The sequence below is a fragment of the Cibotium barometz genome, chromosome 7 (genome assembly GCF_041138505.1).
Source record: "Cibotium barometz isolate CiBa-2024 chromosome 7, ASM4113850v1, whole genome shotgun sequence".
NCBI lineage: Eukaryota > Viridiplantae > Streptophyta > Polypodiopsida > Cyatheales > Cibotiaceae > Cibotium > Cibotium barometz.
This window is the reverse complement of record NC_141052.1, coordinates 49,526,730-49,598,818: the sequence shown is the minus strand read 5'-3', so window position 1 is coordinate 49,598,818 and position 72,089 is coordinate 49,526,730. Positions and strand designations below refer to the sequence as shown.

The following is a 72,089-nucleotide window of genomic DNA, read 5'->3' as shown; positions in this document are numbered from 1 at the left end:
GGATGTATGGATGTGGATGTGGATATGGATGTATGAATATGGATGTGTATGTATGGATGTGGATGTATGAATGTAGATGTGGATGTGGATGTGGATGTATGAATATGAACGTGGATATGGATGTATGGATGTGGATGTGGATATGGATGTATGAATATGGATGTGGATGTATGAATATAGATGTGGATGTGGATGTATGAATATGAACGTGGATATGGATGTATGGATGTGGATGTGGATATGGATGTATGAATATGGATGTGTATGTAATGGATGTGGATATGGATGTGGATGTATGAATGCAGATGTGGATGTGGATGTATGAATGTAGATGTAGATGTGGATGTGGATGTATGAATATGAATGTGGATATGGATGTATGGATGTTGATGTGGATATGGATGTATGAATATGGATGTGTATGTATGGATGTGGATGTATGAATGTAGATGTGGATGTGGATGTATGAATGCAGATATGGATGTGGATGTATGAATGCAGATGTGGATGTGGATGTATGAATGTGAATGTGGATGTGGATGTGCGAATGAGGATGTGGATGTAAACGTATGAATGTGAATGTGGAATTGGATGTGCAAATGAGGATGTGGATGTAGACGTGTGAATGTGAATTTGGAATGGATGTGCGAATGAGGATGTGGATGTGGATGTGTGAATGTGAATGTGGATGTGGATGTTCAAATGAGGATGTGGATGTGGATGTGAATGTATGAATGTAGACGTGGATATGGATGTATGGATGTGGATGTAGGGATGCGTTTGTGGATGTGGATATCGATATGTGGATGTATGAATGTGGATGTGGATATCGATATGTGGATGTATGAATGTGGATGTGTAGGAGGACTAATGAATGCGAATATATATGTGAATAGATAAGATGTCGAGATGAGTGAATGGATGAGATGTGATGATAGGTGAATCAGAATGTGAATGAATGACATAAGATGAATAAATGAGATGTAATAAGAAATGTATGTGATGAGATGTAATGTAAATTAAGAAAGATAGGAATGGATGTTAGGTGAAGTGAATGAATCTGAAGTGATGGGATGGAAAATGATGTATCTAGTTGAAAATGGATACGCATATGATTGGAATTGGGTTAAGTAATATGGATTGATGTGGAACAAATTGGAAAGACGAGAATTAATTATAGAAACTGTATTTGTGTCCTATTTGTAAATAATTATTTTATGTCAAGAATGCTGGGGAAGCATTTTGACCACCTTGTGAATAAGGTCGTGGAGACCTAGCTGATAAAGTTGCAACAGCTGCTGACAGAGAGTCAACGGAGGATGTCTCGCGTAGCAAGGTCGGCCGAGGTCTTGACCAGCCTCGATTTAAATGGTGAGCTTCCGGTACGATGGATGAGGGACCAAGGAAGCGGCCTATGAGTGAAGCGCTAGGTGACCTGCGAAGGATCCTAGAGGGTGCTCACCATATGGTGCTCGGGCTCTCTAGGTCGCCGAAGATACCCACACGTGCATCGTGGAAGATATTAGAACAAGGAGTAAGAGTTGTTTTCTGAAATCGAGTGTGGATCTGGTTGACTGACCTTGCTGGTCCTCAACGAATGAGTCCATGGCTCTTTTATATGGGTCTGTTGGTTGATCTTACTGATCTTCAACGGAGATTCCATCTTGATTTTTATAAGTGATTATTTTGCCGGGTACTATGAGCTAGGAACTATTGAAAAGGCCCCTGAGTGGACAGGTGGTGAGCGTTCTGGTTGCCAATGATGGCATAGATACTCCGATGAAGGAATGATTACTATGGTTTCATTAAATGATTGTTTTAAAGATGGCTGAATCTATGAAAAAGGTAATTTTATATTGGGTGTGTAAGTGGTATGACTGGTGTTAAATTTGCATGAATATCCAGCTAGGGGGCCTGGGAACTCTTTTCCCTGGTACCCGGGACAAAACCTAACCAAATTCTAAATTGGATCCCATCACTACAGTGATTGGGGCGGGTGGCTAACCCATGGGACTGGATGGAGTTAGGCTGGACTGATGGATCCGTAAAATGAGACTCCTTTCCGTTATTACGATAGATGAAGTAAATCCCGGATAGTAATTGTTCTATGGATAGGAATCAACGGCTGTGCCTCTTGATGGGAAAAAAAGCGTTGATCTCTATGATCCAAGTGCAAGTTTCTTCCTTGATCTGGCCGAGTATCTTTATAGGTGCGGTCAGATCAGTTTGGTCAGTAATGATCTTGACTACGTTAGAGTAAAATTTTATCCTGAAGGAATCGCCTGTGCTTTCCAGGCAGGAGAAGTTTTTTCGAGTTCGGTTTTGGAAGAATCGAGGAATTAGTCACCTGTCCGGATATCCGTGGGCAAGGCCCTGAGTGTGGGACCTTGCCCCGCGCAAGATGTGCTACTTCCGCCTGCTAGCACCCCGAATCCGTTGCGCGGTGGGGACAGGGATCTTACAGTTGGTATCGAAGCAAATTGGCTAATGAGGATCAACTGAGAAGCCAAAAATGTCAAAAATTTATGAAATAACAGTAAAAGTTTGGAATTGTGTGAAGAAATTCATACAAATTGGTATTCAGACTGAAATTCATAAGTTGGTAATTGGGTCTTTAGATGGAAGTACCACAATTGTATGGAATCCCTGACTTGCTTGAGGCTTAGACATGATGGTATTTACCTTATAATTCCAAGGACCGTGACTACCCGTATATACCGAGGGTATAACTGCAGCTCTTTACTGGCAGTATATACGAGTAAATCTAAGACCTTGAAATTATAAGCTAAAATGCTATCCAGATGATGAATTCGAATGTGGTTGATATGATTTTAAAATTCTGGTTGAGAATTGATGAGTTGATTTGGGTTCTGATTGTAAAAAGATGATTCTTGAATTTTGGTTAAAAAGCATTAAGCTGAACAAAAACCACAATGAGGATAAATGGGACAAGTCCCTGTGCTAATATTCGTAACTAGAATGATGATAGTGACTTCAGCAAATCACTATGAGATTAGTGGATTGTGCTGTCAGATTGCTCCTATTAACACTTGAACCGGTGGATCAAGTTAATTGGATGACAAATTCAGGACTTATTTGACTGAAATTTTCGTGGGGAGGAATGTTCAGAAAGAAATTTTGTCGGTCTAATGGACCATTATTGTGTTAAAAGTATGAATGTTATGATCTGAATGAATCGTTATCCGATGATGAGTTCTATATAAGGGATCTTTATCCCAAGATTCTGTTGGGTTGACCAGAATATAAGGAACCCCAGAATCAATTCGATCTTAAGGGGAAGAGTTATCCTCTAGTTGTGCGAGATGAGGACATCTCGCGTTTTTTAAGTGGGGTAGGATTTAAGATTCCTCCCTCCAGCTTTTTGAGGTGTGCAGGTGTAAGAATCTCCCCTTCTGATCTTATAATTATTCCCCTCTCTCAAATAAAAGAAAGATTCTGTTTTACCTTATTTTGACCTAGAGAGAGAAAATGTCTAGAGAGAGATAGTCCAAAATTGAGATATTTTTGGATATAAAAATCCTCCTAGTGTCTAAAATGAATTCCCTTGAAACAAAAATTCAAAAAGAACTTTCCAATGTGCAATTGGAATTAATTGGAAATGGGTATAAAGGACCTTAGCCTAAGGGTCTAGATTTTCAGAAATTTTTAGATTATGGTCCAATTAAGGTTCCTATGGGCCAATAAGATCAATCCATATGTGGGGAGGAGATAAATCCAATTTGTAAAAGAAAAATACCCAAAAATGAGTAAATGCCCACATAAGATGAAGAGTTGACTATGTACAAGGTTTATTAGTAAAAAACTATGAGTATTACTAAAAAAATGAGATATTTTGGATATAATGATTCCATTTTGACGCATGTGTAAGGAAGGGGAGTCCCTTCAAGGAGCCACCCACTTCACATCTTGAATGAGTTTTAAACTCAAAAAAAATGTGATATTTTTATCTCTCCTCTCTCTTGGATCAAACCGAATCAAAAAGGAACCAAATCCAAATCTGGTCCAAATTCAACCAAACTGAAATCTGGAAAATTCTAGAAATCAGTTGGTCTTGGTTAGAACCTCCCTCTCCTATAAATAGAACCTGAGCCTTTGCAAAAAAAAATAGGAGAATTTTACTATACCAGAATTATGCTAGAATAATGATAATTTTTACTATTCTCATTCTCTCCCAATTGAAGAAATTGGAGCTTCTCTTTTTCTTCAATCTCCATTGGTGGCTCCATCAACATACCAAACCAATTGATTGGTTGGGGGCCTCTACCGTGATCAAAGAATCAAGAAATTTGTCAGGTAAAGTGTGAATTTTGATCTTTTTCCATAAATTCTCAATGTTTCTCTCTTCTCAACCCCTCTCAAGCTTGAGAAGCTTAATTGGAATGGTTTTCGAATGCTATTGAAGTTAATTGATGAATGGTAGTGAAGAATTACATAAATTTTCATTTATGCTTAATTTTAATGGTTTTTATGTAATTTCTCTCTCGCACTCAAAGAATGGTCATTCTCATGACCTATTCTCAACCCAAATGAAGCTTCTCATAAAGCTTTTTCTTAATCCAAGATTAATCTATGCTTGTTTAATTGGAGGCCAAATTAATGGTTTCTTTTTTATGCTTTTAGTTTTTGTATTTCATGAATATGGATGATTCAATCCATTATGGGTTAATGATCCAATTACGGATCATTCTAATCATTCCCTTAACGTTAAGCTTTATCCTTTAAAATAACTGAGATTTATCAGTCATAGCAGTGGAGCTATGGCAAAATTTTTGTAAAAATTACACATAAAACAATTTCATTCAAAGCATGAAAAGAGGACTTCCTACCATATTCTAGGAATTATCATCCTAGATTAATTGAAAGAATTTCATTGTAATCATGGAGAAATTGATTTTTATGTTATGCATAATTGATGAATTAAGAAAAAGAGGATTTCTAGTAATTAAATTTTATGTTAAAAAGAGTAATCCCCATCGTATGAGAATTCTTAAAGGGTTATTTTCATTCTAGGCATAGAAAAATGTATACTAGAAATATTTTATTATAAAAGTGTGATTTTCATCATAATTGATTTTTATGCATAAGTAGATACATAAAAGAATTTTTTATATTAAAAGTGTGATTTTCATCATAATTGATTTTTATGCATAAGTAGATGCATAAAAGAATTTTTTTTATATTAAAAGTGTGATTCTCATCATAATTGATTTTTATGCATAAGTAGATGTATAAAAGAATTTTTTTTATATTAAAAGTGTGATTTTCATCATAATTGATTTTTATGCATAAGTAGATGCATAAAGAATTTTATTTTTAATTCAAAAGAGTTATTCTTATCAATTTTGATTTTATGCATGAAAGATGCATAAAGAATTTTATTTTTAATTCAAAAGAGTTATTCTTATCAATTTTGATTTTATGCATAGAAAGATGCATAAAGAATTTTATTTTTAATTCAAAAGAGTTATTCTTATCAATTTTGATTTTATGCATAGATAGATACATAAAAGATTTATTTTTATTTTAAAAGTGTTAATTTCATTAAGATGAAAATTTATGCATAGAAAGATGTATAAAAGATTTATTTTTATTTCGAAAGTATTATTCTCATTAAAATGGGAGTTATGCATAGCAAAATGCATAAAAGGATTATTATAAAAGTGTTATTCCTACTAAAGTTATCTTTATGCCTAATAAGATGTGTATGAGATGTGCTAGGATGTGATAAGATGCGTATGGGAAGTGATAGGATGTGATAAGATGCGTATGAGATGTGCTAGGATGTGATAAGATGTGTATGAGAAGTGATAGGATGTGATAGATGTGTATGAAATGTGATAGGATGTGATAAGATGCGTATGGGATGAGTTAGGATGTGATAAGATGTGTATGGGATGAGGTAAGAAGTGTATCTGATGGGATAAGATGTATATGGGTTGTGATAGGGTGAGAATGGATGTGTTGTAAAAGAATAGATGTGAAGGCATATGTGGATATATGAATGGGAATATAGAAATGGATGTATGGATATAGATGTGGATATAGATATATGAATGTAAATGTGGATCTGGATCTGGATGTGCGAATGAGGATGTGGATATGGATGTATGAATATGGATGTGTATGTATGGATGTGGATATGGATGTATGAATATGAATGTAGATGTAGATGTGGATGTGGATGTATGAATATGAACGTGGATATGGATGTATGGATGTGGATGTGGATATGGATGTATGAATATGGATGTGTATGTATGGATGTGGATGTATGAATGTAGATGCAGATGTGGATGTGGATGTATGAATATGAACGTGGATATGGATGTATGGATGTGGATGTGGATATGTATGGATGTGGATGTATGAATGTAGATGTGGATGTGGATGTATGAATATGAACGTGGATATGGATGTATGGATATGGATGTGGATATGGATGTGGATGTATGAATGTAGATGTAAATGTGGATGTGGATGTATGAATATGAACGTGGATATGGATGTATGGATGTGGATGTGGATATGGATGTATGAATATGGATGTGGATGTATGAATGTAGATGTGGATGTGGATGTATGAATATGAACGTGGATATAGATGTATGGATGTGGATATGGATGTATGGATGTGGATATGGATGTGGATGTGGATGTGGATGTGGATATGGATGTATGAATATGGATGTGTATGTATGGATGTGGATGTATGAATGTAAATGTGGATGTGGATGTATGAATATGAACGTGGATATGGATGTATGGATGTGGATGTGGATATGGATGTATGAATATGGATGTGTATGTAATGGATGTGGATATGGATGTGGATGTATGAATGCAGGTGTGGATGTGGATGTATGGATGTGAATGTATGAATGTAGATGTAGATGTGGATGTGGATGTATGAATATGAACGTGGATATGGATGTATGGATGTGGATGTGGATGTGGATATGGATGTATGAATATGGATGTGTATGTATGGATGTGGATGTATGAATGTAGATGTGGATGTGGATGTATGAATGCAGATGTGGATGTGGATGTATGAATGTGAATGTGGATGTGGATGTGCGAATGAGGATGTGGATGTAGACGTGTGAATGTGAATGTGGAATTGGATGTGCGAATGAGGATGTGGATGTAGATGTGTGAATGTGTGAATGTGTGAATGTGAATGTGAAATTGGATGTGCGAATGAGGATGTGGATGTGGATGTGTGAGTGTGAATGTGAATGTGGATGTGGATGTGCGAATGAGGATGTGGATGTGAATGTATGAATGTAGATGTGGATATGGATGTATGGATGTGGATGTAGGGATGCGGATGTGGATGTGGATATCGATGTGGATGTATGAATGTGGATGTGTACGAGGACTAATGAATGCGAATATGTATGTGAATAGATAGGATGTCGAGATGAGTGAATGGATGAGATGTGATGATAGGTGAATTAGAATGTGAATGAATGACATAAGATGAATAAATGAGATGTAATGAGAAATGTATGTGATGAGATGTAATATTAAGAAAGATAGGAATGGATGTTAGATGAAGTGAATGAATCTGAAGTGATGGGATGGAAAATGATGTATCTAGTTGAAAATGGATACGCATATGATTGGAATTGGGTTAAGTAATATGGATTGATGTGGAACAAATTGGAAAGACGAGAATTCATTATAGAAACTATGACTTCTTCACACAAGACTCCCATCAAGGAGAGGTTCTTGGAGCCCAAGCAGAAGATGCCGGTCTTTATTCGTGTAGCCACCATGTGTCAAAGTGTCTAATTGAGATGAGATTTGACATGCAAGTAGCTTATACATATTCCAGGTTATGTGCAAGACCCAATACTGATCAGTCACACTTGTAGGCTTTAGGTTACTTTTTTAGCTAGGTGTAAACAACTTTGTGTTCTCTTGGCTAACCCTTCAACTCTAGGCTGGACAATTGGTTGAATATGTCTGAAAACATACATAAATATGTCGAAAATTTAAGAGGTTTGATATATGGTTAGTTTGGGGTAGTACCACTTATGCTTGTGCCAGCTTTCTTTGACATTCAGTGATGGGAAGGCCTTATTTCTACCAAGCATGGGTAAGAAATTGGCCATCAAAACCTGAATTATGTAACCACTCCCTAGAATATCAATTTTGCTATTTGAATTGCTATACATATGGTCAGCATGCATCCATATTTGATATGCACGTAGGTCAAGGTGTCATGAACTTGTATATATGAGCATGTGTCAATCAGCTTGCTAGTAGGATGCTGAAAATACCAAGCATGGACAAGTATTTTCTTGCTCCAGACTTCTTATGAAAACAGTGTCACATGCACTCTTCAAGGTGCCTAAAAACATGTTAGGTTGATCTAGTTTGACCTATGAGGCTTTGTGTGCTTGGAGTATGATGTACAATGAGCTCTTGTGCATGACCATGCTGAATACAAATCATGGGAAGGTTTCTTTTCTACCATGCATGGATAGCCTTTTATTTTCAATGCCTGCCCTTTACATGTATGCATTGTCAAAACGCATATTTGCTCTAACACCAACTAAAACTCTTGGAATGGCTTCGTATTTCATATTTTTGAGGGTTTTAGCATGTATTAAACCACTATAAATACTCATGCATATCCAACCACATTAGAAGACCACTATAAATACTCATGCATATCCAACCACATTAGAAGACCACTTCAGGCTATGTGTAAACAAATTTTGGGTCTCGGAGGGCAGCATGTGAAAATTGATTACTAGGCACCTTTTGGCATACCTGGAAAGTATCCAAACTATGTCATATTTGATTGTGGTTTTTATAAGCATGTTGATTGGACATCAGAAAAGTTGTGTACATGGCCATGTTATATTCTGATTGGACATCAAAATATTTATGTACAAGGCCATGTTATATTTTGGCAAGTAGGAGGTCTCTATTGAACCAGGCATGGACAAGCTTTTAGCTAGGCTCTTTAGTTTTTTGCAATTTCACAAATTTGGCCTCCACAAAACTATGTTATGCATAAACAATCACTTGCCACCATATCATAATCAAGCAAATATTTGATATAGAGTAAGTTCATGATGTCATTATGATATGTGGAAATCCATACCTCAATTTAGGTTCATTTGATTGCCAAAAATAGCAAGTGTGAACAACTTTTGGTCTACCTAGATTTCATAATCAAATCTTTGAAAAGGGGTACTTTCACATGCTCACAACTATATTTACAATTGTCCATTTGAAATGGGGTTTAATCTACACCAAGCTTGCACATTATAAAGATATATGTGAAGCCATGCTAGAATCTAAAGTGCATAAGGGCACTTTTTACCATGCATGGACAAGATTTTTGTCATGATGATAGATTTTGCCAGAAATCTTCCCTTTGAAGAATCAGCGCTGATCAATTGACCTACCTAGGGTATTTAGAATCAGTTCATATTTGATACATGAGTAGAGTACATACCTCAGAAAGCATGTCCTCCTAACCAACTCATACTTGTCATCAAAAGGCATAGAAAGAGTGTACTCCTAACCAACTCATGCTTGTCCTCATCAAAAGGCATAGAATTATGTATTTTTAGCAAATTTATTCTTTTTGCAAGCTCAAAAACTGGCCATGCCTATATTTAACAGGTTACACTTGTCCAAATGTATCATGCCTATGTGTGTGATAGATCCTAATTTTTGAGTTTTGTCCTAATCTACCTAGATTAAGAGCATTAAATTCACAAGTGTGAATAGCTTTTTATCATTTACAATTGGCTAAAAATAACATCTCTCTTTATCCAATCAAGCCAGAATTGATATTTGGCATAAGCTTATATAAAGAATCAGCACCAACACACTAAAACCTCATATGAATTGGATATGTATAGGGTCGTCTCTCAAACCACATATTTACTATATTTAGTCCCAACTTGAAAATTTGGTTATCAATGTACTGGTCTATTAGTACAACACATACCTCGTATCTGTTTGAGTTGATATTTTGCACAGGCCTAGTCAATGATGGTGTGGTAGCTCACATATTCAGCCAAAAGTACCAAGCATGAATAACTATTTGGTCCCTCCTAGCACATGTTTACTTTAGACAACCAATAGCCCCATCTTGTCGGAATCACAACATTAGCTCTACTACTCTGATTAGGGTGTTCTTGTAGTTTAAATTTATCTATAGATTCTAAGATTTCTAATGGTGTAATTCCTTTGTAAAATCGAACACTTCAATAAAAATTATAGTTGTTCATGCAAATCTCAGTTTTGCCTGGTTTGACTTTTTGCGCTTGTTTTGGAAAATTCTTTAATTTTAAGCTTTTCCTTGCATTTGTGGTGGCTTAACCATTGTAACCATGCCTATCGGGCCAATTTAAGTTTATTCGAAATGCTGATCTAGAGCTAGAGGGGGAACCCCATATCAACTCTTCAATGATATGCAATACAACTATTGAAAGTCTTATATCCACAATCCATTTACCTTTGTTCATCTGTATGACTTCAGTAGTATGCTTGTTTTCAAATATTGAAAGTCTTATATCCATAATCCATTTACCTTTGTTCATATGTATGACTTCAGTAGTATGCTTGCAATTCAACTATTGAAAGTCTTATATCCACAATCCATTTACCTTTGTTCATCTATATGACTTTAGTAGTATGCTTGTTTTCTCCAAACACTTTAAGTGGGTTTGCATATTGATTGCCACTGGGTTTCTAAGCACTTTAATTCAATCTATTTCCACTATGTTGGGGAATCATCATTACCCTCTTTATAAATCTGTTTAGACCCATTTAGTCTACCTTGGTTTATGAATCTGTTTAAGCCTGTAAAGACACATTTAGTCTACCTTGGTTTAGAATTATAACCACATTCCACCTGCAAATCACCATCCATGGGTTTCCCATGTAATTGTTGTTGTTAATTTACTAGTAGTGGGTATACCCCATTCTTACATGGCATTCCAGTATAGGTCCTATGTCCAACCTTAAGGAATGCCAATCTTTCTTGCACTTCATTTGACAGAAGGTTTTATTAACTTCGAATCAAGAAGATCAAGAGCAAGAAAAAACATTGTTTGATTTGGAAAACCGACCCAGGCTACATATTCCTCATCATTCTCTTGATTATGGATCAACCTACCAACCTTATTTATATTAGCATGACTTCATTTCTGTTTGGCTTTTTAGCTCGAGCTTTAGCCACCACTAGTTGTGCTAGTTTTTCCATTGAGGGTTTCCAGATGGAATTAAGGGTTCCTCGTTGTGGAATTCCATCGAGGGTTTCCAGTCATCTACCTAGAGGCTATGATTTTTGAGATTAGAAACCATCCCATGCGTAAAAATTTAACTTCCTCTTATTCTTTTTTTACAACATACCTAAGCACTAGGTCTCATTCCATAAATTGTCTTTTAACCACAACTAATGGTTGAACCATGTCTTCTCATATGAAGTTTCCCCACATAGGCTTCCCTTTATCTTGTTTCATCCAAAGGTTCCACATGAAACAATTGATTTTTCAACTCATACCCTTGCAATTTTGCAACCATGTCAATTCTAGAGATTGGCTTGCAGGGGCAATAAGGAGAAGATTGCCTATGAATAATCATGAAATGTGCCCAAGAAGAAAGTGAATCACCTCATTAATGAAGTGTGTCCCTTTATGACTAACGATTTCTAGTGGATGTCCATATCGTGTTATGATATATTCATAGATGAATTTCATTGTACTTCTAGCATCGGCTTTGATCGTAGCCTTGGCTTCAACCCACTTTGAAAAATACTCTATAGGTACAATGACGTATCGTACTCTTGTTGGTTTTGAAGGCAGACTGATTTGGGCCAAAAAAGTCCATGCTCCATTTCTCAAATAATCATTGGGGCATTATAGTATTTTAAGGTATTCGATTTTATCATGGGTTATATCAAACCATCGTTGACATTCATCACATCGTTTGACAAATTTTAGTAGCATCTCATACAACATAGGCCACAACGATCTAGCCTAAAGAATCTCCTAAACTCTTTTCTTGTTTGCCTAGTGCCGCCAAGGTGACTTCTTCTTTTCCCTATCTTCATTGTTATGCTACTTATGGTCGCTTTTGTTTTGTTGTTTAGACTAGCAAGCCTATAAAAGCTCTTTATTAAAGCTTTTTTTTTATAGCTTTGTTATTTTAAAAGCTTTAAATCTCAACATCTTATAAGCTTTAAAAGTTCCACAAGCTTAACTTTTTAAAGCTTACATTCCAAAGCTCTGTTAAGGTTTTAAGCCTTAGCTCTAGCCAAACCTCATTAAACCCATAAGATTTACTATTTAAAAATCCATAAAAGCTTTAAAGGTTTATACATTAAAAGCTTCAAAACTTTATTAAAAAAACCTTTGCACTCAAATCTCCCAAATCTTCTAAGGCTTAAAGCAAAAACCAAAACCAAAGTCATAGCCTAAAGCCTTAATATAAAGGTTTGCCAAAAGACTTTTTGTTAAAGGATAAAATTTTCAAAATGGTCACATAAAAAGTAGAAGATTTTAAAAGGATTTAATCAAGGGTTGAAGGGAAATTCGAGGGTATTCTAAGAGATGTCAAAGAAGCCCAAGAGGTGGAGAATCTTGACGACTTACATGCTTTTTAACACTTGAAGTTGTTGATTCTTAATCCACAAAAAATTGGTACAATGTACGACTTCATCAAATTCAAAGCAAGGCCATAAGTATTATTTCTCACATATTGTTTTCTTGCTTATCATAATTATTATCAAATTTTTACAATTTTAATTTTCCTTCTGTATTGCACCTTTTATTTCAAAGCAACTCCTAAGCAACATCTAGATTATCCTAGAATTAGACTATCTTAGCCTTGGATTAACCTTAGATTAGTCTATCTAAGGGAGATTAGCCTAGGTTTAGAGAGAAGAAAGAGTAATTTCTCATATTCAAGTGATTAGCCCCAATTATAGCTTACTTTGCTTATTTTGGTATATACATAACCTTTCACTATGATTAATATTGTCCATGGGCATGTTCTATTGGCCTTGGGCCCATTATTACATATGGTACCACACTTTGTAACCATCCCCACCCAAGAGGTTTCGTCCTCGAAACCATTGGTATGTACACCCAAAATCTACATGGATGGAGTATATGTGAATAGACTCATGTCAAACTTCAAGCTCATGCTTACACCATGTATGGGAAGCCAAAATTGCATAAATATGGCTGCAAAATGCTTCAAATTCCTTCAAAATAGGCCATTACATCGAGTCCATAATGACACACGAGCCTCGTAAAGCTCTTGTACACTATGTATCCAATACTAAAGGGTAGAGGGTTGTCCCAAGTGAATTTATAAGAATTTCTAGCAAGCTAATTCACTGTTCTTGACCCTTTTTGGACTTCCCAAATGCATCTAACAACCCTTCAACCCCTTCCAATGTAGAGGCGGGTTGCCAAAAAGCTTCTTCCTTCGTTATTCCTCCTCGCCATTTGACCAAATACTCCACTAGTGTATAGCTACGAAGAACTCTTTATCTTGTTCCCAAAATTGCTTCTAGCACATACTCAATCATGCCCTCCTCATTCACTAAAGGAAGCTCATCTTGCACAAATACCTCTAGCCCAAGGTAAGATTTGAGATGCGACACATGGAACACATCATGAATATTTGAGGTTGATGGAAGTGCCAATTGATAAGCAACTTCACCATCACGCCTCATCACCTTGTATGGCTCATAGTAGCAATGAGCTAACTTGGTATTCGTGTTGTCCTTGAGAGTATCATATCTTGTCTTGTGAATCCTCAAGAACACCCAATCACCTTCCTTGAACTCCAATGGTCTCCTATGAGCATTAGCATATCTTGTCTTGGGAATCCTCAAGAACACCCAATCACCCTCCTTGAACTCGAATGGTCTCCTATGAGCATTAGCATAGTGTCTTGTCCTTTCTTGAGCTTACTTCATATTAGCTTTGCATTATTGCAAGAGTGCATCCAACTTTTCTATCTCCTCTTTTGCATTAGGATTCACCCCCTCTTGCTTTTGAACCATCATTGGCATATTCACTTTGTACCCATAGATGGCCTCAAAAGGTAACATGCTAATGCTCTCATGATGCATATTATTATGAGCAAACTCGAAAAGTGGTAACCATACCAATGTGCTATCCATCTTTGCCCCATTATCCACTTGAACTTCATGCCACAAAAGTAAAGCTAGGGGTTGTTATTTGGGACTTCACATGGAATGTGTTTATTAAGCTATGTGAGCTCCCACTATCAACCAAAAAATGTGTCATCCTTCCATTTATGCATGCCTTCAACCTTAATGTACTTGCACCTTTGCAACCAGCATAGGTATCACTTGAGATATTACATAAGGTGGCCATATTATCCTTGTCACCAATGAACACACATAGGCAACTTCACTTTTCTTTGATCCACATGGATCAAAAGGAAATTCACTACCATTCTTTACATCTTTAACTTCATTGTTGACATCTTTAAATCCATCCTCGTAATCATCCTCTTTTGTGTCTTCATGGGGTGGCAAGGTTTGGTGAGAAACATGCTTAGGGTCATCCTTCCAATTATCCTTGTTCCATTTGTCGCCATGCTTGAAGCACAATTCCTTATCCTTCAAGTCATTAATGCGATCTTCACCCATAACCTTGCTCTTGTTAGGTGCTTTCACATATCAACTTGCTTCCCATTAACGTTTGAAGGTCTAGGAAGAGAATTGCGAGAATCACCAAATCTGAAATTTCTTCCCCACCTCTTCCATAAATGGTTAGAAATCTAGGAGGACCCGTGTGAGATGCAACACCACTTGAAGTTTTGTACATAGTTGAAGTGCCAAAATCAGCCCTAAACCCACCTCTTCCATAAATGGTTAGAAATCTAGGAGGACCCGTGTGAGATGCAACACCACTTGAAGTCTTGTACATAGTTGAAGTGCCAAAATCAGCCCTAAACCCAAGCCTTGATCTGCTTCCATGTGTATACTTTACCTTGTAGATCCAAAGTATGGCCTCCTTGATGGTTTTGGGTCTTTGAGCATCCACATCAACCTTAATGTTGTTTTTTAACCCTTTGATAAATTTTCTCAATTTTTACTCTTCACTCAAGCCTTCCACATGAAGTGAGAACTTCATGAGCTTGTGTACATAATCCTTGACATTGCCCATTTGAGTGATATCATCCCATCTCTCCACCATCCTTGATTTATTAAGGGCTAAAACAAAAGTTCTCCTCATCTCATTCTTGAAGTCCACCCAAGTAGTAATCAAATAGTCATGAGCATTCAAGTGTCGCCACCAAGCATGGCATAGCCTTCTAGATGCAAAGTAGCAAATAACACCTTGGCCCTATCTCACTACGAGGGCTAAGCTCAAAGTAAAGTTCCATTTTATCAATCCATATTCAAACTCCTCATCGGTTGAGCCTTCACCTTTGAATTTAGTGAATGTTATTTGTCCTTCACTCCCTTAAACTCATCTTCACCACCACCTTGATGACGATCATGCAGTCTATGCACAAATGCTCTAACATGGTTGCTCGCAAACACACTGAAATGATGTGGCCTACCATAGCTAGATTCCATTCCATTTGGATGATGACCAGTCTCATTGAGGTGCTGACCTCCCATCTCATTAAAGTGAGGACCTCCCATCTCATTGAAGTGAGAACTACTCATGTGTGAAGGATTCCGATTTCCATCCACCCTTGGTTCTTCCAAAACTATGCTTTTGCCTTTGTTCAACCTCCTTCTTTGCATTGACGAGACACCATGCACAGGGACCATGCATAGGCATTCCCGGCATCTTTGTTCCACCTTGATGCAACAATGATGGAAGCAACTTGTCCTTTTCAAGAATAGACCCATGACTTCTATCGCCATGGTGCATACTAGCTTGAGGAGTATGCGATGCATTTGCATGTGAAGCTTCTGCTATTGAGCATTCACGCAAGCATATCACATGTCATTCCAAAGCATTGATTCAAGTCTCCATCATGTAGAATAGATCCATCAATTAAGAAAACACATCGAATGGCTAACAACAACCAAGCTTATGCCCTCACCATGGCATACAAGTAAGCTTGATTATCCATTTGAATCATATCAAACACATACAATCATATCAAGCTTGAATCATATTAAACACATACAGTCCTCATATACATGTGATTATAGCATTCATGAGCATTATTGGAGCATGTAATCCCATCATATGCTATTTAAATGGCATGGGAATGGCCATGAATATCATGTATTGCATTCAACTGCAAAAAGAAGCAAAACCCCTAAATTATTATGCTTGGGTTTGCTCAATGGCTCTTATGAGAGCTTGTCAATGCATAATGGCATCATTAGAGTACTCAATGGCAACAAGGCAATGCAATTAGGTTGCATGGAAGGATCAATGGTATGAAATTAGGGGTTCTTGATGAAAACCCCCAAATGTTAAACCATGGAATCAAGAAAGAGCCAATTTCTTGCAAGAATCAAGCCATTATGATGCTAAGGAGCAATCGATTAGGAGATGAGAATCTTAATCATGACTAAACAAAGCTTAAACATATTTAAGCTCCCTTTAAGCAACCCTAGAAAGCAATCACGCAGCCTAATTACCCCCTTTTGAACAACAACAAAGAGTGCTTAACACAAGCTTATGAGGCATATTGTATCTTATAACTTGAGATTTAAGCTATAGAACACAAGCTTGATGGACTATGGTAGCTAGGGTTTCAAGGAAAGCACCATGCACTAGTGGCAAAACGTGAACTTTCGTAGAGGGAAAAAAACAATGAACGACAATGATTCATCACCATTAAAGAATCAAATCATAGCTCAAGGACTCCCTAATGCCATCCACAACTTCAATGGTAGTCAATCTTGCTCCCAATCCTCCATAGCTTCAAAAACGTGAAGAGGGAAGAAGATGTGCAGGTCCACACCACACAAACCTGCACACTCAACTTTGGCCAAAACATGTCCTCATGCTATAAAAAATTGGTCCAACTAGCTCAAATTTGAGATCAAATTATGTCCTAACGCCATGGCCAACACTCAAGATCACCATTGTGCTAATTTTTGTTATCAAACTTGAAATATTTTCCATGTTTGCACCAATTTCTTTAAGAAAGTATTGAGAAAATCAAGAAACTCAAGAATCCCTCAAATTTATCTTGAAATAAAGATAAAGATGGATCAAAACTAGCTCTAATACCAATGATAGAAAGTAGCATCTAGAATATCCTAGAATTAGCACGTCTTAGACTTGGATTAGCCTAGCTTAGTTTGTCATTGTATTACTTATTTCATCTAAGCTTGAACCTGGGCGTGAACTCTCATGCAGGCTTTCGCACCCACGTTGGCTCCCACTCCCATGTGGGCTCTCATCCGTGTCTTCGAAGATTAGCCTAGGTTTAGAGAGAAGAAAGAGTAATTTCTCATATTCAAGTGATTAGCCCAAATTATGGATTATTTTGGTATATATGCATGACTCCCCTTTTCACACTATGATTAACAGTTTCCATGGGCGTGGTCTATTGGCCTTGGGCCCATTATTACATATAAGACCACACTTTGTTACACTAATCAAGCTCAATTAAATGAAGAACGAGCTAAGGGAATAGAATTGGAAGAACTAATCTCTAGCAGGAAATGAGCTCGAAGTGCTGAATCTAAACTAGATATTCGATGTACCATTAAGGAGACTTGTCAAGCAAGAGCAACAAAAAGGAAATAAAATCAATCGTAAAGCTTTCACATTCTAGAATTTTGATGTGGTAAGAAGGATGCAAAGATGGTGTTGTCATGGATTAGCTAGCTTGATTATTGTTTTTCTTGGGAATAAATTTTTGAGAAAGTTAAGGTTAAGTGTGCTACAAATCATTTGGTTGAAAGTGCTTCATTATGGTGGAATGCAATCAAGCAAGGATGAGAAAGGCCAAAAACTTGGAAGGAGTTCCAAAAACTCATCAAAAAGAATTTCTTGCCACCTGAGTACAAAGCTAGAGTGTGTCAACAATGTGACATGCTTCGGCAACTTGACAAAGAGGTTGTCTAGGTATATGTGGACAAGTTTTGGCAAATTCTCATCCAACTACAAGTAGCATAAATTTATTACTGGATTAAAGCCTACTCTTAGAGTGGAGATTAATAGAATCTCTTTGGCTTACAATTGTGAGCAAAAGAATGGAGTTCCAAGGGACAACAAACCACCTCAAGATTCTCATACTAACAAATTTATAAAGTTTTTTTCTTTTCGTAAGTTTGAGAGGCACACCAATCATACCAAAGGTGTTGTTTCCAACAATAATGATCATAGTGTTGACAAGAACAATAACAAAAAGGGTGATAATGCAAAGAAAAAGCAGGATTCTGTGCCTAGAAATGTGACATGCTACAACTATCGACAAAAAGGCCATATCGCACCCAATTGCCCAAAGAAGATAAAGTAACCAGCTACATGAGTCAACATGATTGATGGCGAGGAAGATGCAGAGGGGGATGCCGACTCTCGAGTGAGAGGGTAATTCCGAACATGAAAATATTTCTGATCATCCAAGTATACCTAAATCTATTAAAAGAAAGGAGACTTAGATCCGTAGAGACCAATCTTGTAGTAAAGTTAGCTCCTCAATTTTAAAGATCCTTCAAGATTATTGCAAACATAAATGATAATGCATATAAGTTGGAGCTACCCTCAAATTGGTAAATTCATAATTATTTTCATGTTAGTCTTTTGAGACCTTTTAGAGGACCACTACCTTCTCATCCTATATTAGAAAAACCTCATGAATTAGTATATGAAGAAGATCATTGTGTGCCTAAGTCTATCATTGACCATGAGACCACCACTGTACGCATAGGCAACACTTATGTTAAGTATCTTGTGACTTTTAAGAATCGTCCTATTGAAGATACTAAATGGCTCCTAAATGGATGCTAGAAAAGTACTTCCATTCTTACCAAAATGTCATTGTTGGACCACAATGAGATATTTTGGAAGACATGTGAACACCCATTATGCTTATATATTCTGGCATTAATATTTTTGGAAGACCAAGGTCTCAAACCTTTATATATACCGATTAGTATTTATACTTTTGGTAGACCCAAGACTTGATAATTGTAGCTTGCTATATTTTTGGAAGAGCTTATAGTTCAAAACTCAAAAAGCTCATATGCTTTTGATTTTGGAATTGTCTTTTTGAAAAGCAAGCTTTTAATACATATAAATATGGATGAGTGATACGACGAGCCACACTCATCAAGGGGAGATTCAACCCAATCTTGTGTCATGATGGTGATCTCTCTCTTATTCTCAAGCTCTCTTGTTTATTTTATAAGGTTTATGCTTTTAAGTTGTTCCAAGTCTATGCTTTGGTCTAATTTTTGTGTTTGAAAAAAATAGAATTCTTCTCCAAGTGTCATAAAGGTCCTAACAAAAACAATAGAGCCTTGCATTTTCACACATGAAATGGATGACATTAGCAAATAACACTAGGTCTCATTGAGCCAAAAGAGATAACCAAGATCATTCATCTCTCTAATGATGATTGCATGCTAGGGAGATGATGGAGCCAAAATGTCTATTGATCTAAAGGACAAAATTAAGGTCTTCATTGATATTCATCGATGTACCCACACACGATGGTAGGAGAGAATATCAAGAGATGGTGCATATCACATGCCCATGATGTAATGGGCCCTCTTGATATAGCGGCAACACACCCACATACGATAGAGAGCAAGGGGTGATGTGCCATTAACAACAGTAGGGCTCTCTAATTCACGTGGTAAGGAACCCTTACTATTTTCTATTACTATCTAAACTATCTCCAAAGGTGGGGCATGCACTATATAAAAGTAGACATTGGGTCCATCTATCTACCCATTGGATTAGATTTGCTAATATCTTCTATGAAAATTTAATATTCTCAAAACTTCTTTATATTCAAGACTTTAATAGTTACTCAAACCAAACTAGGAGACAACGATCTATTAATTACAAATTGATAATGAGTAAATGCTAAGGCCAAAGTAATGGATTATTTTTTTATGTTGTACTTTTAGATGTAACCTTTGGATATGCAAGTGTTCAACCTAATTACTCTCTCTCTCTCTCTCTCTCTCTCTCTCTCTCTCACCACACACACACACACACACACACACACACACACATGCACATGCGTGCACACATTTACTACACATGCACGCACACAGACACACACACACACACACACACACACACACACACACTCTCTCTCTCTCTCTCTAAGATATTATTATTATTGACATCTAAGACATACCACAAAATAAAGGGTTGTAAGAGTGAAACATTTTATAACCCTTTAAAAGGCATTTGAGGTCCTTTATGCATCCAAAAGAATCCCTATGCCTTTAAAAGCATTCAAGATGAATCTTAAAAGTATAATAGGTAGTACAAAGTGAAGAACCTCTTTGCTAGGTATGAAGAACATTGAAGATGAATCTTAAAAATGTAATAGGTAGTACAAAGTGAAGAACCTCTTTGCTGGGTATGAAATAGACACATACGATTTGTAAAAATATATGAGAGGAGTTCAGGATGAGGCTCTACTCTAGTAATTTGAAGAAAGGGGGGTTTGGGGGGTAGAGAGAGAAAGAGTACTAGTTGTGAATAGGTTTTGTATGTAATGATACCAAAAAAAGGTGTAGCTAACCACTATCAAAAGCACATTACTAACATAAACAACTTCAAATAGTGAGATAGACATGTAGTAACAAAACTCACAATAACCATCCCTTTAGTAGTGCTAATGTATTGAAATTCTTGAAAATCTTTGTAAACCCATGCATAAATTGTCATTGTTTTTTTAAATAAAAAGACTAGTGGCTTCAAGGTATTTCTATTAAAATGGAATCAAAATTAAATGTTGGAGTTCCACGTAGTCCAGTCACTGGTGGTGTGGTTTTTTTTTGGGGACCAATATATATATATATATATATATATATATAACAAAAGGCAATTATATCTAAAATCCTAACTTGACAACCATCAAACCCCATTCAACAAGTTACATATCAAAGTCCACCTCTCATCTTCAAATACAAAAGAGGAATTTTCCCATGAAACTTGAAATCCCAACTGAATACATGCTTCAATCAAGACCTTAGATGTGCATCCTTTGGGCGTCTGCTTCTCCAAAACATCCCCCCCTTTTTTGACCACACTTTAACCACGGGTCTAGTGCCAACTGGGTTTTCAATAAATGCCACAAAAGTATGGTCCATTTGTTTAACTTTCTTATGCCATCTTTTGGTCCTTGGACTAAACTTTACTGGTCTGCTCCTTGGTTTAAGCTCTAAAGCTACCTAAATACACATCAGAAAAATAGTTAGGCTTAGCCAAGTATCCCCTTCCAAATAGAATGTCAAGACATGGCTACCTGCAATGCCTGAATCATCTGCATCATCCCATCTTTATTCAATTTATTAACCAGATATATAGACCAACACATATGTATACATTTATACATCAATCCTGTAGCATCCAGCCATGTATCCACTGCTGTTTGAAATAAAATACAGTTTCTGGCAGTCCATATTTCCCAAAGACATCAGATCCTAACTATGTTAAAGATAAAATCAGCATTCTCCCCCACTGGATGTCCATTTCCCTAGCCCAATCCTCCCAATATCCCTGCACACCTATGTACCTAGCTGCAAATTCTGGACCAAGTGTTTCTGATAGCCCAAAAAGCATGTTTCCCATCCTCTAGAAATGTTTCTATGCAGTCTAGTTACTACTGGTGTGGGGTTCTAATTCTATAAATTTTTTTTATTAGTTTGATTTCCCCCCCTCCCCCCCCCTTTGGAGGCTCTAAGCCTAAGGCTATGTGGGCTAATAACAGTTCAGGCGCCGATAAGAAGAGGCGCGCGTTCTGCATTCAAAACATATAGGCCTTTCATTTTAATCCCTTACCCCCATCACCATCCTCATCCCCCTCTACTCTTCTGCACAACCTCATCACCATCATGTCCCAAACCCTCACCTTATCTGAGCTAAATTAGGGGTTCAGCCGAAGCTCACCTCTGATCTCCACCCCCATATCTTCCCTTCATCGCATTGAAGCTCACCCTAGCCCTCGCCTGCACAGAATAAGAAGCTTCCCCTGGCTTTTGTCCCAAACACAGGTTTTTTCTGCAGCAGATCTGGATTATGCTGCTGGGGTTAGGGTTTTGTCTGAGCGATGGTGGACATCGCGACAGGGGATGGCAGCGCGACTTTGCACTTGCCATCGAGCAAGTCTATGCCTGCGAGAAGGGGCGTTTCCACGCCTGTTAACAAGCAGGGTTTGCAGCAGTTCTCCTCTCCGAGCTCCTTCAGCCCCTTCACCTCTTCAAGGCCTGCGTTTGCCCTTCCCGGGGACTACCATCGTTTTGTGGAGCCAGGAGCGCCTGCAGACGTGATCTCCAGAAACGGCCGCAACTATAGCTATGAGGCTGATACATTCATCACTCAATTCCAAGTAAGTTCACCACCCCTCACGTTGCATCAGTACGTTTTCCTGTCAGGCTTAGCATTGCTATGTCTATGATGTATCCCTCCCTCCTTCCCCACTCCTGCCCTTCCTCCTTTGCAAAGGTTGCCATGTACTAAAAATGTGCCATGTCCTTTTTTTAATTTTGAAAATCAACCTCGGCAAAACTTGCCCCTTTCCTCTTCTTCCCCCTTTTTCTTCCTGGGTTTTGTTCACACTCGTAACCTGGAAATATCTTCCAATTGTTGCTTGGGTAGGACAAATTCTTCTAGCTGCTTGGAAATATACCCTGCCTGTTGGATGGGTTGGAGGCTGGATGTGCAAGATTGCCGCAACCCATGGGTGCAGTAAAAGGAAAGGCCCTTGTGGGCCAAATGACCTAGAGTTTCATCCAGCACAAAGTGCCATTCGAGTGTGCAAGGAGCCAAATGAAGGCTTTTTATGCGAGAATATGTGAGTATGAAACGGAAGCAAGTAGAGATCACACAAGATAGAGTAGACAGCCAAGAGCCAAGCACGAGCCTCCCTATGGAGTGACAGTCCCATAGGCAAGACACGGCACAAATACTGGCTCTTCCATGGCGTGATAATCCCATGGATAGAACACAGTCCAGGTCATACACGGGTGGCACCAGTCTGGCTCCCGTCCATGTTATGCAAAAATACTGGTCCCTTCACATGAGACATCGGCCTGGCCTCAAGTGAACGAGACACAAATTTGGAGATGGACCAAATGGTCGGCCAATTGGTGACATCCCCCCGAGCTTCTAAAGAGTTGTCCTCAATTGAAAAGCCTCAAGATATGCTTGCCACAACTGTGGGTAGTCAACAAAATAATTCTCATTTACCCACTTTGCATCAATGGGCAAATAATTCTTGAACTTCACAAGGTATCTCGTGGAAAGCTTTCCTGCAGGTAGCTTTCGCTCCTTGTGAAAGACAATCTGTTCTGGCTGGAGGATCTCCTCAAGCTCATCAATCTCTGGCGGATCTTTTGTGACAGGCTCGTCAGGATCTGGCCCGACATATTTCCGAAAAAGAGACATGAAATGCATTGTGAATCTTCCAATGACTAGGTAAAGCAAGCCTGTATGACACTTCATTGATCTTTTGAATCACCTTGAAGGGTCCATAATAGCGAGGAGAAAGCTTAGGATATGATCCGTCTCGTCCTGGCCTCTTTTGAAGCCTAGCCTTCTCAAATTTCAGCAAAACCCAATCACCTTCTTTGACTTGCATGTCCCTTCTATGCTTGTCAGCAGCCATTTTATGCTTATCTTGTGACCTTGGCAGTTGGTTGTATGCAATGAGTGGATGGGATGGGCACTTTCTCGCTCAAGAGCCGGCATAGAGGTTGCAAGAACCATACAAGACTTCACATTTTGGGATGAAGTCAATACTATCAATGCTATGATGAAGCCGATCATGCGCTTGATGCGGATTGCAGATGGACGGGAGCCATGCATTGGCAAGGTTTATGAGGGGGCTGACCGAATGATCGAGAAAATAGGGGAAATGGGCTTGTCTGATGAGAAATATGCAGAGGTTCGAGAATTATGTGAAGCACGATGGAATGGTTATCATTCTCCTATGCATGCTGCAGCGTATGTCTTGGATCCCGAGTTCCAAGGATGTGGACAAGAGGCCGATGATGAGGTGATGGATGGTTGGGAGACAGTGCTTTCTAGGCAGGTTCGTGATGCAGATAAACGAAGGTTGGTGAAAGACCAACTTGGATTTTATCGCAGCAAGTTGGGAAGGTTTGGATCGGCTGATGCTCAGAGAGATAGGTTTAAGATAGGGGCTGCTTTATGGTGGGAGGATTATGGGGCTCGTACACCACAGCTTCAATCATTGGCAGTAAGGATCTTGTCTCAAGGTGCAAGCTTCTCTCCGATTGAGCAGCTATGGAGTGTGTTCGGCCATGTTGCATCCAAGAAGAGGAACAAATTTGGGACAAAACAAGTCAATGACTTGATTTTTGTAAGTGCTAATTTGCGCTTGCTTGGTGATATGGCATCTCCCAAACCAGAGAAGTTTATATTGCTTGATGAGGAGTCCTCGGATGATGAGGAGACACATGGACTTGCAGATCCTGGTCAGGATGGGATTGAAGATTTGGATGCTGCAGATGTTGGTCTTGATGATATGGCTTTCTTGGATGACATAGATGATAGTCTCCTTGATGGCATCACTGGCAGTAGCCATGCATGATATCTCCTTACTATTTGCAATGTGCATGTCACCTTGAGGCTTGGACTTTGGACTTGGATTGTTTCTTTTATCTAGGCTGTGCCATGTGGGCCACATTTTGTGCTTTTTGTCACTTATGTCATGTATGATGTGGGCTAATTTATTTTGACTTGTGAGATCTGTTCAGTGTTAGTATCTAGCCATGCAAATTATGGTGCACTAGACTTTAGTGTGTCTCTGATTTGGTTATATAAATGTGCATTGTATGTTAAGATTTATCGTCATTTCTAGGAATTATCTGGGTCGTTCCCTGTTTCCGTTCCCCCTCGTTCCCGTTTCCCCTTTTTCTCGTTCCCGTTTCCCTGGTGGTGCTTTCGTTCCGTTCCCGTTCCCGTTCCGTTGCTACTATGGTTTCTAAAGCAGTTTACATCATGAACAGGACTCCAACTGCAGCCATACACGATGTAACTCCAGAGGAGAGGTTTACTGGCACAAAACTTGATTTATCTCATACATTCTGAAAGTCTTTGGATGCATTGCATATGTGCATGTGCCAGATGTGAGCTGAGAACTAAGCTGGATCCAAAATCTGAAAAATGTGTGTTTATTGGGTATTCCCTTGAGCAAAAGGGATACAGGTGTTATAACCCTGCTACATGAGAGGCCACGGAAACTGCAGCCACGTAAGGCCTCCTGGATAATGCATCTGCCACTACATTTTTCTTTCCCGGAGTATGCACAATCATGAAAATGAAACATGAAAAGAAAGTTTGCCATTCTCATTTGCTTCTCCGAAAGCTTTGTTTGAGATAGAAAGTATCTCAAGATTTGATGATATGTCTTGACTACAAATTCAGCCCCACGAAGATAATGTTTCCATATTTTTAAGGCATGAATTACAGCCAAGAGCTCTTTCTCATAGATATCCATATGAAGCTCAGCATCATGCAAACGACGGCTCTCATATGCAACTGCATGCCCTTCTTGATTTAGGACAGTCCCTATACAATCGCCACAAGCATCACATTTGACTACGAATGACCTTTGCAAGTCAGGAACAATCAATACGGGTCCACATATGATAGCATGCTTGAGCTGCAAGAAGGCATCCTGTTCTTTTGGAGTCCATTTGAAAGTGGTTTTCTTCTTTGTGAGATCATGTAGAGGAGTGGCTATCATAGCAAAATGTCTTATGAAACGCCTATAATATGAACATAATCCCAGAAAACTACGTACTTGATGTACGTTGTGCAATTCTGGCCAATTCCGAATAGTTTCTATCTTTGCAGGATCCATTGTTACTTCATCCTTGGATACAATGTGACCCAAATAATGTATCTTGGAAAGAAAGAACTCACTTTTCTTGGCATTAATGAAAAGGTTATGCTTCCGCAACTCTTCGAACACTGTGACCAAATGAGTTCTATGTTCCTGCTCATTCTTGGAGAAAACCAAGACGTAATCAAAGAATACACCTGTGAATTTGCGATGGGGTCGGAATATCCTATCCATCATACGATTAAATGTGGCAGGAGCATTGGTGAGACCAAAAGGCATCACCAAAAATTCATATAATCCAAAAGCTGTCCGGAATGCAGCTTTATGGACATCTTGTGGCACCACTCGTATTTGGTGATAACCACTCTTCAAATCAAGACGGCTGAAACAAGCCGAACGATCAAGCTTATCCAAAATGTCATCAATACGTGCAATTGAGAATCTATTCTTGATTGTAAGCTTATTTAAAGCTCTATAGTCCACACATATGCGGAATGACCCATCTTTCTTTTGAACAAGAAGCATGGGAGAGCAATAAGGTGAGGAACTAGGCTGAACCAAATGTCATGTGCACAGTGAGTATCTACCGTGTGCTATACGCATGCAAGACTAGTTTCGAGGCTTGGGGAAGCTTGGAACTAGGCAGGCTGATTGACGAGCTGAGTTAGGGAAATACTAACGGGCGGGCACCCAAGTATGGACGGGCGGGCACCCAAGTGTGGACGCCCGATGACCGGCCAAGAGCCTATAAAAGGGTGGCCAAGGTTAGTTATTGTATTATAGAGAGTCTCGCGAGTTTGTGAGAGCTCTATGGTCTTGGAGCCTGGATCTAGTGCAAACGTGCACCTGCTTTATGCAGCCGAGGCCGGCAGCAGTCTCGAGGCCCGCGAGGGCAGCTTTGTGGCGGTATGGGACGTCGCGAGGAGGAGATTGGTCGGTACGTCAACCTAGTTAGCTCAGCTCGTGGCTCGGTGGGGACAGCCAAGATTGTGGGCTTGCCCACGGCTGTCATGGTTGGGAGGTGAGTCAGGCCTGCACCCCCTTGCTTGTTTGTTGTTCGTTTGTTTGCAGGATTCGAGTTTCGAACCAAGATCGATCACGAGGGAAGATCCGTGGGGATTTGACAGTGGTATCAGAGCATACCTCGTGAACGAGCAAGTCGGTAGGTAGAGAAGAAGAGGTCGAAGAACGGTATGTGTTAAAAAACTTGCTGTTTTTTCTGTGCATACTGCAGATTTCAGTTTTGTATGTGTTTTTTCTTCATCAAAGAATCCCATGTTGATGGGAGATGGTAGTTTTGATTGGGTTGATTGCTTTTGCAAAGAAGAGGCCTTGTGTGCAGTCGCATAACTTGTAGGGAGAGAAAACAGAAAAAAGAAAAAAAAAAGTATGATGCTTTTCGTTTCTTTTCGTTGAACGAACGAGAGAGAGAGTGAGAGAGAGCGTGTGAATCGTTTGCTGTCCTGCTGGTTACGTGCGTTCGCCGGGTCTTGTTTGATGCTGCAGGCTATAGTGGGCGTAATGGTATGGGCGGCCAGGACCCGTAGGCTGGCAGGCGCCTAGACTTGCGTGGCCAGGCCTGCCAAGCCAGGCGGCCAGGCTAGCGCAGCCAGCCAGGCCTACGCAGGCCCCTCAGCCAGGCCTACGCAGCCTAGCGCAGGCGGCCCAAGCCAGGCCAGCGATGCAGGCGCCTAGGCCTACGTGGCTTTGTGGCCACGCCTACTCGGGCTGGCACAGGCGTAGGCTGGCGCAAAGGTATTGGCCGACGCAGCTGACAACAGCATCCGCCGACAGCATGAAAGCACCGGTGACGGCAGCAGCACGCCGATGGGCGAATCCAGGAGGTTGAAAAAAAAAACACAAGCAAAGCTCGTTTTTTTTTTTAGCTTTCGTTTTTTTTTAAAGTTTAAAATTTCAAAGTTTTAAAAAGACCTCCATGGTTCAAAAGGTTTCCAAGGTTTTATTTTTTGTAAGACTTTAGAATATATATATCCATATATATATATATATATATATATATATTAAAATATATATATATATATATATATATATATATATATATATATATATATATTTATTCAAGAAAAAAAAAAGAAAAAAAAAACACAAGCTAAGCCTAGCTTTTCGAGTTTTTTTTGGCTTTTGGGAAACCTTTATAAACCCCCCTCAGGTGGGCTTCTTGCCACACATCTCTCGACTTCTCGAGTTCTCAAGTTCTCAAGTTTTCAAGCTCTCAAGCTCTCGAGTTTGCTTGCACTTTCATTGTGCAAAGATCGAATTTTCTCTCCACGTACCCTCTTCATGATGTCGACCCAAGAATCAGAGTTGGAGCCCCTCGTGGAACGCGAAGGCTTGCCGGCTACGGAAGGCACTGATGCCGATCTTTTTGACGAGTTTGTGTCAAAATCAGATTTCCAAGAGTTCAAAGTAGCTCTCGAAGCTTCTTCGACGGAACGTCAGGCACAAATCGCAGCCCAGATGCAGGCTTTGCAGAACTCCATCGCTCTATTGACCACTACCCTCTCTACTTTTTCGGGAATGGATACCTTGGCTTTTGCTTTAGGCCCCAATATTACTCCGGAACCGTTCGGGGGCGAGCAAAAGCAGCGAACCAAGGAGATCGTGGACACTTGGCTACATAAGTGGCAAGTTCACTTTCAGTTTCATCCATATGATGATGGAAAGAAGATACAGTTAGCAGCAGGTTTCCTGTCCGGCAAAGCTTTGCTTTGGTGGAAGGAACTAAACCCAAAGCCAACGACTTGGGCACAATTTGAAGACATTTTCAAGAAAGAATTCCTCAAGAAAGAGGATGATTATGATGTTGTTGCCCGGTTTTCAGCTTTGACCATGACCTCGCAGCACCTCACTTATGAGGTCTACCTCCAGAAGTTTCGTGACTTGCAGATGAAGGCTACAAAGATGGATCCCACTACTCTGTTGGGGTTTTTCGTAGCTGGAAATGTAAAACTTTGGACGAGGCCATTCATTCAGCTCGTATCTATGATGATACGATGGTCTCTTCCAAGTCAAAACCCGTTACCGAGCAGGGGAACAAGCATAAAAGAAAGTTCTCCGCACCTATGGCTAACATGACTGAAGGCAAGTCTTCGGACCAACCTTCGAGGAATTCCAGTTCGACACCAGCGAAGAAGAAACGACTCCTTAGGGCTTTGAAGCTCAAGAAGGAAGGACGTTGTTTTATCTGCGAAGAAAAAGGACAAATGCGTAATGAGTGCCCGAAGAAAAAGGGTACCAAGTCAAACGCAGGACCCAAGCCAAAGACAGCTAACCAGTTGTCTTTGAGAGGTACGTCAATTACTGTACTTTCTCGCCCTAGTACTTGTTCTGATTGTCTGTTCAATTCTAAGGTATTTGGCATACATGATCTTCTCCGAGTTTATGGAGAAGTGAATGGCCATAAAATTCACATTCTTTTAGACCTTGGCAGTTCGCATAACTTTGTTAACTACAAACTTGTGCAGAAATTGAGTCTTGACACGACACTCAGCGACCATACCTATGAGGTACGTCTACCTGCGGGCAGACAAGTTTGGGATCGCAAGGTGGAGATGTTTCCAATCCAGATTCAGGACTACAAAGATACTCTGGAATGCTATGTTATGCATCTGGAAAATGTAGACTTGTTATTAGGGATTGAGTGGTTTAAGACTCTTGATGTCCAGATAGATTGGTCTAGTCATATTTTTTCTTTTCAGCATAGGGACACCAAGTATAGTATTTTAGGTGATTGTATCCATCCCTCTCAGGGACCTCTTGTAAATACAATTGATTTTGGAAATATAATGAATTCTTCTTTGTACACCGCTTTCCATTGTATCTTGATTCCACTTTCTTCTTTTCTCATCCCTTCCATGGATGTGAATGAATTAAGTGTCTTTGAAAGCAAAGAATTACAGAAGATACTTGATTCGTTTCAAGATGTATTTCCTAAGGAACTGCCATCGGGTTTACCACCTGAACGGGCAGTAGATCATCGTATTGACTTGATCCCTGGTGCTCATCCTGTGAGTATTCCACCTTATAGGATGAGCCAAGCTGAGGAAGATGAGTTGGCTAAACAACTCGAAGATTATCTGAGGATGGGCCAGATCCGTCCAAGTAAATCACCTTGGGGTGCACCTGTGTTGCTTAGGAGAAAGAAGGACAATACTTGGAGAATGTGTATAGATTACAAAAGATTGAACAAGCTGACAATTAAGAACCGTCATCCTCTCCCTAGATCAGATGACCTAATTGACCGGTTAGCAGGAGCGAAATATTTCACGAAGATAGATTTGTGTACTGGCTATCACCAGATACGTATTCATGAAAGGCATGTCGAAAGAACCGCCTTTCGGACTAGGTATGGCCATTACGAGTTTCTCGTATTACCTTTTGGGTTAACCAATGCTCCAGCCACTTTCCAACAAATGATGAACGATCTTTTTCGTGAACATTTGGGGAAATTTGTGGTGGTGTTCCTGGATGATATTTTGATATATAGTCGTACTCTTGAGGATCATGTCAGACACCTCATGATTGTCTTATCTCTTTTAAGACAGAATCGACTATATGCTAAATTGAGTAAATGTGAGTTCTTTATGACCGACATCATTTACTTGGGACACAAGATCACTAGAGACGGATTGAGCATTGACTATGACCGAGTTCAGAAGGTTTTGGACTGGCCTATACCGCGAACAGTGAAACAACTTCGTTCTTTTCTCGGTTTTGTAGTTTTTCTAAGGAAATCTGTACGGGAGTACTCTCAGCTCACACTACCGATGACCGACTTATTGAAAGGTCGTGGACGTAAGTCCAATCAGCCTATCACTTGGAATAACGATTTGGATATGGCCTTCAGACTTTTGAAAGATAAAGTCAAGGAAGCACCTATCTTAGCATTGCCTGATCCTAGTCGGCCTTATGTTCTTGAAACTGATGCCAGTGACTATGCTATCGGGGCTGCTTTATTTCAAGATGGTAGACCGGTTGCTTTTGAAAGTAAAAAGCTAGACGACACTCAATCTCGTTGGCCAACCCTTGAGAAGGAGCTTTATGCTGTGATTCATGCTCTCAAGGTTTGGAGACATTATTTATATGGCTCCAAGTTTGTGGTATTGACTGATCATCAGTCAATCAAGTATGTGTGTGATGCGGATGATTTGAGAGACAGGAAAGCTCGTTGGGCAGAGTTAATGCAAGATTTTGATTTTGAGATCCGTTATCGGAAAGGGTCCATGAATAATATTGCAGATGCGCTTAGTCGGATTAGAGAGGTGAATACTTTGTCGTTCACCGAGATTTCTACTGACTTATTTCAGTCATTGAGAGGGCTTTGCAGGACTGATAGTTATTTTGGTCCATTTTGGCAGAAGATCCAGGACGGGAGCTCATTGATTGACCAAGACTCGGTGACTGTGCAGTCTACCATTCAAGCTGCAGGAGGTCAGTGGATGATTCGGAATGGTTTACTATTCCGTAATGACAAAATTTGTGTACCACAGATCCCGGACATTAGGTCCAAGATTCTGAGGGAGTGTCACGACGCCCCTTCTGCTGGACACCCTGGGGTACATAGGACACTATCTTTAGTGAAACACACTTTTTATTGGCCGAAGATGAAAGGGTATGTAGAAGATTATGTTCTTAAGTGTCAGATTTGTCAGGCAAATAAAACTGAACGCTTTAGACAGGCTGGGTTGTTGCATCCTTTGCAAATCCCAGGTAATAAATGGGAAAGTATTTCCATGGATTTTATTACCGGATTGCCAAGAACACATCAAGGCCATGATTCTATTTGGGTTGTGGTCGATCGCTTGACAAAGATGGCTAGATTTTTACCGACCCGGAAGAATATTACAGCTACGCAATTAGCTCGGCAGTTTATCGAGCAATTGTTTAGACTGTACGGGTTACCGCAGGACATAGTCAGTGATAGGGACTCTAAGTTTACGAGTGACTTTTGGAAACTTGTTTTCGAGAAGTTGGAAACAACTTTGAATTTGAGTTCCTCGGATCATCCTCAATCTGATGGCCAGACTGAAAGAGTGAATCAGATTTTGGAGGATATGCTTCGAGCATATGTATCCAAAAGACAAAGTTCATGGGAGGATTATCTTCCTATGTTAGAATTTGCATATAACAGTACTAAGCATACGAGTACAGGGTTTAGTCCTTTCATGCTTATGTATGGTTTTCAACCAAGATCACCTGTTACAGTAGGATTCTCAGGACTTCAGCATGATGCAGCACGTAATTTTTTGCAAGATATGCAGGAAATGTTACAAGTTGCGAAGGAATCTATTAGAAATGCTCAAGACCGAGACAGGTTTTATTCTAATAGACATCGTTCACCCAGAGAGTTCTCTGAAGGAACGATGGTGTATTTGCGAGTTCCGAAAGATTCCGAGACTTTACGGACAGGTAGATCTCCGAAATTATCCCCTAGATACTGTGGACCATTTCGTGTTACACGACGGATTGGTTCAGTTGCATATGAATTGGATTTGCCTTCTCATGTGAAAGTTCATCCTGTATTTCATGTCAGTAGACTTAAGGAAGTACTGGGTGGAGCAGATCAGTTAGTTACTCCTCAAGAAATTATAGATGTCCAGGACATGACATTTGTTCCGCACGAACCTGAAAAGATTCTTGGCTTTCGTGAACGAAGATTGCGTCATACGCTTATCACGGAATACAAGATCAAGTGGAAGAATCGTGTTGAGGAGGACGCTACATGGGAGACACTGACTTCTCTTCAGAGAGATTACCCTGGCTTTTTAGTGAGCTCAGGAGTGAGCTCTTAGAGGAAGGGGAGTATGTCATGTGCACGGTGGGTATCTACCGTGTGCTATACGCATGCAAGACTAGTTTCGAGGCTTGGGGAAGCTTGGAACTAGGCAGGCTGATTGACGAGCTGAGTTAGGGAAATACTAACGGGCGGGCACCCAAGTATGGACGGGCGGGCACCCAAGTGTGGACGCCCGATGACCGGCCAAGAGCCTATAAAAGGGTGGCCAAGGTTAGTTATTGTATTATAGAGAGTCTCGCGAGTTTGTGAGAGCTCTATGGTCTTGGAGCCTGGATCTAGTGCAAACGTGCACCTGCTTTATGCAGCCGAGGCCGGCAGCAGTCTCGAGGCCCGCGAGGGCAGCTTTGTGGCGGTATGGGACGTCGCGAGGAGGAGATTGGTCGGTACGTCAACCTAGTTAGCTCAGCTCGTGGCTCGGTGGGGACAGCCAAGATTGTGGGCTTGCCCACGGCTGTCATGGTTGGGAGGTGAGTCAGGCCTGCACCCCCTTGCTTGTTCGTTGTTCGTTTGTTTGCAGGATTCGAGTTTTGAACCAAGATCGATCACGAGGGAAGATCCGTGGGGATTTGACACCAAACCTTTCTCTAAAAGCTCATTTACCTGCTTCATGATCTCTTCTTGTTGTGCGGCACTCACACGGTATGCGGGTTTCTTGGGTGGAGAACTGCATGGCACAAGATCTATGCGATGATCCTCGGGCCTTTGGGGAGGTAATTCACCTGGCAATGCATCAGCAAAACAATCGTTGAATGCATGAAGAAAATTCAGCCTATCGTAAGTCATAGCATCCACATTTTGATGACTTGGTACAATGCTATCATGAACAAAAACCAAGTACGCAGAAAGACTCTTTTTTATTGCTTTATTAATGTGGATGTGAGATACAAGTGGGATGGAATCCCCTTCCTTGCCGGCATCAATGAAATGCATGCGGCCTCTATGCATAAAAGAAATCATGTTTGTCTTGTACTCTTTGCGGGGCTCAAGCCTATGATGCCATGGCTTGCCCAGCAATACATCACATCCATTAAGTGGTGCAACTAAGAAATGCTCATTATCAAGGTAACCCTGGATATGTATGCGCAACTTCCCTACCAATGGGGTAACCTGCACCTCCTTATTAACAAAGGCAGCCTCTGCTTCAATCTGAGGTCCCATGTTCTCAACCTCAATACCCAAGGCAGCTGCCATTTGAATAGAGATGAAGTTATCGGTTGCACAATCGTCAAACATGAATAAGGCGGGCTGATCCTTGATTTGACCCCATGCTTTGCATACCATCCGCTCTTTTGCATCATGGTTTGTGTTTCCCTGCACATTGGGAACTGCATTGACATTATCCTTGGTTTGCTGGTCCTCATGCTTTGGTTTGCGGTCAGGACATTGCCGAAACATGTGCTCTTTGCCACAAGAAAAACATTTTCCCTCCTTGGCATATTGCTCCCTTTGCTTGGGGGTCAAGCCAAATTTGTTCTTCTTTGGACCCTGATCTTTAGATGAGGTATTTTCAGCTTTGCCTCCCTTTTGGGTCTCTCGGAAGTTCTTTTTAGGTGGCTGTCCACCTTTTTGCAGATTTGGGACAGCCTTATCTTTGCCCTTTGAACCGCTTTGAGCTTGCTTAATTTTTGAGCACCAATTGCTCTGTAGCAAGAGCAGAAGCTATAAGCTGTTGCAAAGTATGTTTCGGGTGCAATTCAATGCCCGAACGGTAAGCTGGTTGCAATCCGGAGCGAAACTTCCTCTTTCTTTCATCCTCAGTGATTTGCATAAAAGGAGTTACCTCAAGCAACACTTTATAAAACTTATTGACATACTGTTGCACACTTTCATTATCTCTTTGCTCAAGTCTATCCCACTTTTGGGTGAGAGTTTGCTTCGCATTTGGTGGCAAGAACTGAGCATAAAATCTGTCCTTAAACTCTTTCCAGGTGCAAATGGGGTCTTTGGTGATCTTTTCAGTGATCCACCAATGAGCAGCGGTCCCCTTCAAGAACATGCTAGCATGGTGTACTTTAGACTTCTCAGTGAAGTCCTCATCGCGAAAAGCAATGTCAAACTGTGTCACAAATGCTAACACTTTGGAAGCATCATGCTCTCCATGAAGAACATCAAACTTAACGGACTTGTCACCTGCTTTAAATTCCTTGAGCTTTCTGGCATGAGGCTCATGGTCCTCTCTTTTTCTTTTCCCCTTTTCCAACGGGGCAGCCCTATCTGCATGGGCTCCATGGGCCATCATGGAAGTTTCATGAAGCACGGTGGCATGTGCTCCACGAACCTAAGAATCAGATGCTTGTGACCTTCCTGCATAAGGCAATGTCTCTCCATGAGACAACTCAGTAGGCAAGGCTCTTCTAGTGGCAGACCTGTCACCCCTTCCATGGGATACATGTCTTGAATGCAGGTGACCGTCATGCCCTCCATGAGCACTAGCATACATATACCTGTCAGCCTTTGTGCCTTGTGGAGAAGATGCATGACGAGAGGTGACTGTCACCTCTTTCCTTTGCATAAAAGACCTCAACCTTTGAGATGCGGGATCTCCATGCTTCAAGCGAGGTGGATTTCTGAATTTCAGCTCTCCATCTTCCCCCTCTTTGATGTCACCTTTGCGGAGGAGGTAGGAAAGTGCCAACTCCCTTGGCTTCTTGCCCACTTCCCGTGCCATGGACTCAAAAGTCACGTCTACCATTGCATCGGCTTTCCTTGCTTCAATGGCACTTTGCACATGGGGATCTTCATGCAAAAATTTCAGCTCTTGCTCTTGTGCGCCTGCAAAAGCTTTCTCATATGCTCCAATCCCTCATTGCATCAGGCTCTTCTTCTTGCATGACTGTCTTTCCTCGAGACAGTTGTCCCCTTGAATCACTATCATTTACCCTCTCAAGGGGCTTGTGCCTTCCCTGTAAAGCATCAGAACCACACGAGGCACTAGATGGGCCCCTCGAATTAGGCACTTCCAAAGGGTTGCCTTGGCTGTCCATTGTGTTAAGTGTGCTAGAAGTGGGGTGTCCAATACACAGGTTCGTTTCCCCACTAGGAAGAGGGAAATAACCGTGCTCTGACACCAATGAAACCGATCCCGTCAAGTGGGAATAGACTCCGTTGGACACCCACACGTGTAATAGCACAACTTAAATATCACAATTTGAATGGACAACTTAATAACAACTGAAAACTGAAATGAAATGAAATGTTGATCAATGGACACCAGCATTGGGGCCGGAACAGGCCGCCCCCCCCCCCCCCCCCCCCCCCTCAATATATGATATATTATTGGGAGTATTTAAAAGATACAATGCTCCATGGGTTCAATGAACCAGATGATGTCCATGTACAACTGAGATGAATACAGTTACCAAACAAGAGACTCGAAGTAGATGTTCGAAGGAGAGCAATCCGCTTGAGTAGTCTAGTCTCTACGGTCTTGTGCCTTCACTGGAATCCGTAGAGAGCACCCCACTGGTGTTCTAGGACTTTGCACAAACAGGCGCTCCCGAACTAACGCTTGGCTCTCCCGATCTCGGCACCCATGAACCGTGGTTCTCCAGAAGCTTGGACTACCCGGCACCGAACGGGTGTTAGCAGCATAGAGCAACCCTTATCAGATTTTCATCAAAGTCCTTTACTTAAATCTCAATCCACTTACCTGTAGCTTGCTAGTGGAAGACAAATACCTGAGGCGTCTAAGTGCAGCTGCTAGAGATGGACACCAGGGTGCAGCAGCCTACTGGCAAGAGGGAAGAGTACGCAGCCGCCTGGAGATCTGAGCGCACCCTGGAGAGTGGAGAGAAGGCCTGGGCGCAGCTACCTGTGGAGGTTTGGGGGCGCAGCCGCCTGTGGAAGAGGGCGCAGCCGCCTGTGGAAGAGGGCGCAACCGCCTGTGCAGCCACGTGTGGAGGAGGGCGCAGCTGCCTGTAGAAGGAGGGCGCAGCCGCCTGTAGCCGCTTGTGGAGGGGAGGCGTAGCCGCCTGCAAAAGGGAGGCGCAGCCGCCTGTGGCCGCCTTTGGAGGGGAGGCGCAGCCCACCAGCGTGCAGCAACTTGAGGGCAAGCGGAGAGATGGCTTGTGTGCAGTCCACCAGCGTGCAGCTGTCTGAGAGCAGGCCCAGAAAAACTGTGCGCAGCTGAATATATGCAAGAGGAGGTTCACTCCTAAGTGATGGAAGAGGGTGCATGATAAGCAGCTGGCCGGCCCACACAGTTGCATGGAGGCGGCCAGTTCCAAAGTCTCAAGGTAGGTGGCCATGCACCCACCCCCACACATGAGATTAAGTGAGGGGTTTCCCTCCCCACCTTGACCCATACGTGGGTGCCCATAATGGGTGCCCAAGGACATCATTAAATATTTGGGAGGGTGCCCACTCTTTAATGAATGTGAACTTGCAACCTTATAAAAACAAAGGTTAAAAAGAATGCTATAAAATAAACAAGTGCAATACACTTACCACCTGTTCACACGCAACAAAACTCGTCAGAAGACAAAGCAAACTTCACGACTCACTGGCAGGCGTCCTCGCTCAGTAAGTGGCACGTCAAACAGGCAAACACAAGAATACAAGTCATGCGAAAACAGTTCCAAACATGCAAAACATGAATGCATATGCAAACAATATCATGGACATATCTCCCGTTCATGGAACAAGTACTAAACATTTGTCGGGCACAATGATGGCACGACAGAAAACATAAATCATGGTCTTCCTATGGAGTGACAGTCCCATAGGTAAGACACAGATCCAGGCATGAGCCTCCCTATGGAGTGACAGTCCCATAGGCAAGACACGGCACAACTACTAGCTCTTCCATGGCGTGACAATCCCATGGATAGAACACAATCCAGGTCATACACGGGTGGCACCAGTCTGGCTCCCGTCCATACGACACCGTCCTGCTAATACACGGGTGGCACCAGTCTGGCTCTCGTCCATGTTATGCAAAAATACTGGCCCGTTCACATGAGACATCGGCTTGGCCTCAAGTGAACGAGACACAAATCTGGAGATGGACCAAATGGTCGGCCAATTGGTGACACCTGCCTCATGCAGTCGAGACCGACAGCAATATCGAGGTCCGCGAGGGTAGCTCCGTGGCGGTATGGGACGTCACGCGGTAGAGATTGATTGGTGCGTCTTGCTAGTTAGCTCAGCTCGTGGCTTGGTGGGCACAGCCAAGACTTTTGGGTTTTGCCCACGGTTGTCATGGTTGGGTGGTGAGTCAGGCTTTCTCTCCCTTCACTTTGTTTGGCTTTGTTTTGCAGGTTTCGAGTATTGTTTCAGGAACGCTCTACGAGGAGATCCGTGGGGATTTGACAGTGGTATCAAAGCATGCCTTGAAGAGCGTGCAAGTCGGTAGGTAGAGAAGAAAGAGGTCAAAGAAAGAGGTACGATTTCGAGATGACTGTTGTTTTTCATGTATATTGTTGTTTTTTTATATAGAATTCAGCGTATGGTTTTATGTTTGCATCGTTGGAACTCGGGTTGGGTTTTGGTCTTGCAAAGGGTCGATTTGAACTGCATATGAAGAGAGTTGTGTTTTTTGGCAAGGAGTCAAGCAAGAGCATGTCGGCTGTGTGAACAGCGAGAGAAAGAGAGAGAGAGAGAGAGGGAGAGGGAGATGTCAATTGTGCGTGGAAGCAGACAGCCAGACCAATCGACAAAGGGCAAAACCCGTCGGGCAGCAAGCGGCGAGATTGTCGGGCGTGCAAAAGCATCGAAACTTAGGCGGCACCATTGTTGTTTGTGGGTGACGGCGAAGAACCCCCCTGCAGTCGACAGTTGGCGGGCAGCCAAAAGCACCGTTTTTTAAAGCCACATTTTTAAAAAAACCTTCAACTTGCTTTCCGTTTTGTTTGAAACTCACGTTTTTTAAAACAAAAACGTATCATCATTATAAAAAAAAAAGGAAAGTTTAGCGTGGGTTTAAAAAAAATACGGGTGGCTTTTATATGTGCTTTATGTTTTTTTTAGTGTGGCTTTTACAAGCCTTAGGTGTGGCTTTTATAAAAGCCATCTAGCATGGTTAAAAAATAACACCACATAAAAAACAAAATGCTTTTCGGGGCTTTATAAAATACCCCTATAGTGGGCTTCTAGCCACACATCTCCTCGAGCTCTCTAGCACCATTTCTTGCTTCCAGCCAAGATTTTTTTTTAATTTTTCATTTTGCTCTTCAAGATGTCGACCCAAGAATCGGAGATGGAACCCGTTCTCGAACGTCAAGATCTGCCGGCTACTACTGAGGTTGCCGATGGCGATCTTTTCGATGATTTCGTGACTAAATCTGATTTCCAGGAGTTTAAAGCTACTTTCGAGACTTCTTTCACGGAGCGTTAGGCACAGATCGCCGCGCAGATGCAGACTTTGCAAAATTCCATCTCTTTATTGACCACTACCTTGTCTACTCTCTCGGGCATGGATACCTTGGTGTTTGCTTTAGACCCCAACATTACTCCGGAGTAGTTTGGGGGCGAGCAAAAGCAGTATACCAAGGAGATTGTGGACACGTGGCTACATAAGTGGCAGGTCCACTTCCAGTTTCATTCATATGGCGATGACAAAAAGATTCAGTTGGCAGCAGGTTTCATCTCAGGCAAAGCTTTGCTCTGGTAGAAAGAACAAACCTAAACCAACAACTTGGGCACAGTTTAAAGAAGTCTTCAAAAAGGAATTGCTCAAGAAGGAGGACGACTACCATATCGTTGTTTAGTTTGCCAGTTTGATCATGATCTCGAAGAACCTCACTTATGAGGTCTACCTCCAAAAATTAAGAGACTTGCGGATGAAAGCTACTCTTTTGGGTTTCTTCGTAGCAGGTTTACCCGACTCGTACCGTTTACAGGTCAAGAACAACAAGTGCAAAACTTTGGATAAGGCCATTCATTTTGCTCGTATTTATGATGATACAATGGTCTCTTCCAAAATCTAACCCGTAACCGAGCAGGGGAACAAGCACAAAAGAAAGTTCTCCGCGTCGATGGCTAGCACGACAGAAGGAAAGTCTTCGGACCAACGTTAGAAGAATTCTACTTTGACTCTAGCGAAGAAAAACCGTCTTCTCAAGGCTTTGAAGCTCAAGAAGGAGAGACGATGTTTCATCTGCGAAGAAAAAGGACACGTGTAATGAGTGTCCGAAGAAGAAGGGTACTAAGATCAACGCAGGACCCAAGATGAAGGCAGTCAACCAGTTGTCTTTGAGAGGTGCTTTAGTCATTGTACTTTCTTGTCCTAGTTGATGTTCTGATTGTCTGTTCAACTCTAAAGTTTTTGGCTTGCATGATCTTCTCCGAGTTTATGGAGAAGTGAATGGCCATAGAATCCACATTCTTTTGGACCCCGGAAGCTCACACAACTTTGTTAATTACAAACTTGCGCAGAAATTGGGTCTAGACAAAACGCCTAGTGATCATACATACGAGGCACGTCTACCTGCGGGTCGGCAAGTGTGGGATCGAAAGGTGGAGAAAATACCGATCCGGATTCAGGACTACAAAGATATTCTGGAGTGCTATGTTATGCACTTAGAGCATGTAGACTTGCTATTAGGGATTGAGTGGTTTAAGACCCTTAAGGTCCAGATAGAATGGTCTAGTCATACTTTTCTTTTGAACATAGGAATACCCAATATTGTATCCTAGGTGATTGTATACATCCCTCTCAGGGACCTCTTGTAAATACCATTGATTTTGGAAATATATTGGATTCTTCTTTGTATATTACTTTCCACTGTGTCTTGATTCCACTTTCTTCATTTCTCATACCTACTATGGATGTTAATGAATTAAGTGTGTTTGAAAGCAAAGAATTAAAGAAGTTACTTGACTCGTTTCAAGATGTATTTCCTAAGGAGCTGCCATCGAGCTTACCACCCGAAAGGGCAGTGGATCATCGTATCGATCTAGTCGTGCTCAACCTCGTAGCATTTCGTCTTACAGGATGAGCTAGGCGGAGAAAGATGAGTTGGCCAAACAACTCGTAGATTATTTGAGGATGGGCTAGATCCGTCCAAGTAAATCACCTTGGGATGCGTCTTTGTTACTTAGGAGAAAGAAAGACAACATCTAGCAAATTTGTGTAAATTACAAGAGACTGAACAAATTGACAATCAAGAACCGCTATCCTCTCCCTAGATTAGATGACTTGATTGACCGTTTAGTCGGAGCGAAGTATGTCACAAAGATAGATTTACGTACTGGTTATCACTAGTAGATACGTATTCATGAAGGCATGTTGAAAGAACTGCCTTTCGGACTAGGTATGGTCATTACGAGTTTCTCGTATTATCTTTTGGATTGAGCAATGCTCCAATCACTTTCCAGCAAATGATGAACGATCTTTTTCGTGAACATTTGGGGAAGTTAGTGGTTGTGTTCTTGGACCATAGTTGTTACGAGGCACGTCTACAGTTCGAGACGTACGATTGCCTGAACGAGGGTCCATATTTTTTTAAATAAAATTTTTAATTTTTATTTTGCTGGTTTGAGTCTTTAGACGGGGGCTTTAAGGGCCCAAGGCAGCCCCTCTCACACACTCTCTCTCCCTCTCCCTCTCCCTCATTCTCTCCCTCCCTCACGTAAGCCTTTCTCAAGACCCAAAGTTCAAAGTTCAAATTTCAAACACACTAGGATGATGTTTTTTATACCCACTTTTGGAGCTCTCTCTATACTCTACTGGTTTATTTCATTTTACTTTGTACCCTTGAATCTTGATGATGTATCCAGATGATGAGGATGGACTATTTTGGTCTCATAGGTCATTTTGGCCTTTTGTTGCAGACATTTAATACAGCTTTCTTTCTTTCTTTCACACACACACTCTCTCTCCCTCTCTCATACACATCCTTTCTCTCCCCCACTATGGTACAGGATGGAGCTAGCTAGGTTGCATATCATGATTGTATACTCCATGCATATAGCTTTGCATTCTCCTAGTAGTAGAGCTCCATCTCCTCCCCCCCTCATTGTACTTATTGCACACCCAAATTCAGCTTTTTAGTTCAGTACTTTTTCATTTTGTTGGGATGATTGAGGATATCCCACACAGGTACACTGATTTGTCTCATAGGCCGAGTTCGGTCTTTTGGAAGACGTTAATAAAATCTCTCTCTCTCTCTCTCTCTCTCTCTCTCCCGTTGCCCCCTTCGCTCTCTCCTCCCGCTGCGCCCACCCCCTCCTCCCGCTGCGCCCCCCCCTCCCGCTTCGCTCTGCGCCCACCCCTCCCGCTTCGCTCTTCGCTCTCCCCTCTCGCTGCCTGCTTGCGCTCCCCATCTCTCTCTCTCTCTCTCAGGGTTACCTTCATGAGGAAGAGGGTCATTCTACGGGGTTTAGAGGGAGCTCCTATTTTCTTGGATGATGATCTCACGAGGATGCAGCTTGAGCATAGGAGAACTTGCATGCCACGAGTCTTACACGCGAGGAGAGAAGGCAAGAAAGCCTTCTATCGAGATGGTCGGGTCATCATTGATGGCCGGCCCATGGATTAGCGGTTTGGGGCCTATGGGACACAGACCAGGCCACTGACAGAGATACACATGGCAGTATGGAACTGTAATGGTTCACTATGGGTGCAGCCTGGACGATTGGAGCATGTTATGGTGGGGAGAGACATTATACTTCTGACAGAGACACATCAGAGCCCAGAGAGAGGGCTACCTCTAGTAGAGGGATTCCAGTGGGAGTCAGCATACAGGAGGACCACACGCCAGGGTACCTCGAGAGGGTCGGGGGGAGTAGCAGTCCTATTCAGACGGGAGCTACAGGGGAGACTGAGAGTGGCAGCACAGGATCCAGAGGCCAGATACATGTGGATCAGCTTACAGCTCTCACAGGACAGGGTTATATACATAGCTCTATGTTACTTTTCTCCATCAGGATCCTCCTATGTCATTACAGAGGACATGCCACACGGTGAGGAGACAGGAGCCTCGCCATACACTTGTCTGTCAGAGGAGATTATGCATTATTCTACACCAGGGGAAGTATTTCTTACGGGCGACTTCAATGCCCACACACAGAGCAGACAGTGTGAGGTGTATGACTATGATGACATGGGGATCCTCCACCCTATGGATCCAGAGGAGATAGGGGCTAGTCGGGCATCAGAGGACACTGGACCAGACAGAGGACATTATGGGGACCACTTACTAGAGTTGGGAGCCAGGCATTGTCTCGTTATTTATAACGGGATGCTACAGTGGCCGGGATCAGGAGGGCTGACATGCTTCCCACATGGGGGTCATACACGGACCAGAGGCACGGTGGTAGACTACATTATGGGGTCTTTGGAGGCATCACAGCTTGTCACCTCATTCTCCATTCCACCTCGTCCTATTGGGGCAGATCATACATACTTGGCATTTTCACTAGCCGGATCACCAGTATCACCAGCCCCCCACATATCGACGCCACACACTACCATCTACTTCACACATGACATGGCAGACATATACACTAGCAGAGTAGAGGATGGGCTCCTACTCATGGATCCCCTGGCACCTATGGATACCATTACAGCTCAGCTGGCATCACTCCTACACACGGCTGCATTACAGAGCTTCCCACATCGTGTACACTTAGGAGAGCCTGCGAGACCTGGGACTATGCCCCAGAACAGATGGTATGATGACGAGTGTAGAGCCCTATACTCACGGCTTCGCATACAGAGAGCCTTGGGAACCATCACAGAGCAGGAGTCGAGGAGAGAGATGAGGAGACTTACTCGCCGCAAAAGGCGGGCCTTCGCAGAGATACAGGAGCTAGAGATCTTTCATTTCTTCATGAGTAGAGATAGCCCTGTCTCATGGCGGCACTTCAGAGACAACCAGTGGTCGATCGCTCTGTATTTGGATCTCCAGCCCAGTCTGAGTCAGACCATCCAACAAGAGTGCGTCCTTGGCCATTAAAGATGCCAAAAATCAGAGTGCCACGCAAGTACCGAAGAACTTTGAGAGCACATCGCCAATGCTGCTGACGGGGTTTGGATGAGAAGGAACTCAATAAACTGACTGCGAAGCATATGTCCAATTGGGAGTAGGTCAACCATGCCAAACAACCGATGAGAACCCGATACTGTCCCTGATGAGTCCTTGGAGAAGCATCAAGTGAAGAAAGCTTCTCACCAATATCCATAGGAGAAGATACTGGTTTGCACACAGTCATCTGAAATCTGTCGAGAATCTCCCGAGTGTACTTCTACTGAGAGAAGAAAATGCCCTTCGAGGTCTGCCAAATCGCAAAGCCAAGAAAATAATGCAAGAGGCCAAGATCCGTCATCTCAAACTCTGTCTCCAAAGCATCCATAACAGAACGGATCCGCACAGAATAAGAACCTGTAAAGATGAGGTCATCAACATAGACCACAATGATAACAATCAACCTCCTCTCAAGGAGGATATAAAGGTTCGAATCTGCGTGAGAACGGCACAGGCCAAGCTTCTGAAAGAACTCATCAATCCGCTGGTACCAATCCCGCGGAGCCTGCTTTAGACTATTTAAAGCCTTCTTCAGCCGGTACACAGGATCTTGTTTACCCGGAACAACAAATCTTGGCGGCTGATCAATATAAACCTCTTGTGTAAGCTCTCTATTCAGGAAAGCCGACTTGACGTCCATCTGGAAAACGGGCCATCTATGATGTCCTGCAAGTGCAAGAACGGTACGAATAGTAGTCATCCGGGCCGTTGGAGCGAAGGTCTCATGGAAGTCGACACCAGGGCGTTGAGCATAACCTTTGGCAACCAACCTCGCCTAGTGCTTGTCCAAGCTGCCAACAGCTTGGAACTTTGATTTGAAGATCCAACGCTCACCAATCACCTTAGGCTGCAGTGGCCGAGGCACCAAGATCCAAGTGCCATTCCGTTCGATAGCATCCAGCTCTGCCTGCATAGCACGACGCCAAGGCTCATGTGAAAGAGCCTCGTCTACAGAAGTGGGATCAAAAGGACCATTAATGATAGTAGACATAAGAGCATAATTAACAAACATGTTGCCCTCATGAATTTGTTTCCCTGTAACTCTGGAAGAATGCCGAAGAGAACCATGCGGAGGAGCAGAAGGAAGCTCATGTAACCCAGAATCACGAACTGTCTGATAATACCAACTAGGTACAGATCTGCTCGAACTCGCCGGAGGAGGAGCAGGGTATCATCATCTGATTGAGTATCCTCAGCTAGAGGTGTAACAGAAGCAGCGGTAGTAGGAGGAGGAGGATGATGGGAGAAACAGAATTAGGGTTAGATGTTCATGTGAGAGACATACACAGAGAAGCAAGAGAGAGAGAGAGAGAGTTGTGGGGATAAGTCAACTCATGAGGCATGAGTGTCTGACTCCCCTATCACACATGTATATTGCACTAGTACACATAGTGCACTTAGTACATTAAAAGTACTAAGTGTACTATGTACTATAACTTATGGGCTTGTACACACTATAAGGGTGGGCATAACGCCTTTACCCCAACAACCTCCCACTTAAAGGCAAAGTGCCCTTAAGTAAAAGAAAAGAAAAATCAGCATGTACATGATAATATACAAGGCCATATCAAGGCTGAAACTGGCCTCATCCAATGCCCATCAAGTGTCTGCAATGAGCAAACCGCTCCGGAGGCAAACTCTTTGTCAATAGATCAGCCGGGTTGTCATCCGTATGAATCTTAACAAGCTGAGTTTGCTTGTTCTCTATCGCCTCTCTGATGAAGTGATACTTCACATCCACATGCTTCGTCTTTGCATGAAAGACAGGGTTCTTTGCCAACTGGATGGCACTCTGACTGTCACAATGCAACAATGGAATATCCCCTGTATAGCCCAAATCAACCTGTATAGCCTCTGTGGCTGCAATATACTCGGCCTCTGTAGTAGATAAGGCAGTGCACTTCTGCATCCTGGATATCCATGACACAGCACCTCCTGTGAATGTAAATACATAACCGGTAGTAGACTTCCGGTTATCTGGATGACCGGCATAATCCGAATCCGTGTAACCATGCACTAATGCATCCTGTTTGTCAAAGCAAATGCACATATCCTGTGTGCCCTTCAGGTATCTCATGACACCTTTCACTGCTTCCCAATGCTTCTTACCAGGGTTGGCCATGTATCTAGAAACCACTCCCACTGCAAATGCAATGTCCGGCCTAGTAGCAACCATGGCATACATGAGACTGCCACAAGCTGAAGCATACGGAATCTTGGCCATATCAGCCCTGTCTCTATCTGACTGTGGGCTGTCCATAGCACTGAGTTTCACATATGGAGGCAAAGGAGTACTAGTCTTCTTCCCCCCGTCCATATTGAACCTCTGCAAGACTTTGCCAATGTATTCCTTCTGAGACAAATACAACACATGCTGATTTTTGTCCCGAAGTATCCGCATACCCAAAATGTGATTTGCATCACCCAAATCCTTCATATCAAAGGTTTGATGCAGCCTCTGCTTCAAGGCATCCATCTCCTTACGAGATTTCCCGGCAATCAACATATCATCAACATACAAGATGAGGATCAATAGACTGCCATCCAAAGCTTTCTTGGTGTACAAGCAGTGATCTATGTCACTTCTCCTGAATTTCTGTGATTTCATGAATGTATCAAATTTATGATACCATTCTCTTGGTGCCTGTTTGAGCCCATAAAGACTCTTTTTCAGCTTGCATACAAGCTTCTCCTTTCCACTCACTGCATAACCCTCTGGCTGCTGCATATATATCTCCTCATTGAGATCACCGTGAAGAAAAGCAGTCTTCACATCCATCTGAATCAAGTCCAGATCATCATGTGCAACCAAAGCTAACACAGCTCTAAGTGTGGTCATTTTGACCACTGGAGAGAAGATCTCATCAAAGTCCACACCATATCCCTACTTAAAGCCCTTAGCCACTAACCTGGCTTTGTATCTTGGCTTTGCATCTGGTGCAACTTTGAGCCTGTATACCCACTTGCATGGCAAAATTTTCTTGCTTGCAGGCAAATGCACCAATTTTCATGTTCCATTTTTGTGCAGAGAATCCATCTCTGACTTCATGGCACGCTCCCAAAGAGCCTTGTCTGCCCTCTGTAAAGCCTCCTTATAACATGAGGGCTCCCCACAGTCAGTGAGCATCAAGTAGTCAACCCCTGGAACAAACCTGTCAGGGGCTCTGGAGGGTCTTGTGGACCTCCGTACCCAATGACCATCATTTGCAGGTTGCTGTCCAGCCTGCATATCACCCATTGGTGGCTCCTGTTCCATGCCATAAGGCTGAAAAATCATGCCCGGTATCTCCTCTAACTGTGGTATATCCATAGGGATATCTTCTGCCATCTCTGGCTATCCATTTGGACCATTTTCAGCACCATTTAAGGGCTGGTTTTCCTGCTGTAATGGCTGATTTACAGCCCTTTGTTGTTGTCCATGATGTCCATCATCATCAAAGATGACTCTGCCAGGCTCCTGTTGCCTTGCAGGCTCCTTATACATGCATGTTTCATCAAAAATGACATCATTGCTGCGTATGATCTTTCTATTCACGGGATCCCAAAGTCTATACCCCATTTCACCTCTGTCACCATATCCTAGGAATATGCATTTGTGAGACTTAGGATCAAGTTTGGTGCGCATTTCCCTGCGTATGTGCACGTACGCAACGCAACCAAACACTCTCAAGTGCTTGTATGACGGAGGCTTCCCTGTCCATACTTCTTCTGGCACTTTCCCACCAAGCCTCGTGTTAGGTGACCTATTTATAAGGTGAACGGCTGTCATAACAGCTTCAGCCCAAAAACCATGAGGTAATGCAGCATGTGACAACATAGAACGGACCTTCTCCTGTATGGTCCTGTTCATCCTCTCTGTTGTCCCGTTTTGTGGAGGATCATAAGGAGTAGAGAGCTCCCTCTTGATGCCTTTAGCATCACAAAAGTCCTGAAACTGTTTGGACATATACTCTCCACCATTGTCGGAACGCAAAGCCTTCAGTGTTTTGCCAGTTTGATTCTCAACATGAGCAACAAACTTCTGAAACACTGAGAATGTATCACTCTTCAAACGAAGAGGATAAACCCACACCTTGCGTGTGGCATCATCTATAAAAGACACAAAATATTTTGCCCCTCCCAAAGAAAGCTGAGGCATCTCACATACATCTGTATGCACAAGCTCTAACTGAGCATCTTTCTGTCCAAGAGCTTTCTTGTGGGGGCACTGTAGTTGCCTACCATATATACAATGCTCACAAAATTGAAAACTTGAAAACTTTAGAGAAGGCAAGTAACCCAAACGAGACAATTGCTCCATTCCCTTGACACTCATGTGTCCCAATCGGCTATGCCACATAGAGATTTCCGGCAGCTCGGTTGCATTTACATTAGCATGGTGACAAACACCTGCATGCATGAAGTAAAGAGTGTCCACCTTAGAGCCTCTGGCAACAACCAGTGAGCCCTTACTAATTTTCCACTTTCCACTACCAAATGTGGTAACATAATCAGCATCATCAAGCTGTCCAGTAGAAAGCAGATTCTTCTTGATCTCAGGCACATGCCTGACATCATGGAGCATAAGCTGTGAGCCATCTGAAAATACAAGCCTCACATCACCTCTGCCAAGAATCTTGCATGCATGGTTATCACCCAAATAAACCACTCCTTCATTGCCAGTAGTATACCTGACAAACAAGTCTCTGCAACCTGTGACATGAAAGGAGGCACCTGAATCAATGATCCATGAGTGCATACCATGACCACCTGTAAGAAGTGAATGGGCATCAAGTGAAGACGTAAAGAGGACCTCATCCTCACTGCCACCTGCATGTGACACATTGATTTCTTCAATCTTGACTCCACTTTTGCCCTTCGGCTTTACATCTTTGGCTTCATCCTTGTCTTTGTCTTTGCCTTTTCCCTTTTCTTTTTGATCATTTTTCCATTTGTAGCATTGCTTTTTAATGTGTCCCTTCTTGCCACAATAATGGCATTCCAAATCCTTTTTGGAGCGAGACTTGCTCCTTCCCCTTTCTTGGCTTTTCCCCCTTTGCTGGGATCTCCCACGTGCATTCATTGCATTGGACTTTCCAACAGAGTTGTTTTTCCTGTTCATCTCTTCTTGAAGAAGAGCACCCTCAACATCTGCATATGACAGCATAGCATGCGAATTGCTAGTGGCTGTCCTGAATGTGTCCCAACTCTCTGGCAAAGTGCATAACAGAAAAGTGGCTTTGAACTCATCGTCCATTGCCAACTTTTGATTAATGACCTGGCTGACAATACCATTAAACTCATTTAGATGGGCTGTCATAGACGCCCCTTCCTTCATCTGAAGACTTATGAGTTTCTTCAACCAATACACTTTGCTTGAGGCACTTTGTTGGGCATACAAGTCCTGCAATCTCTGCCACATTCCCCAAGCTGTCTTCTCTTCACGAATGCTGAAAAGTAAAGAGTCTGACACAGACAACATGATAGTAGATCTTGCCAGCTCATCCATATCTTCCCACTCTTCAGCAGTAAGAGAAGCGGGCATCACACCCCTTTCTTTGATAGGCTTGTGCTGCTTTTTCTGGAGCAACACATTGTAGCACTGGGTTTGCCAAATATCATAATTATGCGAGCCTTCAAGCTTCTTGATGTGAAGCAATGAAGAGCTCTCACCTGTGCTTGCCATAGCAAAATGCAACCTGTCAATGCCTGACTCCCTGCAAAAACACTGCACCAAAAGCACACAAAGTGCTCACAGTTTTTCTCCCAAGCTTTATCTCCCACTGCGGAAGCACAAATGCAACTTTTCTCCCACTTTATGTGATGAAATCACCAAAATCTGGTTGCTGCAGATTTTGGACAGCACCTTAAATGTGCTCTGTTGCCCTTCCAAAGTACCGTACAGCAGTACCAAGTGCTCACCAATGATGTACCAAACTTGTACCGTCAAGTACAGCAGCTGAAATTGAACCTTTTGGTCACTCAAAACAGTGTACAGCCATGCCAAAACTTGCACAAAGCTGTGCCAAATCTGTACCAGCAGGTACAATAGCAATAAATGCTCTCCTGGCTGTCCAAATGAGTGAAAATCAGACTTTTACAGTCCTGTACACTGCATACAACAGTCCCGAACAGAAATTGGGCAAAAGCCCCTTGATTGCAAGCTGATTTTTGAGGATTCAAGGCATAAATGTCTTGCCTGCTGCTTTGCCAAGCTCAACAAGCATACAAACTTGAAAAGCCCCTTGATTTAAGATCAATTTTTGATCATACATGGTACATTGATGCACATGAAGGCATCCAGAGTGTTCACGATGCTTTCCCTTGGCCACGTATACATCCAATACATGAAAGCCCCTTGATTTACAGGCACATTGAGTGCTTGTAAGGCATCAACACATTATCCACAGCATCAAATGCGATTGCCTGCATGCAAATCAACCAAATCGGCACAAAAGCTCCTTGATTTGCATTGCAATTTGCTGCAATTTTGCCCAAATGCACGATTTTTCACATCATACAACATGTATGAGTGCTTAATTGCACAATTACATCAAAAGCCCCAAATTTTGACATCCAATTTCCTGCAAATTGATCCTGATTGTGACCAATGTCACCCAATTTTGCCAATTTCGCTCAAAATTGAGCGATTCGGCACTTGTACCTGCTCAATTGATGATTGTACCTGCTCAATTGCAAATCCCAAGAAAAATTGAAGCAAAATGCCTTGTAATTTTTGAATTTTGTTGCAGGAAAGGGGGGGTGTGCTGAATTTGGTGCTGCTTTGCGGAAATCTGATGCTGTTGGAGGGCTCTTCAGGCGTATAGTAAAGATTGCACTTGCTTCGGCTTTCCCACTTCGCAATACGCACAGTAAATTTTGCGAAGAACTCTGCCAAAGGCCGGGGGGTGACGTCCAATCCACTTCCTGCAGCGCACCCACAAGCTCCCCCACAGTCACATTACCGCAAGCTTACACTGTGCACCAACGGGTTTTGCCTCTCGATAAGAAAATAGGGACGATTGAAGCCTTGGACTTGTCCACTGCGCTGTAGATCCGTAAGCGCGTACGAGCACCTTCGCTTCGCTCGCCTAGCGCTAGAACTCCACGTCACCTCAGCCACGCTACGGGTTCGCTCAATGCTCGACGCCTAGTATTCGCTTGTTTCTTCGCTTAGCGCTGGCGCCTTCGCCTGCATGTGATGCAACGCCCGCCACCTAATGGATAGCACTACACGTATTCGCCAAGCCTGCCTGATCTAATGATTGCACGGTGTCCAAAATCTGTAGCGCCTGTTGTTGACGCCTACCGTTGACGCCTACTGTTCGGCTGCTGTATTACGCCTTGTAGCGCTTCATGCCGACTAGACATCCTGAAAGCACAGCTTCTTTGCAGCAGCGTGGCAAGCTGCCATGAACACGCTAAGGCTATTCGTACTGCAGGAAACCTGCTCCGCCTGCGTGTACACACCCAAGCCAGTCACTTGCTGCTAGCTCTGATACCAATTGATGGGAGAAACAGAATTAGGGTTAGATGTTCATGTGAGAGACATACACAGAGAAGCAAGAGAGAGAGAGAGAGAGTTGTGGGGATAAGTCAACTCATGAGGCATGAGTGTGTGACTCCCCTATCACACATGTATATTGCACTAGTACACATAGTGCACTTAATACATTAAAAGTACTAAGTGTACTATGTACTATAACTTATGGGCTTGTACACACTATAAGGGTGGGCATAACGCCTTTACCCCAACAGAGGAGGAGGAGGCGGAGACGGAGGTGAAGAAAGAAGAAGCTCACCACTCCCCTCTGAAGATGTAGGAGTCTTGTCGAACACCACATCACGGCTCACAACAACTTTACCGGCCTAAGGATCATAAAGACGATATGCCTTGAACACAGTGCTGTATCCGAGAAAAGTCATACGCTGAGACTTCGAGTCCAACTTGGAGCGATGCCCCTTAGGCACATGAACATATGCAGTACACCCAAATATCCGGAAATGAACAATAGAGGGCTTCTCACCATGGAAAGCCTCATATGGAGTTTTGTCGGGAAGAGCAACAATAGGAGACCTGTTCTGAATGTAGAGAGCAGTGGAAGCCGCCTCAGCCCAGAAACGTCGAGGTAATCAAGAATGCTCAAGCATAGCACGGGCCATCTCCATAATGGTCCTATTCTTCCTCTCGGCAACTCCATTATGTGATGGAGTATATAATGTAGTAAGCTCTCTCCGAATGCCATGTGTCTTGCAATATTGTTGAAACTCTTGTGAACTCACCCCTCCATCGGTCCTGAGAGCCTTGACCGAGTGACCAGTCTCTTTTTCCACCTTAGCTTTCCAATCACAGAAGTGCTGAAAAGTCTCATCCTTGGTCTTCAGAAAGAAAACCCAAGTATCGTTGGTAAAATCATCCACCATCACGAGCATGTACAACGCCTTACTCATAGACGTGGTACTCATAGGACCACATAAGTTTGCATGAATGAGAGCAAGTGATGTCGAAGATCTGTGTATCGCCTCCTTCGGAAAGGCGGCTCGGTGTTGCTTCCCCTGTAAACAAGAGGAACAAGCAGTAGACAGAGCCTTGATGGTCGGTAATCCCTCAACCAACCCATCCTTCGAAGCTCGCTGTAGAAGCTGATAGCTCAAATGGCCAAACCGAGCATGCCAAAGAGCAGAAGAAGCACTAGAAGAAAGCAGAGCGGTCAACTTGTAGAGACCACTATCTTGGACTCCCTGAGCCAAGATGCTACCAGTCGCCTTATCACGAATGGTAATCTCATAATGAGAAAAGATTACCTCCGCACCCTGAACTGTAAGAGCACTTACTGACAAAAGAGGGATAGTGCCATGTCCATGCCTTGGCACAGAAGAAGAATCACCCAGAGTGATCTCGCCTGATCTCGCAGTGAAGTCCTCGAACCAATCTCGATGGGGTGTCATATGAGCAGTAGCACTGCTATCAACAATCCAAGACCATGACTGAGAAGTCACAAGAGCAAGTATACGCCGAGTACCTGCTAAGAGAAGAATGCCATCATCCTTCTTGGGATGAGACATTGCCGTTGAGGAAGAGTTCTTTGCTGCTTCATCACGCTTCTTCTTGTGACATTGGGGTGACTTATGACCCTTCTTGCCACAATAATGACATTCAATGTCCTTATTCTTGGAAGATTTGTTGTCTTTATCCTTGTTGGAATCCTTGGAGTTCTTGTCAGAACCCCCTTTTCCTTTCTTTTGTTGATTCTTCCCTTTATCTCGCGCTGCCAAAGCTCCATTGGGGCCACCAGAGGTGCCAGTCCGCTCCTCAAAGTGAGACTCAATCTGCATAACGGAAGGGCGAACTTCCAAGTAACTGGAACAGGATGAGGAGAAGAAACAAGGGACTGAAAGTATGCATCAAGCCTCTCTGGAAGTTTAGAGAGCAGCCGAATAGCCATGTCCTTTGTGGAGATGTCCTTGCCACAAACAGCAAGCTCGTCCTGGAGATCTTTCATCTTAGAGATGAAAGCAGATAAAGATGGAAAGGCAGAAACTGATAAGTTCATAAGTTGCTTTTCCAACGCCAAAATCCGACATGGAGGCTTAATCTCATTGAGATATGCAAAAGCCTTCCAAACTTCATGTGCAACATCTGCTATACGCACATGAGAGAGAACAGAATCCTGACAGTTCAACATCAGAAAGGAGAAAACGCGTCGATCATTCGACTGCCAAATATTTGGCTCTGATACCATGAAAGAGTGCACAGAGCGGAAGCAGAGTGGCACTAGAATGTGCTGAACAGAGAGTGCAAGAGAGAGAGATATGGAGAAAACTATGCTGAATATACTGAAGCAAAACAATCCCAAGCAAGAGTCACTACAAATCTCATAAGTGAGGAAGCAAAATATGTGACTGAATGAGAAAAGAGAGGTCAGCACCCACTATTTATAGTAGGGGAAGGTTGGCCGACTGGAGCTACTGGACAAGGCTGATTGGAAAATGCCAGAAAGGTTGGGAAAAATCCCAGAAAAATACTAGAAAAAGGGGTGGCCAGCCCACAAGCAAGGGCCATGCAAAAGAGACCAAATGGGCACTATAAAAGAGCAGAATCTGGGGATGAATGTGCTAACATGCAACACGTACTTTTTTTGCAAGATATGCAAGAAATGTTACAAGCTGCGAAGGAATCTATTAGAAGTGCTCAAGATAGAGACATATTTTATTCTAAAAGACATCGTTCACCAAGAGAGTTCTTTGAAGGAACGATGGTGTATTTATGAGTTCCGAAAGATTCCGAGACTTTACGGACAGGTCAATCATCGAAGTTATCTCCTAGATACTGCGGACCATTTCGGGTTATACACTGGATTGGTTCAATTGCATATGAATTGGATTTGCCTTCTTACGTGAAAGTTCTTCGTGTAATTTATATTAGTAGACTTAAGGAAGTATTGATTGGAACATACTAGATAGTTACTCCTCAAGACTTCATAGATGTTGAGGATATAACATTTGTGCCACACGAACCGGAAAAGATTCTTGGATTTCGTGAAAGATGATTGCAGCATATGCTACTCACGGAATACAAGATCAAGTGGAAGGATCGTGCTGAGGAGGACGCTACATGGGAGACATTGACTACCCTTCAGAGAGACTACTCTGGGTTTTTATTGAGTTCAAGAGTGAGCTCTTAGAGGAAGGGGAGTATGTCATGTGCACAGAGTGTATCTACCGTGTGCAGCACGCACACAAGACTAGCTTCGAGGCTTGGAGCTAGGCAAGTTGATTGGCGAGCTAGTATAGAGATAGACTAACGGGCGGCATCCAAGTATGGATGGGTGGACGCCCAAGTGTGGATGCTCGGTGACCAGCCAAGAGCCTATAAAAGAGTGGCCAAGGTTAGTCAATGGGTCATAGAGTTTCGTGAGTCTTTGCGAGAGCTCTATGGTCAGGAGCTTGAATCTAGTGCAGACATGCACCTGCTTCATGCAGCCGAGGTCGGCGGCAATCTCAAGGCCCGCGAGGGTAGCTTCGTGGCGGTATGGGACGTCACGGGGTAGAGATTGGTTAGTGCATCTTGCTAGTTAACTGAGCTCGTGGCTCGGTGTGGGGACAGCCAAGACTTGTGGATTTTGCCCACGGCTGTCATGGTTGGGTGGTGAGTCAGGCTTGCACCCCCTTCACGTTGTTTGGCTTTGTTTTGTAGGTTTCGAGTATTGTTTCAGGAGCGCTCTACGAGGAGATCCATGGGGATTTAACAAGTATGCAACCAATCAAATGTCCTTCAAGTATAGCAGATGCACTGCCAGTCAATAGTATTTCACAATTCCGGCATTAGAGCCATAAACCCAGATCCACGATCCGAAGTCCATGAGTTCATGTGACACTCACCAGGGTTAACACCCTTCCATGAGTTCACAGAATTCTCTCACCAGGATTACCACCCTACCATAAATGAATCCATCTACAGTTGGCACATACATAGTTCCCTACCACCTAGATGTTAGATCACATGACCCTTGGGCATAGACATAAGTCCCCTCCCAACAAGGTGCATGTCCACTCTACCAAATGCACTCCGTGTTGGTACTCAGAGCATACACTTTTGAGGAGAGGTGGGCTCAAGTACACTCTACCACATACACTTTGTGTTGATACTCTGACCGCACACCTTGGAGGAGAGGTGGGCTCAAGTTCTCTCTACCACCTGCACTCCGTGGTGGTATTTTGATCATAGACTTGAAAGGAGAGGTGGGCTCAAGTGTAAAACATAAGATGAGAATGAGTCATGCATAAATATCCTAGTGCTCCATAAACATTTCTGTTGCATATAGTTTTATAGGCATTTCGGTCGTCGATAGTTTTATAGGCATTTCGACTGCCAATAGAAATCCACAAAAAAATCCTAGATCCATGAGATATCCATGAATTCCAAAAATCCACTGCATCCCATAGAACAGGGAACCATAAATATACTGCATCCCAGTTGTCATGTGCAAGTTTTGCCCATGGACATATCCTGAAGCTAATCCAGAAGGGGCGGCCAGAAAAGATGACTAGAACCAGAATTTAGGAGCATGCTATGCAGTTTTGGCCAGTGTTGGACTTGGAGCAGGATATGGAAGACTTTGAAGGACGTGTCGGTTGCATAAGATGCTGTCGGCTGCAAGAAGATGTTGTCGGCTGCATGGTTTAGGTCGTGGATGCGTTTTATGGAGAAAATGCCCGGTCGGCTGGCCGACCAATAGTCGGCTAGCACTCCTTTTGTCCAAGGGCCTATATAAAGGCATGTATGCTCATTGTTGTGGTCATTCACTCCCTTATGGAGTGGGTCCAGTAGTAGGACTATTTTGGTGTTTCCACTTTTTCATGAAGGCAGCCCATGGCTGTAGGTTTAGGGGTACCTTTTTGTACCATATGAATATACTGAATTTCCAGCTCTCTCTCTCTCTCTCTCTCTCTCTCTCTCTCTCCTTTCTGTCTGCATTTTTGCATCAGCATGTTCTAAGTGGTGTTTAGAGCTGAAAGAAGACTCTTAGAGCTTCCGCGTGTTACATTGGTATCAGAGCATTAGGCTCAGCAAGGCTAAACCTTGACCAGTGTGCCGTAGAGTGCTGTTTGCTGACTTGGTGGTGTGGCGTATGAACAGGTGGTAAGTATTCTCATTTTGCCCTTTTTAAAAGGTAAAATCCATTAACTAGAGTAAACCTTAATATTTATAAGGTATTGTGTTCACACCCATTTTAAATAGGGGCTGGACATTTGCTTATGAGGGGGGAGGGGCGCGCGCGCCGGGGGGGGGGGGGGGTGGAGGGGGCAAAGTAATAAGTTGATCAAAGGTTTTATAACCTTTAAAAAAAAAGCCTTGAATGGGACTTTTTTGGCAAAATACCCACGTGGAGGGGTTGGTGGCTCTTCTTGCCTTCTTCACGTCTAGTTGTACCCGCATGTTGTACTTGGTGTACCTGTTGCCCTTGATATACCTAGCTGTACCCCATGTTGTACTTGGTGTACTTGCTGTCCCTGATGTACCTGGCTATACCCGTATGTAGTACTTGGTGTACCTGTTGTCCTTGATGTACCTGGCTGTACCTGCGTGTAGTACTTGGTGTACCTGTTGCCCAGTTGTACCTGGTTGTATCCACATGTAGTACTTGATGTACTTGATTGTACCTGCCTGTTGAACCCACTGTACCAGCTGTACAAACAATACTTGCACGTGTGAAGCATTTAATGTACTTGGTGTATCTGCTGCAAAATACAGAGCCCGAATATTAATTGGCTAGCTGTACCTGCACACATGTGAAGTTCCTGACGTGCTTGATTGTACTTGCTATAAATTGTACCGGTTGTATTTGGATTGTACTCACCGTACCAGGTGCTCTCATATTTTTCTCATTTGTGTAAATTTGAAATTTGCTAATTTAAATTCAGAGAATGCTTTAAGTTGTGTAGTGCAGGAGCATGGCATGTACATGCTGACCATGTTCAGGAAATTCTTCCTGGTGTGGCTAGTATATTTCTCTGTGTGGTGTTGTTAACCGCGCTCTCAGAGCTTCTGAGAGCCGGTGAAGGTTTGACTCACCAGGGAATTTGGGAGCAAAGCATCATTGGGGAGAACCAGGCCACGTTTCCTCCGCGGTGTACTCCTTGGCCTGCGTTAGTACGGGCGTGCCTGTTGGTGCACGGTCCCGGAAGACCAGTGAAAGGCAGGTACGTGTACACCCAGTGAAGGTGGGAATGAGCGTGTGATTTGGGGCTACTCCGACCAACACCTCTTCATCGACTTGAACCAGTTTTATTTGGTTGTTTTCACTCCCTTGTGGAGAAATCTGGCCTGTCAAGCCCGTGACACTTGTACAAATAGAAATACTCCAAGAAATACAAAAAAGTATTGAGAGGGGGGCCGGCCCTTTCCAGCCCCAGTGCTGGTGTCATTTGTATTTTCAGTATTTCCAGTAATTGTGTTGCTGATGTTGTTTCCATTGTTTAATAACAGTTACATTAAGTGTTCTAAATATGTGTATATTGTCTTCCGATCTCTAGGCCTCCTGTAGGGAGCGGTCACAATCCACTTGCCCTCATCATTGAAAACAACATCGCCACGGCTTTGTAAATAAGCAACAACCAACTCACGAGGTTTGTTGATTCCCATTTGTTGGACAAGTGCATCAAAAGTGACCACATCAGCCTTGACATGAGACTTTGATTCAATGACCCTTTGTACATCAGGATCTTTTTGCAAAGCACGGAGCTTTTCAAGCTCATTCATCAAGGCATCAATATCTTGCTGATTCTCAGCCTTGGCAGACAACGGTGGATCGTTATCCGCCAAGGCTACAACATGATCCCTGTCTCTATCTTCTTCCCGCATGCGGCGAGTACGGGTGATAGAATCCTCCACAGAAAGATTTGACTGGCTGGCCATAATGTATCTTCCAGCATTTTAGAAAGAAAAGAATTTTCCGTGCCCCGAAATCGCTCTCTACGAGTTCCCCAAGTATGATACCGACGAATAGATTGCAAGGGTGCAACAGTGCCCCTACACAGATAGGAGGGCCACGAAGGTTTTCCACACGCTCACTGCCGCATAAACCAAAAGTAACCTCTTTCGAGGCGCGACAATAAGTCGAGGGCTACCTTAGAATGCCAACCTTCTCTCACGGATAATGACTCCTTACAGCCATATCCAGCATCATATTAGGTACAACTGTATAGAAAGCCAAGCTCTGATACCAATGTAAACGGAAGGGCAATTCTACACGGAAAATTTTTATCAATCATGAAAACTGAAAATACACATAAGCATGCCAGAAAAAAGGAGATGACAAATCTGCACAGTATACAATGCTAGGGGCTAGAAGATGGGTTGACTCTCCCCCCCCCCCAATGGTTAGATTACCAAAAAGGAGTCTCCTTCCAAATACAACTTCACGGGTGCCCAAGGATTCTCCTTTGGCTAGCGCTTGTCTCTTCCAGTACAATATGAAAGCAAAACAAAAACATATGCACAATTTTGTTGACAATTCTCAACACAAGAAGGCACTTCTGGCGTCAAACACATGCAGGACAACTATGGACAGCCCATAGCACTTCCGCATCGGCCCGGAACAACTGTGTATCTTCACCTTCCTCTTGTATGGCTCACAAGACAAGTCGACCAGCCATGAGGGGCTGTTTACAAGAGTCGATCAGCCCTCAGTAGCCACAGAAGGGGTGTTTTTATGATCTGTCCGGCCTCTGTTCAAGCTGTAAATCAGCCGGCCAGCAGCGGAGAACATGCAAAAGGGGTCGGCCAGCACCTCCCATGCACGTGTTAGGTTTTTGTCGCGGTAGAAGGCTGTAAACAGCTGTAGAAGCAGTCGACCAGCTCCCATGCACCAGAAAAAGCAGGCGCCTCCCATAAAACTGGAGTCTTACTCAAGATTAGAGCTCCTCCGCCAATATTAGCTCCCATGTGTGCTTTTTAGGTCTAGCTTCTTGAAGATGGCCCAAATATTGTCCAAAGCCCATCCTTTGGCCGCCACGTGGATTAAATAAGTCCAGCTCAGTGTGTACAACTTATAAGTTGTCGGGCCACTTATAAGTGTGTGTGAACCTGCACCCATAATTATTAGTATATGAAATCATAAAGCTGTAAATTGAGTTTTTGGACACTTACCACCTGCAAAACACATGTAGACCACTTGTCAGTCCCAAACAGGTGTGCACATACACGTCCATAGGGTGCCCAGGCGTCCCCGGCTCCATGGACAATGCAAGCAGAAATCTCACACATTGTCTAGGCAAACAAGACAAGTCATCCAAAGATAAAATCAAACTTCAAAGTCATGCACACACATGAGTGCAGCTAGATTGGAAGAAACACCCATGTGCTCAGTTGTATTCGATAAAATGTCTAGGGCTCATGACCTTTCCAGAACCTTTCTAGAACATAAATACAAAAGATCTCCAAGATAGCTAGTCTAGTGAATTACATCATGTCAGGCTCCATGAGCCATACATGTACACCACGACAGGCCCCACAAGCCACACATGTAAGTCATGTCAGGCTATACCAGCCATACATGTACTGTCATGTCAGGCTCCGTATGCTGCATAGACACACCATGTTAGGCTACACCAGCCATACATGTATGTCATGTCAGGCTCCACATGAACAATAGAAAAAATAGAAGTTGTAAGGAATTTTGTGACAGTCACAGGCATAAATATTTTGGTGCTCCATAAACATTTTCGTTGCATATAGTTTTACAGACATTTCGGCCGCCAATAGTTTTATAGGCATTTCCATAGAAAAATCCTTGATCCGTTAGATATCCATAAATTCCAGAAATCCACTGCATCCCATAAAACAGGAAGCCAAAAACATACTCCATCCCAGTAGAGGGAGTCGAAGAGCTGTATATAAAGCCCAAGAATCAGTGAGCGAATAATAACCATATAGATGCGCCAAGCCATCATATATGTATAAATCCTCAAGCAAAGATATGCCAAAAACCTAGTCCATAGTCCTTGGTCATGTTCGTATTTAAAACCTTGTAAACCAAGCTTTTCAACCATAGTGTTTACCTGAAACTGTTCAAGGCAAACAAAAAACACACAATTCTCCTTGTATAGGCATACAAGTGTTAAGTGTCCAAAAACACTCACAATAAATTGCCCAAAAGCATCAACTTTGCAAAACTCAAAGTATACTTAGCTTTTCTTTGCCAGGTTCGTCATGAAGCCAAAAGAAATACCTCCACAGCATACTCATAAGATATCTTGAGAGATTGCTCCATATAGTTTGCTTGCAAGCTTGATTTATTATCCACAATAATCCATATGGAAAGAGTATGAGGGCAAAAGGATGAAAGGATCATATGTCCAAGTTTCAGTCCAAAATATCAACTATTGTGCTTTTCCTAGGCTTGTAGCCCGAGTTTTCCCTAGGCGCATCCTTCTGTCCACATGGCACATATACATACCCAAAATAACAATATGTCCAGCCCTTCATTAATGATGTGTGAAAACACTAACTTATAAACATTATAAAGTCACTTTAATGATGAAAATCCCATGTTGCTCATGCTCTGTAGCTACACACACACACACACACACACACACACACACACACACCACCTTTGAAAACTATGTCCAAGGTAATGGATCTTTGAGAGGAACTCGCCATTGATATAAAGTGTATGCTTTGAATCTTCTTAAACATTGACACAAGTGTGCTTGGTGTTTCTCAATTTTGGAGAAAAGAATATATCATCAAAAAATGTAAGTGTAAATTTTCTATGATTATGAAACAGGCGATCCATCATGTCACTAAATGTGGTGGCGCATTCGTTAGACCAAAAGTGTCACAACCCCACGGATCTCCCAAGCACAAAACACAAGTGATTAGTACAAACCCCGTAAGAGCTTATAGCAAGTTACAACCCCACGGATCTCCTAAACACAACAACAATGGTGGTTATTTATAGCAACAACGGGTACAATATAAGTGAAATATGGGTTATTATTGTCATTACCTCACTATTGGTCAAAGTTCAACCAAGACTCCAGCTGCACATGTGGCAGAGCATAGACCAACATGCCGAGGCTTCTATGGGGCAAACTACATATGCGCGGTAGCCTTTGCTGTACTGATCAATAGCCCTAAGCTTGATTTAGAACAAGATGTTGATTTAAACACGATTAGACAGAGGAGAGAGAAGAGAGAGAGAGATAGGTGTCAGGTTTTCCTTTGTATTATATGGTACAAAAAGGTGGTTGAATGTATGTACATGACTAAGCCCTAGGTTCCCAAAGTGGGTGACCCTTGACCTTTCACATGACTTCTACTGATGGCTAGATTGATGAATGAATGAATTAACTTGATGGAATGACTTGCTTCCTGTTGAAAATGACTTGTGCTATATATGTGAGAAAGGAAGCTGGTTGGCCAGCAGTCCATAAGGCTGCCGGCTTGTTGCTAGACAAGTAACTATAACATGATGACCTTTGTGCTTATCCAAGATGTCATGAATCTTCGGTTGAGGAAATGGATTCTTGATAGCAATCTTGGTGATGGTCCACACACATCCGATAAGATCCATCCTCCTTTTTGCACAAGCAAGAGTGGCAAGCAAAATGGTGAAGAGCGTGTCCCGATCCGTCCTTTTAAAAGTTCATTCACTTGAGTCATATTCTTTTTCTATTGGCTCACACTCACCTGATATGGTGGCTGATTGGGTGGTGAGCCAGAATGAGATCTATGCGGTGGTCCTTGGGTCTCTCTGATGGTATTTTACCTAGTAGAGCCTCTGAAAAACAATCCATACATGCATGCAAGAAACCCAACCTTTCTTTAGTCAAGTTATTCACATATACATTATCATGCTCCACATTATCACGCACAGAAACCGAGTACGAATAAAGAGACTTTTCCATTGCTTTGTTAAACTGTATATGGCCTGCAACAAGTATAGTATGACTAGGAGTGTTGACATCATTCACATGCTCACGGTCTCGATGCATAAAAGTAATCTTTTTATTTATATAATCCTTTCTAGGTTCATGCAATTGTGCTATGCCATGTCAAACAATACATCATATCCTTGCAATGGAGCTGTCTGAAAGCCTTCATGATTTAGATACTCAATGCGAAGCTATCAATAATTGATGTTGCATTCACCTCTTTATCTCAACCTAGGCGTGCATTTATTTGCATTCCCATCTTGTGCACATTCAACCCAATGGTGGTAGCCATATCTGTAGAGATGAAATTGTATGAGGATATATCATCAAACAAGAACATGACCGCTTGGTCCTTTAATTTTCCTCATACTTTGCTAATCTTCCATCCCTCTGAAGGTTGTCTCGTGTTGTCTTGTACATTTGGTACCATGTGTGCAAGAGGCTTGTCATCCTCCTCCTTAGCTTTTACAATCTATGAGCATTTAGCATACACATGATCTTTGCCTCCACATTGAAGCACCTTCCTTCATGTATATAGGTGCTATTTTTGCTTGTTAGAATGCTGGCTTCTTTTTGGAAGCGATTAGGTGGCTGTTGTGATGCAATGCTCTACGTGTGCCGTTCAAGGTCCTTACCAGGGCGCCTATGGCCAGCAGCCTTGAGAAGGGCCGATTTGGGCACACCCAGCCATACAGGCTAGTCGTGCAGCCATACGGGCAGCTTGGAAATTTCGTAGGCAGCCTTTACAGGTGTGGGCAAGTCGGGGCAACAGTCGGGCAGCATTTTAAACATGTGTGAGCACCTTTTGTAGCAAGCGTGGAGCATTTCGACAGTAATAGGCTGACCAACACTTGTGCCACCCCTCCTCCACCCCAATAAACAATATTTGCACCAGTTGTACCTTTTATGTCGGTTGCCTTGGCATTTGTGCCACATGTACTTTATTTGTTCCAGCTATGAAGGATTTTGCTTGACATCCATTTGGTTTTATTGAAATCATGGATTTACAGGAAACCATGGATATATGGATATCTTTTGGGACATTGGTATTGTACTGGATAATTTGGCCTTTCCCATGTGTGGGAATAGAAAAGGCTCCCAAAGCTTGTCACAATAACGTCTCCTGGATTTGTTTTTTGGAAATATGGATCTGTCTTGCGGAGATATGATTTCGCATCGGTTACTTTCATCGTGATCAATCCTCCGTCTAGCCTAGTGGATTTTACAAGAAGTACCTACTGGCTATTAATGTTGTATAGTGTATTGGATGTACCTTATTTGTACCAGTTGTATAGTGTATAGTGTATTGGATGTACCTTATTTGTACCAGTTGTACCTTTTATATCGGTTGCCTTGGCATCTATACCACATGTACTTGTACTCTATTTGAACCAACTATGAAATTATGGGAAGCTCTCTGAAGGATTTGGCTTGACATCGATATGCAATTTGGTTTTAGTGAATTCATGGGTTTACAGGAAACCATGAACATATTTTGGGACATTGGTATTGTACTGGATAATCTGGCTTTTCTCGTATGTGGGAACAGAAGAGGCCCCCAAAGCTCGTAGACAATAACTTCTCCTTGGTAATATGACAAATTCCAAGGGTGGTGGCGGGCCCATTCCGGTTCTAGTGTGGTGTCAAGTTCTCAAGTTGTGATTGTGGTCTTAGTGAATGATTTAAGTGACTTTATTAAGTGTTCAATCGCAGTAATAGTCGTGTGTGAAAACCCTGCTTGGTCACAGAGGCAATACTAAACTGCAACTGTTGCCAAATAATAAAGCAAGGCTTTCTAAAACGCTCTTGTTTGAAACATGTCACTTAGGAAGCCCATGAAGCCTAAATATCTCCCGGCTGAAAAGTAAGGTTACCTCCTCGCATCCACATTAGACTTGCAGTGTTTGCTTGCCCAACCTATCAGGAGTAAATTGTCCTTGGGCAATCCTAGAAGATGTTTGCTTGTTGAATTTGTCATACCAAGTGCCTTCATAAAGATGTCTGTTAGATTGTTTTCTGTAGTACAATACTTCACTTGCATCAGTTCTGTCTTGAATGAAGTGAATCTTGGTATTGTTATGCTTTGACCTTAGGTGCTCTACTAGATTGTTGGCCAATGCAATGCATAATTGGTTATTACAACCATGACTGAAAAGAGCTCTCTGAAACACTCTAATCTACTGGGGGCTGTAGAGTAGGCTGAAGAGTAGGTTGTGTGTAAATGCATCCTTGTTGGAATAGCCTAATCAAAGTAAAACTAGACTTTACATATTTATGGAGATAATTTTGGGGTTTAGCAGGTGAAGAACACACTGCATATGAATAAGGATCATGGTATGGAGCCCAACAGGCGGCCATGTGATCAGGGGTTCCCTAACAGTGAAGCTGATGGAAGCCCTGCAACAACTCCAGGACCCGGACAGGCTGGAAGAAAAATCAGCCGTGCTAGACCTGGTAGACATTCAAACATGGGACCCCAGACACCAGGGTCAAACATAGGTAGGTAACATGTTTATTTGAGCTTTCATAGCACATATTATCTGGACTCTGCAAGATATCTGCTCTTTTGATATGCACAGTTTTGGTTGTATTGTGTGACATGTCAGGATCGCCTTCCAGCAAGGTCCGCACCCCTGCCAGCTCTTGCCGCTATGATAGCTCTCTTGGTAATGTCCATAACCCTTAAAAAATCCTTCAGTCTTGACTCTTACAGTGATAGAAAGTTTTGCTCCTTGTTTTATGTCAGGTTTGCTTACAAAGAAGTTCATAAATCTGCTGAAGGAGGCAGATGATGGAATCCTCGACTTGAACAAAGCTGCTGATACATTACATGTATAACTCTGGGCTCTTCTTTTATCTTTGCCTCTCTATAATTTCATCTGCTTTAAACAGTGTGTGTGTGTGTGTGTGTGTGTGTGTGTGTGTGTGATGCTTTAATGAACGTTGTGCATGTGATGCCTGCCTTTTATTGTGGTATGCATAACACAGGTACAAAAGCGCAGGATTTATGATATAACAAATGTGCTTGAAGGTATTGGATTGATCGAAAAGAAGCTCAAAAACAGGATATGCTGGAAGTAAGCTTCTAAATACTTTATTCAAACCTTGAATTGATGTTTGAAATATACCTTGTTTAGTCTCAGCGGGTCCTTACTGAGTGGCTATCACACCACCAGGCTACCCGTAAGGGGGTGTGGGTTGGAATCTGTACATCTATATATAAAAAATATGACCCACAACAAAAAAGGATGCTTTTATTTGTTTTATTTTTTTGATACAGGGGTCTTGATGCTACAAATTCAATTGAAATGAACAAGGCTGCTTTCCTGCAGGTTAGGGTTTAGTATTTAGGGTTCAGTTTTCAAAAAACTGAAATCCTGAATGTTGTTCTTATCGACTGGCATAACAGGACGTAAAGAACACTAATATATTATTGCAAAATTGTGTCTTCTCTGCTCACTCATTGTCTAGGTACTTGCAGGCAGAGTTGGAAAGTTTACATTTAGAAGAGAGAAGGCTGGATTGTTCCATCAAGTATCATGTCTCCCATTGCTTATTGCCTTGTTTGCCTAATGATAATGAAAAATGCTGTTTATTGAATTCTTGGGAATCGTATTAGTCTCTTGCTGTTTTGGAAGTAACCTGAAAAGTTGTGCAGGGAGGCACGGGAGACACTGAGGATCATAAGTGAGGATGAAAACAATAAGCGGTATCCTTTGAATAATACACTGCTCCCCTGCCCATGAGGGACGGGTGAGTGAGATCTCCCCTTTTCATTGGCAGGGGTTGTGTCTGGAAATCCCCTTAAGATATGGTACTAAGAAATCCTGTAGCTATAAAGCAAATGCAAGGTTTACACATCTTGAGAGCTGTGACAGCCTTGTCATTAGCATGTTTGCACTTGATCAACCCTTCCTGCAGATGGCTCTACGTTACTGAAGATGACATAAAAACTTTGCAGTGTTTTCAGGTGACATTTTTTTTTGAATATTGGTGTACTGATTAAAACTTACAACTTGAGTTAGTGAACCTGTTATTGTCCCATGTGAGACTGATTGCTTTAACTTGGATGCATATCATTGCTTGAAGCTAGTATAAATATGAAAAAAAGTCTTGTTTCACTGCCTTTGGTGTAGAATGAAACTTTGATAGCGATTAAAGCACCGCATGGCACCACATTGGAAGTCCCTGATCCTGATGAGGTGATGTACTTGTACTCGCATAAGTTTCTTAACTGTTACAAGGTGAATTCTAACGGATCTGTAATGGATCTTAGGCATCACTTACGAAGAAGGTAGCTAGGTGCTGATTGTAATTATTCTACCTTGCAGGCTGTGGAATATCCTCAAAGGCGTTATCAGATACTCTTGCAAAGTGCCATGGGGCCTATTGATGTTTATCTTGTGAGGTATGCACTTTTAGGATGAATCAAATGATTGTCTTGAAGCTTCTGTTTGAATGTAGCTGATATGCAGAGAGTTTTGAGGAAATTGATGTAGGGAAAGTGAGCATTTTTGTTTTTGCATGCAGCCGCTTTGAAGAAAGGTTTGAGGAAGTGAATGCGGCAGAAGTGCCTCAAGAGGTGGATCATCCAACTGTTGCGGTTTCTAGTAATGCAGTATCAATGATTTCAGATACTGCCCACAATAACTACCAGGCTGAGGCACTCGATGGTCAGGCATTACGCACTGATTTTGCCAGTCCTCAAGATGCTGGTGGCATCATGAGAATTGTACCATCAGATGTGAATGTAAGTGTGTAGCTTATTAGTTCACCTTTTGTATGCATGCATTTATGTATGGCATCATGATAATTTGCCATCAGATGTGAATGTGAGTGTGTAGCTTATTAGTCCACCTTTTGTATGCATGCATGCATGCATGTATGTATGTGCTTTTAAATCTTGATTTTGCAGGCTGATACTGACTACTGGCTTCTCTCTGATGAGGGTGTTGGTATAACTGATATGTGGAGGAGCGATCGTATCCTTAATATTTGGTAGATAAAATTTCAAGAATTTCATATCTTAAGTTTTAGTGTACCGAGCTTTCAATATGCTGCTTCATCTAGAGATTCTCTCACTTGAAGACCTTGACATGGTAAAGCTCCAAATTTCATGTGGGATGAGGATGTGAAGCTTAGTGTAGCTGAATTTGATCTTGACGAGTTGCAACCCCAATCTCCTCCTAGCGCTGTTGTAGTTGCCTCTGAAAGCTAGTATGATAATGATTTTGGAATCATAGGAATGGGCCATTTTACTGAAAAATCTGGCCACAGTTCCATATTTTCAATTCTCTGTATGTTGACGATATCAATCAAGGATTCGGGTCTGATAATCTGTCTGCACCCCAGGAACAACCTACCACATTATTTCTGTGTAATAAGGTGAGCTTTTCAAAGGTTTGTGGGGCTTTTGCAACATAAAAGCGGTCCAGGATGATTAAGTATTGGTTGAGTATAAGAAGACAGTGGTGGTATGTTACATCCATCTGAATCGGCTATATTTAAGCACCGCAAGTGTCGTGGTTTGGTGGAAGAGATCAGTGATAACTGTGAGGTCTCTGAAAGTCACGAAATGAGGGGCTCTCATATGGCATCAGGGCATTGCCAGGCTTTTCATCCATTCCCTGTGAGATGGCATGTGGAGGACTGAACATCCTTGTACGTATTAGCTTTTCAACTTCAACCCATGACACTGGAGGGTTAGCGGTGTATGCCTTTCCAATGAAGCCTTCACCTTTACAATGAATCATTAAAAGAGCTAAGTTGGCATGTGGAGGACTGAACATCCTTGTATTAGCTTTTCAACTTCAACCCATGACACTGGAGGGTTGGCGGTGTATGCCTTTCCAATGAAGCCTTCACCTTTACAATGAATCATTAAAAGAGCTAAGTTGAACAACACATTGGATGGTTATCTTTGTTGTCCAAAACGCTAACCTATCCTCGTTTACTTTGCCATATGGAAGGGTAAGATTAGATTCAATGTTAGCTTCTCATCTTCTTACCTCAATGTGTTGCCGCTTCTTGATCCAACAGCATTTTCTTTCTTCTGTGCCACTGGAATGACAAGTTTACCAAGAAGTATGGGCTAGTTTTGCAAAAATGATTTGGGCATGTTATGAGAGGTGTAAGAAATGCCAACTCTCATTTTTCTTGCATCCCGTAGTCCATTCTCTCCTTCAACTCCATTGAAGGGGCATAGTAATCATGATAAAATCAATTTATTTTTGCTCTTTGGCCTGGAAGCATCAGCTTCTTATTAAGGTTCATTCAAGGAGGTGCAGATTTGATTACTTGCAATTTCTCGACACAATGAATAGGGTGCTGACTTGTGGTCATGCAGTCTTTAAGGATTTTACCAGTTTTAGCACTCAGTCCTTGTAGGTTGGCCTCCTTGCTGCAGTTTTGGGTAATTCTTTTTAATTGAATTCCTTCAAACCCTGTGCTTTGCTTTTAAGTTATTAACACTGTTTTGGTACAGGACTGTTGGAGGACATTTCATGTCACATATGTAGCAGCAGGTAATCTGTGGATTTAATTCGAATTCAAATTGTTACCATTCCTTTTGTAATGATACTATTGAGATCTTAAATACCCAACTCTGATTTTATAGAAAGGAGCTAAGTGTAGAGCTCAGGTGAAATTTTTTTGTTTCCACAAATCTATATGAAATTGTAAAACGTGCCTTTTATAGAGTTTCATGGTCAAGTAGATTGTGATTTATTAAAGTCTTGATTATGGTGATGTTCTCATTGGTCGGTGAGACGGGAGTCATTAAAACCTCCTAAAGTCATGGAATCGCTTTGTGAATGGGTGTTGTCTCATTTGGACATAACAAGGAGGCTGGACAGCTCATTATATCATAAATTGGATTATTAGGCTATATAATTGATTTGAGGTTCAATATAGAGGGTCCTCTACTGGTTTTCCAATGCCTAGCTATTCGATAGCACTCTGGCTGGCCATATTAGTGAAGATTGGGGATACATGGTATGGGACATGCATGGTGTAGTGGTGTCGGTTGGGCTAGGGTTGCATGGTCTCTATCTCAGGGATGGCTTACAATTGTAACTTGTTTGTGCTTATGGTTTGTGGTGAGTACTAGTCAAATCCTTTGACCTCATGGTAACAATGGTGTATTGTTGATGATGGATTACAGATACTTAGGCTGCCTTAAGGATAGGCTTATGTGTGTGTTGATCTTGGGAGGACACTCTAGTACGTGTGGTTCTTGCTTGGGGTGTTTCATTTTGTACCAGATCTTTATTCCGTACTGTAGATTGTAGAGCTTCAACAATTGAAGTTGCTAGACATTTTAAATAAATTGAGGAGGAAGAAGTTGTTAGGCATTTTAAAGTCTAATAAGGGTTAGTTCTTTTTGTGGATAAGAAAGGTGTTACAAGGATCTTATTAAGTTAATGATTAGGAATAAATATCCGTGCTGGAGAATAGGCGATCTCATTGATTGGCTTGTTCAGTGAGATACTTCTCAAAGAGTGATTTCAGAACAAGATGATGTCAACATTTAGGACTAAATCTAGACATTATAAGTATCCTTTGAACTCATCAGCATGTCAAGAACTTTTTAGTAGATGACGAATGATTAAAAAAGAAGAAATTTTGAGGTTTTGATAGTCTTTTTCAAGTAACGCCTTGGTTTATGGTAAGATCTTAGAAGAGGATGATCTACATCAGAGAATGTTTTTATAGTTTAAAATTTAAGTCTTATTTGTAAAAGAAAATTAAGTGACAATTTTAATAATAACCTTGTAATTGAGGCATAAAAGTGGCTAGAGGCTCATTTATGAAATGTTAAGATATAAAAAAACCTAAAACTTTATGGAACTTCTTGAGAATGTATCAATCTATAGTAAAAGTTTTGAGTAGTAATTTTAAAATTACTATATATAGTATAAAAATGTTGTAAGACTTATCTTTAAGAGTGTCTACAAAAAATTACTTCTTAACTAACAGAATCAATGGATTAAGTACATATAGAAAATATTTCTATTGCATTTGTTCTTGAGTGCTTAAAATGAGCTTCAAGACATTTTAAAGTAAATTTGAAAAGTTGTTCGTTTATAGGAAAAAGGCACCTAAAGGATGATTATGAAAGATTGTTTTCAGAGCTTTTATTGGTACTTGATTATTTCAACTAATACTTAGTGTTGAGAGTTTCCCTAGTAGGAAACAATAGAGGTAAAAAAAAAAAACAAATCTTTAAAAGCTATAATAGTGGTTTTATATGACTAGTGTTAAACATGAGCTTTTGTATCTTGGACATATTGTTATTGTTGGAGTTTGTATTGACTATGAGAGTAAAAAAAGTGTACAAGTGATTGATCTTGAAGATCATCATGTAAGTCAAATCCTTTCTCAAAATTTTTGACTTTGTATGAATCTTTTAAGTATGAGAAGATTAATTTGCCTCTCTCTGTCTTTTAAGTCCCAAATATATCAATTAAAAACTCTTTTTTAAATCTCGAATGACTTGTAGGTTTGCTTTGACCAAAAGAGACCATTCTTGACAAAGATGACAAGCTTATTATCAAAGGCATTCAAACAAACCATTTCTATGAGCTTTTGATATTTGCCATCCAAGCCAATTTGGGTAGCAACAAATTATGGCATGAGAAATATGGGCATCCTAGCATGCATACAAATGTAAAAAGATAAGCTAGTTGAGCATTTGCCATCAAATTTTGATGGTCTAGATGTATGTGAAGGTTGCATGATGGTGGCTAAGCAACATTGATTTTTTTAAAATATAAATAGTAATTTTTAGGGCCAAGGCTTGGGCATATTTTATTAATGAAAAGTCTCATGCTTTTGGAAAGTTTAAGGAATAGCTAGAAATAGTTGAAATATAGATAGAAACCAAGTTGAAACGTAGAGTGCTCATGTATCTCGTCTAACTTTTTTCCTCCTATGCTTGAAGCAAAAACTAGGTACCTCTATCATTGATAAGCATTCTTTGTCTCTAACAAAATGTTCAAAGATAAATCCAAGAATTATTTGTTAGGGAGGAACTTTCTTTTTATAGTAAAAAATAGAGCAAGGCAAAAAAATAAATCTCCTAATGTGTGAAAGGGTAGTAAAATGGCTCTCTTTCTCTCTTGTCTCCTCTCTCTTTCTCTCTCTTTGCTTCCTCTCTTTCTCTCCTCTCCTTGGAATATATTTTTTAAATTTTTTGCTTTATTTTTTTTTGGGTGCCAACGATGTGGCACCCGTGGGTCTTGGCACATAAAACCCATATATTTAAATTTTTAGGTGTGATGTACTTGATGCCATGTGGCACACGTTTAAAGTTTTTTTTTTTGTGTAGTGATGTGGCATCCGTGGGCTTGCATTGTTATGTGGCAACATGACCCTTGTTTTTGGGGTGATGTGGCACCCATGGGCTTGTGTTGCCACAGGGCACACATAATCCTAAAGTTTATTTATTTGTGTGTGTGTGTGTGGTTTGTACTTTTTTTTGTGTGGTAATTTTCTCCAAGTGAGGGGTGTTTTGAAAATTTAGGGGGAGATATTGAAAGGGCCTATGAAGGAGAGGGGCAGGGTGGTTTTTAGAGGTTGATTGTGTTTTTCTTTTTGGTTTGTAGTTTTGTGTGGTAATTTTCTCCAATTGGGGGGTGTTTTGAAAATTTAGGGGGAGATGTTGAAAGGGCCTGTGGGGGAGAGGGACAGGGTGGTTTTTAGAGGGGGAATGTGTGCACGCTTGTATGTGCATATGTTACCATGTGTAGAGAGTGTGCATGTGCAGGTGTAGGTGTGTGTATATGCCATGTGCATGTAGGTGCATCTGCATATTTTTAAATTTTTATCGTTTTTAGTTTTGTTTCGGGTTTCAAGTT

The 72,089-nt window shown here is 41.9% G+C and overlaps 1 protein-coding gene across 5 annotated transcripts; it reads left to right on the top strand.

Moving 5' to 3' along the window:
* Positions 1-21,892: 21,892 nt before the first annotated feature.
* On the top strand, positions 21,893-68,956 carry LOC147637129 (transcription factor E2FB-like). 5 transcript variants are annotated; one of them, XR_015266330.1, is made up of 15 exons: positions 21,893-22,545; positions 64,530-64,731; positions 64,839-64,898; positions 64,979-65,064; positions 65,221-65,309; positions 65,513-65,564; positions 65,714-65,766; positions 65,891-65,941; positions 66,154-66,202; positions 66,369-66,434; positions 66,564-66,640; positions 66,763-66,982; positions 67,148-67,214; positions 67,338-68,615; positions 68,717-68,956. XR_015266330.1 is itself a non-coding variant. In XM_086800738.1 (14 exons), exons 1-14 carry the CDS (start codon positions 22,267-22,269, stop codon positions 67,448-67,450), a joined length of 1,461 nt encoding a protein of 486 aa, XP_086656864.1. In that variant the 5' UTR covers positions 21,893-22,266; the 3' UTR covers positions 67,451-68,956. The 5 variants fall into 5 exon arrangements, 2 of the variants coding, with proteins under 2 accessions (XP_086656864.1, XP_086656862.1); XR_015266329.1 differs by having other exon boundaries at positions 67,338-68,619; XR_015266328.1 differs by having other exon boundaries at positions 67,338-68,644.
* The last annotated feature ends 3,133 nt before the right edge of the window (positions 68,957-72,089 follow it).

Excerpts from the sequence above, each read along its gene's own strand:
- LOC147637129 (XM_086800736.1), top strand. The coding sequence starts at position 22,267 with ATGGTGGACATCGCGACAGGGGATGGCAGCGCGACTTTGCACTTGCCA. Across the intron at positions 64,732-64,838 it reads GACACCAGGGTCAAACATAG|GATCGCCTTCCAGCAAGGTC; the intron begins GTAGGTAACATG and ends GTGACATGTCAG. Across the intron at positions 65,767-65,890 it reads AGGCTGGATTGTTCCATCAA|GGAGGCACGGGAGACACTGA; the intron begins GTATCATGTCTC and ends AAAGTTGTGCAG.